The sequence below is a fragment of the Pseudophryne corroboree genome, chromosome 5 (assembly GCF_028390025.1).
Source record: "Pseudophryne corroboree isolate aPseCor3 chromosome 5, aPseCor3.hap2, whole genome shotgun sequence".
In the NCBI taxonomy this organism is placed as follows: domain Eukaryota; kingdom Metazoa; phylum Chordata; class Amphibia; order Anura; family Myobatrachidae; genus Pseudophryne; species Pseudophryne corroboree.
The window spans coordinates 745,693,611-745,765,699 of NC_086448.1; the positions used below are offsets into that span (position 1 = coordinate 745,693,611).

Below are 72,089 nucleotides of genomic sequence, written 5' to 3' on the forward strand. Positions count from 1 at the left end.
GATGCTTGCAGGGACAGGATGCTTGGAAGCACAGGATGCTTGCAGGGACGAGGGAGCTCTGGATCATAGCTTCCACAGGAGAAACGAAGATACTCAGGCATCGGATCTCTGCCTGGTATCTGATTTTAAATTCCCCGCCCTAGCCTGATTGGCGGAGCAGGCAGGTGACGTCAGACCTGCTCCGCCTCCTTGCCCTTGCTTGTGATGGCGGCGCCCTTGCTTCCGGGAAGCCGCCGGAGAGCAGCGCCGACCCGCCGCTGAAGCCGGAGACTGACAGGGGAAGAGAGGCGCCGGGCAGACCAGGCCACCCGCAGGGACAAGCGCGGTCGCCGCTGCCCGAGGTTCGTGACAAATGGCCATCGATGCTAGCAAATATCAATGGTTTGTGTCTGACAGTCGATGACGGACAACCGATGTAGCAATGGCCCTCATTCCGAGTTGTTCGCTCGGAGATTTTCATCGCATCGCAGTGAGAATTCTCTTAGTGCGCATGCGCAATGTTCGCACTGCGACTGCGCCAAGTAACTTTACTATGAAGAAAGTAAGTTTACTCACGGCTTTTTCATCGCTCCGACGTTCGCATTGTGATTGACAGGAAATGGGTGTTACTGGGCGGATGCACGGCGTTTTAGGGGCGTGTGGCTGGAAACGCTACCGTTTCCGGAGAAAACGCAGGAGTGGCCGGGGAAACGGTGGGTGTGCCTGGGCGAACGCTGGGTGTGTTTATGACGTCAGCCAGGACCGAAAAGCACTGAACTGATCGCACAGGCAGAGTAAGTCTGAAGCTACTCAAAAACTGCTAACTCGTTTGTAATCGCAATATTGCGCATACATCGGTCGCACATTTAAGAAGCTAAGATTCACTCCCAGTAGGCGGCGGCTTAGCGTGTGTAACTCTGCTACATTCGCCTTGCGAGCGATCAACTCGGAATGAGGGCCAATGTTTTCTTTTTGAGTCACATGGCCTTTAGAACTGCGCTCTCATCGCACATTCTGAAGCACCAACCTCCTTTTTTATTGGCTTTGCCATTGTCACCTGTTGCCACTGGGTGTATTAGGGTCTGCCTGCGGCCGGGCTCCTGACGACCAGCATACCGGCGCCGGCATACCGACAGCTGGGTGAGCGCAAATGAGCCCCTTGCGGGCACAGTGGCGCGCTACGCTATTTATTCTCCCTCCAGGTGGGTCGTGGACCCCCTAGAGGGAGAAAATCTGTCGGTATGCCGGCGCCTGTATGCTGGTCGTCAGGAGCCCCGGCTGCCGGCAAACAGAAGACCACCCGTTGCCGCTGGTGATGCCCATCACTGGTTTTCTGGAATGGAAAGTATTGAAAGCGCCATCGAGGAAGTCCATCGATAGAAAATAGACAAGCCCAACCCTGTAGTTTTGTTTTAATCCCTTTTATAGGGGTAAATGTATGAAGCAGTGGTAAGAGTTGAGAAGTGAGCCAGTGGAGAAGTTGCCCATGACAACCAATCAGCATTGAAGCAACATTTATAATTTGCATACTATAAAATTATACAGAGCAGCTGATTGGTTGCCAATGCCATGGGCAACTTCTCCACTGGCTCACTTCTCGACGCCTATCACTGCTTCATACATTTACCCCATATTGTTTTGTTTACCCTACGGTAGGTCTCCATGTACTATGTTAGACACTTAGGGGAAAATTCAAATGCCTGCGACTTGTTCGCCCGACTGAATTCTCACAACACCTGTCCCACTTTACAGTGGTGGGACTTTACCGAAAAGTGTTTGTTTCCCCCTAGGGTAGCGAGCACTTTTGATCAAATAGCAGTGCGGATCGGTACGGCGAAGGGTGCGAGTCAGGCTGCCGTTGCCAAAGTTTAAACGTACACTCGCCCCACCCCCCTCTTCCTTGTTAGTGTATAACATAAGAATTTACTTACCGATAATTCTGTTTCTCGTAGTCCGTAGTGGATGCTGGGAACTCCGTAAGGACCATGGGGATTAGCGGCTCCGCAGGAGACTGGGCACAAAAGTAAAGCTTTAGGACTACCTGGTGTGCACTGGCTCCTCCCCCTATGACCCTCCTCCAAGCCTCAGTTAGGATACTGTGCCCGGACGAGCGTACACAATAAGGAAGGATTTTGAATCCCGGGTAAGACTCATACCAGCCACACCAATCACACCGTACAACCTGTGATCTGAACCCAGTTAACAGCATGATAACAGAGGAGCCTCTGAAAAGATGGCTCACAACAATAATAACCCGATTTTTGTAACAATAACTATGTACAAGTATTGCAGACAATCCGCACTTGGGATGGGCGCCCAGCATCCACTACGGACTACGAGAAATAGAATTATCGGTAAGTAAATTCTTATTTTCTCTGACGTCCTAGTGGATGCTGGGAACTCCGTAAGGACCATGGGGATTATACCAAAGCTCCCAAACGGGCGGGAGAGTGCGGATGACTCTGCAGCACCGAATGAGAGAACTCCAGGTCCTCCTCAGCCAGGGTATCAAATTTGTAGAATTTTGCAAACGTGTTTGCCCCTGACCAAGTAGCTGCTCGGCAAAGTTGTAAAGCCGAGACCCCTCGGGCAGCCGCCCAAGATGAGCCCACCTTCCTTGTGGAATGGGCTTTTACAGATTTTGGCTGTGGCAGGCCTGCCACAGAATGTGCAAGCTGAATTGTACTACAAATCCAACGAGCAATAGTCTGCTTAGAAGCAGGAGCACCCAGCTTGTTGGGTGCATACAGGATAAACAGCGAGTCAGATTTTCTGACTCCAGCCGTCCTGGAAACATATATTTTCAGGGCCCTGACTACGTCCAGCAACTTGGAGTCCTCCAAGTCCCTAGTAGCCGCAGGTACCACAATAGGCTGGTTCAAGTGAAACGCTGAAACCACCTTAGGGAGAAATTGAGGACGTGTCCTCAATTCTGCCCTGTCCGTATGAAAAATTAGGTAAGGGCTTTTGTAGGATAAAGCCGCCAATTCTGAGACACGCCTGGCTGAAGCCAGGGCCAACAGCATTACCACTTTCCATGTGAGATATTTTAAGTCCACAGTGGTGAGTGGTTCAACCAATGTGATTTTAGGAACCCCAAAACTACATTGAGATCCCAAGGTGCCACTGGAGGCACAAAAGGAGGCTGTATATGCAGTACCCCCTTGACAAACGTCTGAACTTCAGGAACTGAAGCCAGTTCTTTCTGGAAGAAAATTGACAGGGCCGAAATTTGAACCTTAATGGACCCCAATTTTAGGCCCATAGACACTCCTGTTTACAGGAAATGCAGGAATCGACCTAGTTGAAATTCCTCCATCGGGGCCTTACTGGCCTCGCACCACGCAACATATTTTCGCCAAATGCGGTGATAATGCTTTGCGGTTACATCCTTCCTGGCTTGACCAGGGTAGGGATGACTTCATCCGGAATGCCTTTTTCCTTCAGGATCCCGCGTTCAACCGCCCTGCCGTCAAACGCAGCCGCGGTAAGTCTTGAAATAGACAGGGTCCTTGCTGGAGCAGGTCCCTTCTTAGAGGTAGAGGTCACGGGTCCTCCGTGAGCATCTCTTGAAGTTCCGGGTACCAAGTCCTTCTTGGCCAATCCGGAGCCACGAGTATAGTTCTTACTCCCCTCCGTCTTATAATTCTCAGTACTTTTGGTATGAGAGGAAGAGGACTGAACACATACACTGACTGGTACACCCACGGTGTTACCAGAGCGTCCACAGCTATCGCCTGAGGGTCCCTTGACCTGGCGCAATACCTGTCCAATTTTTTGTTTAGGCGGGACGCCAGCATGTCCACCTTTGGTTTTTCCCAATGGTTTACAATCATGTGGAAGACTTCTGGGTGAAGTCCCCACTCTCCCGGGTGGAGGTCGTGCCTGCTGAGGAAGTCTGCTTCCCAGTTGTCCACTCCCGGAATGAACACTGCTGACAGTGCTATCACATGATTTTCCGCCCAGCGAAAAATCCTTGCAGCTTCTGCCATTGCCCTCCTGCTTCTTGTGCCGCCCTGTCTGTTTACGTGGGCGACTGCCGTGATGTTGTCCGACTGGATCAGCCCCGGCTGACCTTGAAGCAGAGGTCTTGCTTGGCTTAGGGCATTGTAAATGGCCCTTAGCTCCAAATATTTATGTGAAGTGATGTCTCCAGGCTTGACCACAAGCCCTGGAAATTTCTTCCCTGTGTGACTGCTCCCCAGCCTCGCAGGCTGGCATCCGTGGTCACCAGGACCCAGTCCTGAATGCCGAATCTGCGGCCCTCTAGAAGATGAGCACTCTGCAACCACCACAGGAGAGACACCCTTGTCTTTGGTGACAGGGTTATCCGCTGATGCATCTGAAGATGCGATCCGGACCATTTGTCCAGCAGGTCCCACTGGAAAGTTCTTGCGTGGAATCTGCCGAATGGAATTGCTTCGTAGGAAGCCACCATTTTTCCCAAAACCCTTGTGCACTGATGCACTGACACTTGGCCTGGTTTTAGGAGGTTTCTGACTAGTTCGGATAACTCCCTGGCTTTCTCCTCCGGGAGAAAACACCTTTTTCTGGACTGTGTCCAGGATCATCCCTAGGAATAGAAGGCGTGTCGACGGGATCAGCTGCGATTTTGGAATATTGAGAATCCAACCGTGCTGCCGCAGCACTATCTGAGATAGTGCTACCCCGACTTCCAACTGTTCCCTGGATCTTGCCCTTATCAGGAGATCGTCCAAGTAAGGGATAACTAAAACTCCCTTCTTTCGAAGGAGTATCATCATTTCGGCCATTACCTTGGTAAAGACCCGGGGTGCCGTGGACAATCCAAACGGCAGCGTCTGAAACTGATAGTGACAGTTCTGTACCACAAACCTGAGGTACCCTTGGAGAAGGGTAAGCATCTTTGAAGTCCAGAGAGACCATATAGTCCCCTTCTTCCAGGTTTGCAATCACTGCTCTGACTGACTCCATCTTGAATTTGAACCTTTGTATGTAAGTGTTCAAGGATTTTAGATTTAAAATTGGTCTCACCGAGCCGTCCGGCTTCGGTACCACAAATAGTGTGAATGGTACCCCTTTCCCTGTTGCAGGAGGGGTACCTTGATTATCACCTGCTGGGAATACAGCCTGTGAATGGCTTGCAATACTGTCTCCCTGTCTGAGGGAGACGTCGGTAAAGCAGACTTTATGAAACGGCGAGGGGGAGACGTCTCGAATTTCTTGAGACGGGCCCCCACCGTGCCTGAGACCGCTTGTAAAGCCCAGCGTCATGCTGAGGACTTTGCGGAGGCGGGAGAGGGCTTTTGTTCCTGGGAATTGGCTGTTTGCTGCAGCCTTTTTCCTCTCCCTCTGCCACGGGTCAGAAATGAGGCGCCTTTTGCCCGCTTGCCCTTATGGGGCCGAAAGGACTGCGCCTGATAATACGGCGTCTTCTTAGGTTGAGAAGCTACCTGGGGTAAAAATGTGGATTTTCCAGCCGTTGCCGTGGCCACCAGGTCTGTTAGACCTACCCCAAATAACTCCTCCCTTTTATAAGGCGATACTTCCATATGCCTTTAACGGGCGTTTTAGGGCCCCAGATGGCTTTTGAGACACCTGGACAGGCACAGGCTGAGTCGCCGGCTGTCTCATGTCATCAATCTTTTGTAAAGAGCTGACACTGTCACATAATTCCTTCCATAAGCTCATCCACTCAGGTGTCGACTCCCTAGGGGGTGACATCTCTGTTACAGGCAATTGCTCCGCCTCCACCTCATTTTCCTCCTCATACATGTCGACACAACGTACCGAACCACAGCACACACACAGGGAATGCTCTGATAGAGGACAGGACCCCACTAGCCCTTTAGGGAGACAGAGGGAGAGTATGCCAGCACACACCAGAGCGCTATATATATATATACAGGGATAACCTTATATAAGTGTTTTTCCCCTTATAGCTGCTGTATTGTTATACTGCGCCTAATTAGTGCCCCCCTCTCTTTTTTAACCCCTTTCTGTAGTGTAGTAACTGCAGGGGAGAGCCAGGGAGCTTCCCTCCAACGGAGCTGTGAGAGAAAATGGCGCCAGTGTGCTGAGGAGATAGGCTCCGCCCCCTTCTCGGCGGCCTTTTCTCCCGTTTTTCTGTGGAATCTGGCAGGGGTTAAAATTCATCCATATAGCCCTGGGGGCTATATGTGATGTATTTTCGCCAGCCAAGGTGTTTTTATTGCTGCTCAGGGCGCCCCCCCCTAGCGCCCTGCACCCTCAGTGACCGAAGTGTGAAGTGTGCTGAGGAGCAATGGCGCACAGCTGCAGTGCTGTGCGCTACCTTGGTGAAGACAGGATGTCTTCTGCCGCCGATTTTTCCGGACCTCTTCTTGCTTCTGGCTCTGTAAGGGGGCCGGCGGCGCGGCTCTGGGACCGAGCTCCGAGGCTGGGCCTGTGTTCGGTCCCTCTGGAGCTAATGGTGTCCAGTAGCCTAAGTAGCCCAATCCACTCTGCACGCAGGTGAGTTCGCTTCTTCTCCCCTTAGTCCCTCGATGCAGTGAGCCTGTTGCCAGCAGGTCTCACTGAAAATAAAAAACCTAAAACTAAACTTTCACTAAGAAGCTCAGGAGAGCCCCTAGTGTGCACCCTTCTCGGCCGGGCAAAAAAATCTAACTGAGGCTTGGAGGAGGGTCATAGGGGGAGGAGCCAGTGCACACCAGGTAGTCCTAAAGATTTACTTTTGTGCCCAGTCTCCTGCGGAGCCGCTAATCCCCATGGTCCTTACGGAGTTCCCAGCATCCACTAGGACGTCAGAGAAAAGATAATGATGATGATGATAATAATAATAATGTTGTTATGAGCAAACATAATTTTGAGAGTTACAGACTCTCTCACAGGAGCAATATACCTAAAACACAGGTTGGTTTACATAATACAGCTGATAACAACACGCACAAATATCCATGCAGAAGTTTTCAGGATGTTACCAGTATGGAAATGTTTCAGGGAAGGGCTGGGGAGGAGGACACAGCAGGTGGCCACGTACAGCAGAAATTAATGATTACACTGTAATAACACACAGGGAGATACCCTAGAGTCAGGGCGCCTCAGGCTGCACCAATACCAGGTACTACAGCAGCTGTACTGAGCTGTGCCCGGACTTGCCCTCCATCCCCTCACACCGACTGACTGTGAGTGACTGACAGCCCTGCTTGTGTATGAGCCCGGCCGCAGCGGTCACGTGCGCTAACGACAGCCCGCCCCCGGCCTCCGATTGGCCGGTGGGAGGGTGCCGTGACGTCACGCCCCGATCAGCTGTTTCTAAACTCAGTTGTATAACAACAAAAGCTTCAGTTTGGGGACTGAGGCGATAACAGAAGCAGAGACCGTTCCGCGCCGCGGTCACCACAGCAGTACCGTTCCCATTACCGGCGAGTGCCTGCAACTACCTCAGTAACGTCAAGGAGACTACTAGACCCGGCATTCCGTCCAAAGTAACCGGTAACGAGTAAGTAACGGTGCAGGGACCGGTCGCCGCGCTGCGCTGGCGGCTATAGTTTCAGTGTTAGGGAGGGTGCGCTGCATGACATCACCGGCGTGCGGGCAGAATGTGAGGGGGCCAACGGCTGCGCCGAGAGAACTTTCGCTGCGCGCCCCATAGAACGTTTTAGAACGTTAGCGTTCGAAGAGCGTTTGCGCTGCGTTAGCGAGTCTCGGCACGCTTGCGCTGGCACCGGTAAGGGGCGCAGAGTGACGTACTGGCTCCAGGCCCGGGCTGTTGTTTTTGTTCTCTGTAGTAGCTGCTCCCTTCCTTTGTGTGACACTGATGACGTTTTGCGGACTGACTGTGAGCTGCAACAGGTCTCCGCCTCTTATCCCTGCCCATGGTGCATCTTTCCATGGGTGACGCAATGGCCCGTAAACTCTGACGTCAATACCCCCTTCCATCTTCTCCCTAGGTGACCCCTGGTCATTGTTGTGGGTAACAGGAACAATGAACCACCTTCACGCTGACTGTGGTGTAGCAGGAGTGGAAAGGAACGCTACATTGTATCTCTCTACTATCACACTGGACAACTTGTAGCTACTGTCAGCCGAGATTAGTGTGGCACTACGAATCTCTGCAGCTCCTGACATCCAGAGTCAGCCAAGGACTTGCTGGGAGTTGCAGTTCATCAGCAAGTTGCGATCCAAGACTGTCCTAGAATGATCCCATGTCTGTGTCTAGTTATTTGGAATAACAATGCTAGCACTTGTTTTCCTGGAACTGAGGAGGCAAACGGATGATCTGTTCCTCTGGCTGTGTTCCTGGGAAAGTTAATAAAACATGCCAGATTCACTTGGGCAGACCATTTGTTACCTAGGGTAGCTGGTTTTCTATGAAAATTCCAATATCCCCTCCCCCATAATCTCATTTCTGACTAGGAAAAAAAAACAACTGCATTTGTGCATGTTGCCTGTGAAGTGTTTCTTTTGTGGTATGATTATCCCTATAATGCAGTGGTTCCCAAACTTTTTGGAATCATGGCACCATAGAGTATCAGCATTTTATTCATGGCACCCCTAGGCCAAAAATTTCTTAGCGAGACTTTTTGTAATAAATATTAAATCAAAGATTGTGTTTACATGTCATCTTTAGGTTCCATTATGTGGTGAGGGATAAGATTTGCTTCTGTTTGTCCACATATTTTATGATTGACAGCCACCAGCACTGGTTTTGCCTATAACATTGACCAGAAATAATTTTGATTGGTCCTGGACCACCAATCCAAGGCACCCCTGCAAGTATTCTGAGGCACCCCAGGGTGCCACGGCACACAGTTTGGGAACCACTGCTATAATGCATATAAGGTGGGCTAACAGTACTGTTGTTTTAAAATTTTGTATAAAATGTTTTGAGTAAATATAATCCCACATGATTTGGCCCTGATTCTGAGGGGTCAAGCCAATTTACTTTAGAAGGGTGCAGTTTCAACGGCACTTTGCACCCTATCTCGTACCCTTCGCGGCCGCGAATCAGCAGCCAATTCGCACAAAATTGCTCAGACTTCTATGGGGTGGTGAGCAGTCTTGTGCGAATTCGGCCCGCCATAAAGTGCTGATTCGCAGCTGCGATATCTCGGCCAATTGGATTGACCCCTGAGTTGGCTGCAAGTGCATAAGACTGTGGCATCCAATACTACCTTATGTGAGTATCCATGTGGCACCATGTGTATGCATCTTGGCAATATTTTGTGGGTAGGGACTCAAACTGACGCTACCACAGGGTTAGCTCCAGCCAGCTTCTATCTCAGATGGGGATCCCTTAGATGCCCCCTATTAGTTAGACAGTATACAGAGTTTGAGCGTGCTCTTGGCGCTACACCTGAATATAACCACCTCAGACCAATCAATATATCTTCTGCTCATAGATTATGACCGATTGGCACAGTTTGAATAACATGATCGGAACAGATATAAAAAGATATAACATGAATTTATTAAAACATCAAAGCATGTGTTAGCGCTATTCAACATGGCATAACACATCATGTTATTATTGTGCTAATGTATGAGCAGAAGGTATATTGATTGGACTGAGGTGGTTATATTCAGTTGTAGCTCCAAGAGCACGCTCAAACTCTGTATACATCTTGGTGCCCAGTGTTCTACTGCCCACAGCTGCCATCATTCGTATTTGAACTTGCATCCACTCCTCAAGACACTCCCAACAAAACGCGTCTGTTACTGCTTAGAAATGCCCCTTTCACAGAGATCAGAGTAGGGGGGTCATTCCAGTTAGCTGTCAGGTGTTTCAGCGCCAGCAAAGGCACCCGATCTCACACACTTCACGGGCTAAAATCAGCCCCAATTCAGACAAATTTGCTCGGACCTATATGGGGTGCCGAGCACTTTCGTGCGAGTTTTGGCTGCCACAATGAGTCGCTCCCACAAGATCATTGCGGCTATCTGGATTGACCACTGATATGGAACACCTTCCTACTGTGGGTGCTTTGTGTGACGCATGCACAGGCTGCATTAGCAGTCTGCGGATGTGGATTGTGTCCTCTTATGCACTTGCATCCTATGCAGAATAAGGCCCGTGTATGTTTACTGGGGTGACCTAAAAGGGCAAATTGTAGTGTTAATTCTTGCACCCTGCACTTGTCACAACATGTTCCTCTTTCCTGTCTCTGGTTTTGCTTTCTGCTCTGGTGCTTCTAGCACACTCTGGTCTGTGCTGAGATACAGACCAGAGCAATATACTTCTTTCTGTGTGGAGTTATATATTTACAGATGTAGTCATTGGAGTTATAACACTATACACTTTGGTTAACAGATTTCTGTAATAGTTAAGTGTGTTTCTATAGACTTAGGGGTCAATTGAATTCCCAGGTTGTATGACTGCTTCTGTTCACACGTGTATACATACAGTACCAGTGCAATAGCTGTTTATAGCTTTGGTTTCCTTAATTTTTGTCATGGTCTATGTAAAGCTACTTGTGGCACTATGGGGTGAATTGAGTTGCTGGTGTAGGGTGCATAAAATGGCCAAACTAGACCAAAGTTCTGGGCGCAACGCGAAAAAAGTGCCGTTTGGGTGCCTGAATAGGTCACTTTCGCACCCCCGGTGTCAATGATGTGCGTGTCCAAAGTTGTTTAGTTTTGGTTTTCAAGCAGCATTTGGAATTTTTATTTATTTTTAACACTCTATTTATAAATGGGTGTAGCCAGATTCCTAATATAACCCTGTAAAAAGTTGTGATAGTAAAGTTTGCCAAAAATGAACCTTTCACTTCCCTGACAGGGGCCTCTGTGTCCTTGGTTACATCATGGTCTGATTGGCCTTTATTGAGATCACTGGGAGGGGCACATAATGCATTCTATTAATAAGATCGGGAAAATATGTTCGAGTTGTTTACAGATAGAGTATATGTAATGAAATTACCTGAGGATTTTGGAAGAGTACAATTGCTTATGCATGGCACTGCTTTTAATCTTTACCTCTGTCCTGCTTTTGGTTTAAAATGTCGTTTCATAATATTTTAATTATGTGGCAACTAGTGGCACTATGGGGTGAATAGAGATCCTGGTAAAGGGTGTGAATTGCCGCTGCCGTGGTTTGTAAATGTTGTTGAGAGCAGCACCCTTCGCCCTGTCAGCTGAATGCCCAATTTGCACAAGTGCTCGCCACCCTAAGGGGTAGCGAACACTTTTGTACGAGATCCCGTTTCTATAAAGTGAAGGGAGATATGGAGCTGTCAGGTGTGGGTTTTTTTTTTTTTTTTTAAATATCATGCCGTCTGCACCTAGAAGTGCCTGCTTTAGCCACGTAAAACGTGCCGTTGTGCATATTTCTTAATATGGAATAGTCTAAATGTAACATTTGGAAATTGGAGTTCATATTTCCCTTGGTCATTTTTAGCCTATTGCATTGTTTAGAAATAGTATTTGTAGCCAACTTAGGACCCTGTTTATCACCAGGTGTTCAGTGGCTGCCATATATGCTGTAGTGATAAAGACTTTTTGGGGCTTATATTGGAGGGGTGGTATTCATGTGACCGCCGGTCAGCTGACCGACAGTCACATGAACTCCTCCACCAGCCCGACGGGTCACTGTCCCGATGGTCGGCATGCCGACCAACAGGGACTATTTCCACTCGTGGGTGTCCACGACACCCATAGAGTGGGAATAGAACCCGTGGCGACTGCAGGTCGCCACCGAGCCCGCAAGGGGCTTGCTGCACTCGCCCCTCCCCGCCGGGATCCCGGCGTCGGTATGCTGCCGGGATCCCGACGTCGGTAAGCTGACCGGCGGTCAGGAGACCGCCGGTCAGCCGTACTACACCCTATTGGAGCACCTGTGAAACCCAGCATATAAAATGAGGCTTTCTGTAATTTGTGTACAGCAAGGGTATTGCAGCCCTCCAGCTGCCGTGGAACTACACATCCCAGCATGCTTAGTGTTCACTCTAAGCTTCTTTCGCAGGGCGCTGCGCCCTGCCCCTTTTTTGAGTGACAGAATGCCGCCCTGCCCGTTTGTGCCCGCCCTGCTAAGGACTGCTCTTCTCCCCCCCCCCTGCCGCGCTGTCACTCCCCCCCCCCCCCCCCCCCCCCTGCCGTGCTGTCACTTCCCCCCCCCCCCCCCCTGCCGCGCTGTCACTTTCCCCCCCCCCCCCTGCCGCGCTGTCACTTCCCCCCCCCTGCCGCGCTGTCACTTCTCCCCCCCCCCCCCGCCGCGCTGTCACTTCTCCCCCCCCCTGCCGCGCTGTCACTTCCCCCCCCCCCCCCCCTGCCGCGCTGTCACTTCCCCCCCCCCCCCCCGCCGCGCTGTCACTTCTCCCCCCCCCCCCCCCCCCCCGCCGCGCTGTCACTTCTCCCCCCCGCCGCGCTGATAGCTCTCAGCTGAAGGCAGAGACAGGGTCAGCGTGCAGTGGGGAGGAGCAGCCAATTAGAGCCTGCGGTGTCTCCCGCCAGTCCTCCGGCATGGTTTGATTCCCCCTCACCATGGCGCTGCGCGGTGACCTGGGCTCCGCCGTCAGCATCAAGAGACCGGCCCCGCTGATCCGGCACAGCGCTCTCCTCCGCAACGGTGAGTGCCGCTCTGCATCTGCCCTGTGCCCGTCCTCCCCTTCCTCCTAGTGCTCTCTCCCTGTTGCAGTGTGCCTCCGTGGTCTCTCCCTGTTGCAGTGTGCCTCCGTGGTCTCTCCCTGTTGCAGTGTGCCTCCGTGGTCTCTCCCTGTTGCAGTGTGCCTCCGTGGTCTCTCCCTGTTGCAGTGTGCCTCCGTGGTCTCTCCCTGTTGCAGTGTGCCTCCGTGGTCTCTCCCTGTTGCAGTGTGCCTCAGTGTTCTCTCCCTGTTGCAGTGTGCCTCAGTGTTCTCTCCCTGTTGCAGTGTGCCTCAGTGTTCTCTCCCTGTTGCAGTGTGCCTCAGTGTTCTCTCCCTGTTGCAGTGTGCCTCAGTGTTCTCTCCCTGTTGCAGTGTGCCTCAGTGTTCTCTCCCTGGCGCAATATGAATAACGTGCTCTACCTGGCGCAGTGTGTATAACGTGCTCTACCTGGCGCAGTGTGTATAGGAGGTTCTACCTGGTGCAATGTGTATAACGTGCTCTACCTGGCGCAGTGTGTATAGGAGGTTCTACCTGGTGCAATGTGTATAACGTGCTCTACCTGGCGCAGTGTGTATAGGAGGTTCTACCTGGTGCAATGTGTATAACGTGCTATACCTGGCGCAGTGTGTATAACGTGCTATACCTGGCGCAGTGTGTATAGGAGGTTCTACCTGGTGCAAAGTGTAGAATGTGCTCTATCTGGCGCAATATGTATACACCTGGCGCAGTGTGTATAGGAGGTTCTACCTGGTGCAATGTGTATAAGCAGCACTATTGTGTGGTATAATGTGATTTGGTACTATTATGTGGTCACGCCCCTTCCCCACAAAACAACTCCCCTAAATTTTTGCTGCACGCCTCCGGCGCGCACTGTCCATGCTTTCACCTATAGGAATGGGAGCACCAAGCATTATAGTATGTACCTAATGTTGCCCTTCTAACTGAAAAATGTGCCCTCACGAATGAAAAATGTGCCCTCCCTGTGATCAGCACCCTGCCCTAAAAAAATCCTAGAGTGAACACTAATGCTGTCACAGTTTGGTTATTAGGGCATGGTAAAACTTGCACCATTTCAGCTGCATGTGCCTCCTACTGGTTATACTTACTGTGTGGCTCCTTTATGTGGCCTTGCTACCTTGTAGGTGGCACCAGTCATACTGTCCTCAGTACATCCCTAAGTGAAGGAATTGCTTGTGGCCGAGTGAATCCTGAGAAGGAGACCAGTTCTGGGCATTGGTGAGATGACTCTTCACATCTGTATACGTGTGATTATGTCATACTACATGAATCATGTCTGCGTGCCATGTATAGACTTCGTTATGGGAGTATGGAAGCACGGGCCACATGGGGTACAGGAGCAGTTGCTCCTTCAGGCAAATATTCACACTGTCTAATCTATTGTTCTATTTCCCATTGTTGTAACAATAATTCTACAGATAGCCATAAATACAAGTGAGTAGAGACTATGACTTTTATGTAATGGCTGTTAGGAAGGACTGTATTATCCACAAAAGCACACGCAGCAGCGTCTATTGTCAATCGCCCATCTGCAATTTCATACGAATAACACTACAAATTCCTTTATTTGTGTACATCTGTGTGGCTGAAAGCGTGAGGACTGAGGCGCCCACTGTTAGCATTCATGCACTCTGTTTTACTGAATGGTACTATGTTATATGCCACCATCGACTGCAGCAGAGCTATGACAGGTGCAGTGTCTCCATGTGACCATGGCCTCCTGTGCCTGTGCATCGACACCCCCACAACACCACTACTGAGCGGCCCATTTGTGCGTGCAGTACATGCCACCTCCCAGACACTACCCAGGAACGCCCATCACTTCCCCACCACATTTCTGATACCGCCTGAATTGGTCGCAACAGCACCTTTGTGTGTACACTCGGTGTGACGCATGCGCCGTAGGGGGTCTTCAGAAATGTTTGCGCATGCGCAGTTGTTAATTACTCCACCACATGAATATCGCCATTATGTTTTCAGAGTAAAAACTGTGGAATGCAAGCTGCTCATAGTCTTAATATTCTCTTCTTCAGGTTTTATATACAGTTGTGATGCTTCTTGTGTACCTCCTGATCTGAGACATAATTTATGCACTTTATCACTGTCTGTGCCACCGGCTAAGCCTGAGCCATCACTGTGACGTCTGAAGGACTGCATCGCGGCGGAGACACTACCTTCCTTGTAATGTTCCAAAAGCTCAACAGCCTGTTCATGGGGGATGCCCGTAGTAGACTGAGCGAAGAACCAGAGCTCAGTGAAAAAGAAGACGATGAATGGATCCTAGTTGACTTTATAGGTAAGAATTTAGTTCTGTGCTATATAGTACGAGTCTCTTATAGGTCAGGTTTTGTGGCTTGTTCTGTAGATCAGTGCATTAAGTAAGGGCCTATACAATACAGTCATCTGTGTATGTAGGAGCGCTATGTGAAATGGACTGTGGCATGACGGTAAGGCAGAGCCAGGGCTTCAATTTGGATGCATCTGGGATGATTATATCATATGATATAATAGATATCCAGTACTGTGCGAAAGTTTTAGGCAGGTGTGAAAAAAATGCTGCAAAGAAAGAATGCTTTCAAACATAGAAATGTTAATAGTTCTATTTTTGTCAGTTAACAAAATGCAAAGTGAATGAACAGAAGAGAAATCTAATTCAAATCAATATTTGGTGTGACCACCCTTTGCTTTCAAAACGGCATCAATTCTTCTAGGTACACTTGCGCACACAGTTTTTGAAGGATCTCTGCAGGGTGGTTGTTCCAAACATGTTGGAGAACTAACCACAGATCTTCTGTGGATGTAGTCTTGCTCAAATCTTTCGGTCTCTTATTGTAATCCCAGACAGACTCCATGGGATAAATTTACTAAGATGGGAGTTCTATTTAAGATGGGATGTTGCCCATAGCAACCAATCAGATTCTACTTCTCATTTATCTAGCACCTTCTAGAACATAATACCTGGAATCTGATTGGTTGCTATGGGCAACATCCCATCTTAAATAGAACTCCCATCTTAGTAAATTTACCCCCAGGATGTTGAGATCGGGGCTCTGTGGGCCCATACCATCACTTCCAGTACTCCTTGTTCTTCTTTACACTAAAGATAGTTCTTAATGACATTGGCTGTATGTTTGGGGTCATTGTTCTTCTGCATACTAAAGATGCCTCCCTTGTGGTATCGCATGATAGATAAGTACCTGCTTTTATGTAGGCTTGCCGGATGGTTGGTCAAAGCCAGTCATTTTTGTTCCCAATATAGTACTTGCAGTTCTTAGTATTGTCATTCCCTTTGCCTTGGTATTATTCAGAAAATTGGGTATGTGTATACCTTTTCCGATTTCTAGTGTATGGAGACAATGGGACTGAAGGATCTACGTCTTTATGCGCAAAGCATTGATGTTCGGTATCTGCGTCTTGATGTGCAAAGCATTGATGTTCGGTATCTGCGTCTTGATGTGCAAAGCATTGATGTTCGGTATCTGCGTCTTGATGTGCAAAGCATTGATGTTCGGTATCTGCGTCTTTATGCGCAAAGCATTGATGTTCGGTATCTGCGTCTTGATGTGCAAAGCATTGATGTTCGGTATCTGCGTCTTGATGTGCAAAGCATTGATGTTCGGTATCTGCGTCTTGATGTGCAAAGCATTGATGTTCGGTATCTGCGTCTTGATGTGCAAAGCATTGATGTTCGGTATCTGCGTCTTGATGTGCAAAGCATTGATGTTCGGTATCTGCGTCTTGATGTGCAAAGCATTGATGTTCGGTATCTGCGTCTTGATGTGCAAAGCATTGATGTTCGGTATCTGCGTCTTGATGTGCAAAGCATTGATGTTTGGTATTTTGCACATGCGCAAGACCTGTTCTGCTTGTGGACTATTGGGTCTTGCAACACAGTATGCAGCACGGCAGTGATTTATGCTGTTTGGGGGCGGTGACGGCCTCAGTTTGTGACAACTGAGGCCGTCACCGCCATTTAGTGGGATGGAAGAGTTAGGAACTCTGTTGGAGATTTCCTGGCCTCTGACAATGAGCTGCGATGGAAGACTTTGTGTGACCCCCCCCCCCCCCCCCTCCCCCCCTTGGGTACCGCAAGCCACCTGATGGTATTGCAGTGATCCGATGCTGCATCCAAGGTCACGGGTCGGATCATTACTGCAGCAGGAGTCATGGAATGGTCGCCTCCTGCTGCGTTTACATACAGAGCTATCGCTGCTGCTTCCGAGGCTTCCAATATGTTTTTGTGTGAAAGAAGTGCTGTTTGGGGTTACAGGGGAAAATGTAACAGTCATTATGGGAGGGGAGAAGCGGTATCAGAGCACGTTATGTTTGCTTTACCACTCCCACCCCCTCCTATGTTTGATAGCTGCGATCTGTGCCCAGTGACGGGGGCGCTATGCCCCCCTATCCATATTGGCGCTGCGATCTATAACAGTGCCGTTCCGACAACTACAGGTGGCGATTTTGACAGCTGCAGGTGGCGATGCCCATAGATCACAGCAGGGACAGAGCGGTCTCCTGACCGCACTAGGGATCTCGCGTGAGTAGTGAGATCCCGCGCATGCCGAGAAGGAGACACAGCGCGTCAGCTCTGAGCTGGCGCACTGTGAACTCAGTTGGACATCGCCGGAGGCTCCCCCGCTTCAGCAGCCAAGATGTTAATACATCTTGTCGATGTCCCTCCCTGCTTCGCCTCTGTGAAAGCAGGAAGTGTTCTAGCGGCGTGATGCGTGCTGCTATAACACATTTACATACAGGAGGCTCCCCCTGTACATGACCCTGCTCCACGCTAGCAGGAGTTGTCTGGTTTTTAACCTCTGTTCTGGCTGCCTCTCGTGAACAGCGAGGCATCCTGACAACACCAATGATAGTACAGAGGTTTACTTCTAGACTGGATTGGGCACAGGCTCTAGCTGGGTTGAGGCAGGGACTACTTAAATAATGCCTACAAGTCGGGCATCGGGCTCGGAAGACAAAATGTTTCGGAAATCCATTCTCGTGCAGGGGGAATTCCTCCAAGAGTCAGAGGAGGAACCTTCTCAACAAGTCTCTAAAGGCCCCCATCCACTAGTGCCATATGGCCTGTTTTTATGCGATTGAGACAGATTACATGGAAAGTGTCGCATTGCATGTCCTTTTCGTGTGATTGCGATGTGCGCTCCTGTGTCTCCCATCACAATCGCAGATCACACGCGCTGCACATTATAGTTATCTCAATCACCCAGAAATAGGTTTAATAACGTTAGATTGCATGAGATAAATCACATGTAAAAAATACACTCAAGTAGCAAATTGCAATTGCAGGGCTCCCGTGAAGCTCCCAGCCAGATTGCAGGAATAATGGATCCAACTCATTGCTGAGATAAAACTCCCTAGTGGATGGGGGCCTTTATCTGGTTTTCCAGAACTTATTTATTTCCAGTTTTTCTTATATATTGCAACATATTCCGTTGCGCTTTACAATTGCAAACAACAGTATTAAGACAAACTGTGTAATAACAGACAGACCTAGAGTTAGCAAAGCCCTGCTCGCAAGATTACAATCTATAGGACATAGAGACACTGAGTCAGGTGTTAGTGGTATCTGATCAGGGCAGTAGAGCCTTGCTGGGCCCAGGTACTTTTTAAGGAGGTGTGGCCTAATCACAGGAGGCGTGGTCATGCATTCTTAGAAGAAGAAAATGCTGAAATAATTGTACTTTAAGCGCCTCCATGGCCACACTGCAGCCCAGCACGCTACTGCTGCCAGGTAAGGGGGAGGGGGCCTCTCCATCAGACCTGGGCCTGGATAATTTGCCCCCCCCTCTCTCGGGACCACTCTATCTGTTGAGAACTTTGGTCACGTTTCCGGTTTCACAGGCAGTTAACATTGGCTTGAAAACATCCTGGTTAGGGGATTTCAAGTTTTACAGCTTCTGCTTGCCTCTTCTCCCTTTTCCAACAGATAACACAGTAGAGTGGGAGAATCTTCCAACCGTGGAGTTTCCACATTTGTAGAACAAGCCGGTTCTACGGTTTCATGGCGCAACTTCGCTAATGGAATCTGCAGACCGTAAGTTTGAAACAACACTTAAGTCTTTCAATAGCAATGGTGATCTTTGCCCGGCTTCTGGTTTAACAGTCCCATAGCCCTCTGGGTCAAGGGGCTATCTAAAGGGTTGTGAGCTGGTATCCCACCAGCAGAACATATCTGTAAAACTGCTGTCAAATTTGGCGAGGTCTCTAAAGAGGTAGGCATACTTACCTCTCGTATTTCTTCGTCGGCAGTCTCGATCCGCAGAACCCTATGACTTTGCCAGTGGCAGGCAGACGCTGCACTCAAACACGGGGCAGTACAGGCTCTACCTTTTCAGGCCACATTTTATGTGGCCTGGAGCTGCAGGCTATATGGGGTAAATACATGCATCTCCCATCCGCCTCTTCTACTTCACGTGGATCTTAATCAGCAGACTCTCGGACTCAGTGGTATAGTCACTAATGCTCCTTGAAGACAACTGGGGTTTGAGACCAGGTAGGGTAAAACTTTTCCAAGTTCAGTGGCTGTGTCAGAGGTTCCTCTTCCACATCTTGTAATTCCAAAGGTGGAGGTTGAGCTGTAGCCATTTCGGCACACCAGGCTCTCAAGCCTGCCGAAAACCCAGATGCTTGTAGGCTGCCCTTTCAACGGGTGGGGGGCCCGGGGCTGGAGCCCGTCTAATTCACACCCGGGTACAAAATAGACTTTTTCGGGGTTTTTTTTTCAACCATTTATAGCTTCTTTACCTCCGGTTTGCCAGTTTCGGAGACGCTGAGTGGGGTATTGTAAGAGGCGATCTCCACGGCTCTTCCCTTCATCATGGTCCTGAGGCCAGATGGATCCGTCGGATCCATTCTGATATTGAAACCACTACATCCATTCTTGAGTGTTTTCAAATTCAAGATTCAATCCCTCCACTCTGTAATTGTGGGGCTTGAGGCAGAGGAGTTCCTCATATCACCGGATGTCAAGGATGCTTATCCCCTCATTACAATCTGGTAGCCTCACAAACCATGAGCTTTTCTCCAAAGTGAGGATGGTAATGATGACTCCTCTGTGCGCATGGAGTGATTATTATTCCTTTACCAAGATGGTATCCTCATTAGTAGAATTATTGAAGGATATTGCCTTAACTCATCAAGTTCTGGTATGGCATGGATGACTTTTTCAACTTCCCGAAGTCACACCTGAACTCTGCTCAGGGACTCTGGCTCATAGGGATGATACAGGAGTCTGTTCGGTTAGTCCTCCAACCTCAGTTTGTTTTCAGTACACCTTTGTCTCCTGGGCTGCGTGGTGGCTGTTTTCGACACTATCCACGATGGTCTGTTTCATTCACGACCCTTGTAATTGACTCTCCTCTTCCAGTCGTCTGGGTCACATTTACAGCTGCATCATCTGGCTCACTTAACACCCACGCGGGTCTTGCTCCTCTGCAGTTTGCAGACCTCTCACCTCCTAGGGGGCCGTCGATTTGGCATATGGACCTGGGTTCTACTAAAGATGGATGCCGGTCTTCCAATTTGGGGCACCATGAATATGGACCGTCGCTTCCAAGAGTGTCTCTTCAGAAGTCATCCTTACCAATCTTCATTCTGTAACTCTGGCCGGTATTCCGTGCCTTTTGTCTGTTTTTCCTCTACTCGGGGATCAGGCAATTTGAGTCCACTCAGAAAAGGGAACAATGCAGGACATAAGTCGTTTTTCTCCTCTGAGCTAAAAAGTATACCATGGTGATTTCAGCAATTTTCTTCCTCGTGGTAGAATATTGGTGAGCAGTTTACCTAAGTCGTCTGGTTCATCATCTTAGAAAACAAGCGTTGCATCCACGGGTCTTGACAGAGCTAGTCCGTTGTTGGGGCGAGTTTCAAATAGACTTCCTATGTCTGGGCAAGACCATTGGCTCCCTCGGTTCAGCTCCAGAACTCGGGACCCAGAAGTGTAGGCTGTGGATGCCTTAACAACTCCTTGGCCGTTTTCAACTCCTTTTTCCTGTTCCCGCCATTTCCTCTTCTACTGAGGGTCCTTAAGTACAAATACGCCACAGTCCTAATATCTCTCGACTGGCTGACCTGCGACTTCTTCTTATAGCAGACTCTTGGCCACTACCTCCTCTGGGAGGACCTTCTCCAACAGGGTCTTTTTGCCTTGGCTCTTGCTGTTACTTCAGACAGGATTCTCGTCTGGATTACAGCTGCGGTCTTTGAAGGTACAGATACTCTTTCCTTCAGTCATCTTTTGTCGAGCCTATGGAAACGACTGACATGAAGTTTCTATCCTGGATGACGGTTGTCTTCTCGCTTGGCTTCAGCCAGCAGAGTCTTGGAACCGGGAGCCTTGTAGTGTAGCTCCTCGTATCTAGTCTTCCATGAAGATGGTGCGGTACTCCGCACAAAGACGGGTTAAGACTTTCTGTCTTAAGTGGTTTCTTTGTTCCACATCAACCAGCCTATTGTGGTACCTGTGTTTCAGAGGAATCTCTATTCCTCTCCATCTTTCAATGTGGTAAGGGCTCTGGCCATCTCGGTGAGCAGGATGGCTCAGCTGCGGATGTCTGATTCCCTCTTCGTTCTCTATGATCCAGCTAAGCCAGGGTTGCCTGCTTCAATGCAGACGATGGCTCAGTGGTTTTGACTGACTCTTATGCTGGGTACACACTAGCAGATATATTGCCCGATAAATTGATCGGCCAATATATCGATAACAGATCGGCGTGGGTGTACAAGTGATATGTCTGTGAACACCGTTGTTCAGACATATCGCGTCGGCCCTGCAGCACAGATGATGGGCAATATATCTGCACATATATTAGTACATCACTCTGTGTGTATGGTCGGCCGTCTTTAGGTGGGCGGGATTATTAAACTAAAATGTGTGTGGGCACCAGACTACCCTTCCTGCAGCGCTCCTTATCCATCCTCCAGTCCAGTCTATGTCCTCGGATGCTGCCTGTCACCGCCGGGTGGCCGGAGTTGGAAAGAGTTCACAGGAGCCTCCATAAACGAAAGTCACAGAGTCTCCGTGCAGGGAGACGTACAGCTTCCTGCTGCTCGCTGTGAAACGCACACAACCTGTGTAGCACTGATGTGTATCACATGGCTGCAAACGGGGAGGGGGACAGAGAGAGATAGGCACTGGGGAGGAGGGGGAATGGCTGGGTAGGAGTATATGGAGACGAGGGGGCGGTAGATGCAGATAGGTATTGAACCCTCTCTCCCCAGTCCCTATCAGTTTAATGATTACAAAAAAAAAAATCTATATATCTATCTGCACCATTTCTTGTGCAGAATGTCAATAAATGTATCTTTTTAATATTTAAATGGTCAATTCTGCCTGCCGAAATGGGTCTCGGAACAGGTCCAGCCAGAGCTTGTGGGGCCCTTCCAGTGCATCGTGCATGCACATCTCCAGACACTGGCCTTACTTGGGGGGCTCTTACACCCACTGTGTCTGAAGATGCGCATGCACGCTGCAGGCCTGTAGTCACAGGGGAGAGACACTGGCTGTGTGTATCGGTTGCAGCAGTATTGTCTGGCCCGTAATAACTTAGAGGCACACTCGGATGCAACTCTCTGGATGCGCTCCTGTAATCAGGGAGAAAAGAGACGCCAAAGAGTGCAGAGGACAAGGGAAAATGGGCATCATTAGGTGAGCCGTCCCCTTGTGCCCACTGCCTGGTGCAGAGCCTTCTGTGATGTTTCAGCCATCGCTCTAGGCTCCTACCGCCTACTTCTGCACCCTGTCCTGGGCTCCAACAGACAAGGTGGGAGACATCAAGCGGGTAGTAAACCTCTGGGGCTAGTGGTAGGGTAATGGCAGATACACACTAAACAATGCATCCCTGGTGAGCTTGCTAGCAACGGGCCCTGGCGGGGAGCCAGTATCGGCAAGTGCATACACACTTGGCTATGTCAGCAGCGGTGGGGAGAGGAGCATTCAGCAGCATGGCATTGAATGCGGCATCCCCAGATTGAACTGCATGTACAGACGACTGGGGATGTCGCTAGCGGTCCACGGGAGCGCGCATTGCTAGCGATCTAGTTGGTATACACTGGACGATAAAACAAATTTGTCATACTAAATGGTCGTTATTGCCAAATTCGTTTGAAATATCATCTAGTGTGCACCCAGCTTAAGACAGCTGCACTGTGAAACGGAAAGTGCAGAGTTCCTTCTCTACCCATTCTTTAACATCTTCCCCAAAGGAGCTGTAACATTGCCAGAGTGTGTGTGTGTGTGTGTGTGTGTGTGTGTGTGTATAATCTATATCTCTCTATCTCTATCAGCAGTCCCCTGGCGTTATGATCTTTAGTGTGCTGAATTAAGCCGGCACCAGCGGAAGGGACCATAGCTGCATCATGTCTAATTTAGAAGCTTTCAGTGGCCTGTTTTAAATGGAGTCGCTTATGTTCTACTTCTTAATATTGCTTGACTGCGATTTATTACCTCGGATGTCTTGAACTGCCTGTCTTGATACAGGTCCACGAATGGACCGAAACGTCGATTATTAACAGCATCACCCTTGAACCTAATTAAACAGATTGGCACATCTACTTATCTCTAAGACTGATCTTTCCGAGAGTGCACCCTCCACTACGTGGTAGATGCGGTGTATGTATGTTTTATTTTATTTTTTTCCGTATTTTTATTTTATATTTTATTTTTACATTTTTCACCTTGTTGCCTTTATAATATGTTTTCTCTAACGTCCTAGTGGATGCTGGGAACTCCGTAAGGACCATGGGGAATAGCGGGCTCCGAAGGAGGCTGGGCACTCTAGAAAGATTTATGACTACCTGGTGTGCACTGGCTCCTCCCACTATGACCCTCCTCCAAGCCTCAGTTAGATTTCGTGCCCGGCCGAGGTTGGATGCACACTAGGGGCTCTCCTGAGCCCTTAGAAAGAAAGTATAGTTTTAGGTTTTTTATTTTCAGTGAGACCTGCTGGCAACAGGCTCACTGCAGCGAGGGACTAAGGGGAGAAGAAGCGAACTCGCCTGCTTGCAGCCGGATTGGGCTTCTTAGGCTACTGGACACCATTAGCTCCAGAGGGATCGACCGCAGGCCCAGTCCTTGGTGTTCGGTCCCGGAGCCGCGCCGCCGTCCCCCTTACAGAGCCAGAAGCAAGAAGAGGTCCGGAAAAACGGCGGCAGAAGACATCAGTCTTCACCAAGGTAGCGCACAGCACTGCAGCTGTGCGCCATTGCTCCTCATGCACACTTCACACTCCGGTCACTGAGGGTGCAGGGCGCTTGGGGGGGGGGGGGGGGGGCGCCCTGAGCAGCAATAAAAACACCTTGGCTGGCAAAAATACCACAATATATAGCCCCAGAGGCTATATATGTGGAAAATACCCCTGCCAGAATCCAGAAAAAAGCGGGCTGCGGAAAAGGGGCGGAGCTATCTCCCTCAGACACACTGGCGCCATTTCTCCTTCACAGATCCGCTGGAAGGAAGCTCCCTGGCTCTCCCCTGCAGCCTACACTACAGAACAGGGTAAAAACAGAGAGGGGGGGCACTAAATTTGGGCGCAATACATATATAATATAAAAAGCAGCTATAGGGGACATAACTCAGTTAGTCCCTGCATTATATAGCGCTCTGGTGTGTGCTGGCATACTCTCACTCTGTCCCCCCAAAGGGCTTTTGTGGGTCCTGTCCTCATTCGGAGCATTCCTTGTGTGTGGTGTGTCGGTACGGCTGTGTCGACATGTTTGATGAGGATAATGATGTGGAGGCGGAGCAGATGCCTTTAGAAGGGATGTCACCCCCTGCGGGGCACACACCTGAGTGGATGGGCTTATGGAAAGTAATGAGTGCACGTATAGACTCCTTATATAAGAAAATCGACGACATGCAAAATGTGGGACAGCCGACTTCTCAGCTCGTGCCTGCCCAGGCGTCGCATGGGTCGTCAGGGGCTCTAAAACGCCCGCTACCTCAAGCAGACCCAGATGTCGACACTGATACTGACACCAGTGTCGACGACGATGAGTCAAACCTGATGCCCACTAAGGCCATTCACTGTATGATTGAGGCAATGAAAGAGGTGTTAAACATTTCTGATATATAACTACAGGTACCACTAAAAAGGGTATTATGTTTGGAGAGAAAAAACTACCCGTAGTTTTTCCCCCATCAGATGAATTAAATTAAGTGTGTGAAGAAGCGTGGGCTTTCCCTGATAAAAAATTGGTAATTCCTAAGAAGGTACTAATGGCGTTCCCTTTCCCGCCAGAGGATAGGTCACGTTGGGAAACACCCCCTAGAGTGGATAAAGCGCTCACACGTTTGTCTAAAAAGGTGGCACTACCGTCTCCGGATACGGCCGCCCTCAAGGAACCTGCTGATAGAAAGCAGGAGGCGATCCTGAAGTCTGTATATATACACACACACAGGCATTATACTTAGGCCAGCTATTGCGTCAGCTTGGATGTGCAGTGCTGCCGCTGCATGGTCAGATAAACTGTCAGAAAATATTGACACATTAGACAGAGACACGATCCTGTTAACCATAGACCATATAAAAGACTCAGTCTTATATATGAGAGATGCACAGAGGGAAATCTGCCGACTGGCATCTAAAGTAAGTGCATTGTCCATTTCTGCTAGGAGAGGCTTATGGACTCGCCAGTGGACAGGAGATGCAGATTCAAAAAAGCACATGGAAGTGTTACCATATAAGGGTGAGGAATTATTTGGGGATGGTCTCTCGGACCTAGTTTCCACAGCAACGTCTGGGAAGTCAGCATTTTTACCCCATATCCCCTCACAGCCTAAGAAGGTGCCGTTTTATCAGGTTCAGTCCTTTCGGACCCAGAAAAACAGGTGTGGAAAAGGCGGGTCTTTTCTGTCCAGAGGCAGAGGTAGGGGAAAAAGGCTGCAACAAACAGCAGGTTCCCAGGAGCAAAAGTCCTCCCCCGCTTCTTTTTCCAAGTCCGCCGCATGACGGTGGGGCTCCAAGGGCGGAGCCAGGTACGGTGGGGGGTCGCCTCAAAAATTTCAGCGATCAGTGGGTTCGCTCACAGGTGGATCCCTGGATCCTGCAAATAGTATCTCAGGGGTACAAGCTGGAATTCGAGGCGTCCCCACCCCACCGGTTCCTAAAATCTGCCTTGCCGATTGCTCCCTCAGACAGGGAGGCGGTGCTAACGGCAATTCACAAGCTGTATTCCCAGCAGGTGATAATCAAGGTACCCCTACTTCAACAAGGCCGGGGTTATTATTCCACACTATTTGTGGTACCGAAACCGGACGGTTCGGTGAGACCCATTCTAAATTTGAAATCCTTGAACACATACATAAAGAAATTCAAGTTCAAGATGGAATCGCTCAGGGCGGTTATTGCAAGCCTGGACGAGGAGGATTACATGGTATCCCTCGACATCAAGGATGCTTACTTGCATGTCCCCATTTACCATCCTCACCAGGAGTACCTCAGATTTGTGGTACAGGATTGCCATTACCAATTCCAGACGCTGACGTTTGGACTGTCCACGGCACCGAGGGTATTTACCAATGTTATGGCGGAAATGATGATACTCCTTCGAAGAAAGGGAGTTTTAATTATCCCGTACTTGGACGATCTCCTAATAAAAGCGAGGTCCAAGGAACAGTTGTTGGTGGGAGTAGCACTATCTCAGGAAGTGCTGCACCAGCACGGCTGGATTCTGAATATCCCAAAGTCACAGCTGGTTCCGACGACACGGCTACTGTTCCTGGGTATGATTCTGGATACAGTCCAGAGAAAAGTGTTTCTCCCGGAGGAGAAAGCCAGGGAGTTGTCATCTCTAGTCAGAGACCTCCTGAAACCAAAACAGGTATCAGTGCATCGCTGCACGCGGGTCCTGGGAAAGATGGTGGCTTCTTACGAAGCAATTCCCTTCGGCAGGTTCCATGCCAGAATCTTTCAGTGGGACCTGTTGGACCAGTGGTCCGGATCGCATCTTCAGATGCATCGCTTGATAACCCTGTCTCCAAGAACCAGGGTGTCGCTACTGTGGTGGCTGCAGAGTGCCCATCTTCTAGAGGGCCGCAGGTTCGGCATACAGGACTGGGTCCTGGTGACCACGGATGCCAGCCTTCGAGGCTGGGGGGCAGTCACACAGGGAAGAAACTTCCAAGGACTATGGTCGAGTCAGGAGACTTCCCTTCACATAAATATTCGGGAACTAAGGGCCATCTACAATGCCCTAAGTCAAGCAAAATCCCTGCTCCTACACCAGCCGGTGCTGATCCAGTCAGACAACATCACGGTAGTCGCCCATGTAAATCGACAGGGCGGCACAAGAAGCAGGATGGCGATGGCAGAAGCCACAAAAATTCTCCGATGGGCGGAGAATCATGTACTAGCACTGTCAGCAGTGTTCATTCCGGGAGTGGACAACTGGGAAGCAGACTTCCTCAGCAGACACGACCTCCACCTGGGGGAGTGGGGACTTCACCCAGAAGTCTTCCAGATGCTGGTAAACCGTTGGGAAAAACCACAGGTGGACATGATGGCGTCCCGTCTCAACAAAAAGCTAAAAAGATATTGCGCCAGGTCAAGGGACCCTCAGGCGATAGCTGTGGACGCTCTAGTGACACTGTGGGTGTACCAGTCGGTTTATGTGTTCCCTCCTCTGCCTCTCATTCCAAAGGTATTGAGAATAATAAAAATAACGGGTGGAAGGAAGATCAAAGGCGCTGCTGTACAAGTGACGAATATAATAAAGAAAGGTATAATATACTTTCAAAACCTTGTAGTCCTTCGTTAATCTTTTTCTATAAATCCAATGATTACCAGATGTTTACATGCAATAAAAACAAAAATAAACAACAAATGTGTAGTAATGTCTACAATAAGTTCAATTTTTGTGTGTTCTCCGATGAAACAGAGCCCTATGATGTGGAGGTTTTTCTTGATAGGAGATAAGGATAGTTTCTCACCACCACTTCACAAACATAGGTACACGTACCAAAACTCACTTAGAGTTAAATATCACCATACACATAAAGGTTTCTTTTTTACTTCTAATCATAACACATGAAACGAGATCTGTTCAACGAAAACGTACCACACTCACGTTTTCAGCAGATAGTATTCCACACGTAGCAGTTTCTTTAAATAGATGAATAACTCTTCTCTTCCAAAAAGAATTAGTTTATTGGTGCGTGATACAATTTAAAAAACAATTGAATAAAATCTCCTTAATCAGTTACCAAAAAAATCCAGGATAGAACAAAATGTGTGTCCGAATGGAATACGACAATCACAAGTGAATTCCGGACTTACACTTGCGAACACAAATGTTGCATATTACCTTGGATTGGTGTGGATATAGGAGAATTAAAAAGCACTGTCTGATATCACCAACGCCGTTTCGACACAAAGTCTTTTTCAAGGTGGATGCTCAGACAGTGACTGACAACCATATTTATACCAGTGAACAGGAAATGAAAATGCATCATGGGTAACTTGAATAAAAATGTATGGGTGAGATGTTTTATTGTCTTTCCCTGTGCTGGTTATAACTACATTGAATAATGATGCTCACCCAACTATTAAATTTCGTTTTCATATCTATTATATATCTAAATATGGCTAGGAATGCATCGTGGTCGCGGCCAGCCGCACTTCCGCGTTCCACGATGCGTTCCATGGTCCGGAAGTGGGCCGCGATCACGTGACCTCTGCTTCCTTTCTTGCAGGGAGCAGAGCGACTAATCATCGCGATCGCGCCCTGTTGACTTTCTGCGTTTCAGGATGCGTTCCAGCACCCGGAAGTCGGCCGCGGACACGTGACAAACATCCTCCCCTTTCACGGGGAATGATGCTTACCGCGTCCCGGTTACCCGGCAACAGAAGAAACAGAAGGTAGATATAATGACGGATCTCGCAATGCGTTCCAGTAACCGGAAATGAGTGGTGAACACAGCTCCTTCTTCCCCTTTCACAGGGAATGATGATACACATGTGTCTAAATCACTTTCCAACAATATAATATAATTGTGAACCATGTTCAAGAACCACCAATTATAATATTAAAAATAATGCTATTAAAAATAATACTGTTAAAAATACCATGCTAAATGAACACGGCAAAATTACATGCACCTCTCCATTAATTGATGTACATTAAAATTAAAAAGGAGATATATATTCTGTGAATATAAACATCAAGCCTATCAATGAACATACTTTATAAGTTATTTAAGAAGGTAATGGTAAGGGACAGATTTAAACTAATTACATAAACCATTTAAGCTCGAAGTCTGAATTCAAGCCGCAAGGGACAAGTGTATTTAATTTAAAAATCCACTGCATCTCAGCCTTTGCGAGGTTTGTCTCTAAATCCCTGTCCCTCCAGTTGGATTTAATTTGCTGAATTCCCATAAATGAAGATATTTTTGATGTTGCACAGTTATGTTTTTTAGCAAAATGATCAGAGAGGGAGTGGGTTTGCAATCCCTTTTTCACATTACGTATATGTTCTGCGATCCTTGTTTTTAATGCTCTCCCTGTCCTGCCTACATACAGCAAACCACAATCGCATTTTATTAAATAAATGACATTAATTGTGTGGCACGTAATGAAATTGTTTATCTCCTAATTTACGTTATTGACGGAAAAACTAGTTAAGGTTTTGCAAGTATATTATACCTTTCTTTATTATATTCGTCACTTGTACAGCAGCGCCTTTGATCTTCCTTCCACCCGTTATTTTTTCACTTGTATCCCTTTGTGATCTGGATTTGGGCAGATCATTGGAAGGTTAGGATTGGGCAGCTAGCTTTTGCGCCAGAACTCACACACATTTATATTTTTGTGCTTCATATTCCCAGGAGTGTGAGTTTAGGCTGCGAATATGTTTAGACATCTGAAAGAAAGACAAGAATCCTTAAAATAAGTATTTAAATTGGATTGTTTAGAGAATGAGGAATTAACTGATGATGATTTAGAAACGGCCATGAGTAAATTAGGGTCTTTATTATTAAAAGAGAATTCCCTTTGGTGGGAGGTGGCAACCCTTGAGAAATATCAAGCGGATGACATCATACCAAAAGGCTTGAGGATTAAAAAATCCCCAAGCTTCAGATTCCAGTGAACAGTTCAAAAGGGAATGGGAAAACATTTTAGAAATCTGCTTTTTCTCCCTGATAAAATTAATAATAAAAGAAAGGAGAGCTAAATTACTTGATCTTAATGATAAAATAAAAACTTTACAAACAATGGTTCAACCATATCAACAACTACCAGAATTTGTAATTCTAGATAAGGAGATGGCAATTAATATTAGCAAACATACGAAAGAGTTAATTGAGAAGAAACAGAAGAAATTAAAAAGGGATCATAAATTCTATAGGAATGGAGGTAACGACGGTGAGAAGAAGATAAAAACAAAAAACAGAAAAAATAAAAATAGAAATAAAGGGGAACATCAAGTGCAATCACAGTCTATGGATAAAGAAGAATGTGAAGATTGGAAAAAGAAAAAAGTTAGATTCCATCAAGACATAGATGATCATCAACATAAAGATCCATCGATCTATGAAAACTATCCAAGACAAGGAGGAGGAAGATACCCATTAAGGAATAGAGATGAAGATAATTTCCAACAAAATAATTGGTCATACCCAAGGAGATTCGCTAGAAGGAATTTCAGATACAACAGATGGAATAATAGACCCCCAGTGGACACCTACAATAGATTTGAGGCATTTGACAATTTTAGAGAGAATAGAGGGCCTTTTTTAGAACGGCGAGACAATTGGAGAAACATGAGGTAATCAAATCAAAAAGTCGGGGAAAAAGGGGTGGACAAAAAAAGAGAGAGAAAAAAAAGAAAAAAGAAAGAAAAATGAAGAATGTGAAAAAGAGGACACAAAGTACTGATGAAATCAAAATATTTAATTTTAAGTTCTCACGAATTAACCAAAGAGGAACACAGCATTCTAAAGAAGGGATTAAAATTTGCCCCGACCTCTACTACGGATGCCTTTGACGTCCACATTGACGTTCAAAAGTTTTCAAGGAAACTCACTTTAAAAAAAATTTTTGCACTCAATACAGAGAAAAATACTACAAATGTGGATCCAGTAGTGGAAACACCGTTTAGAAAAAAATCCACTTTTTGTCCAACACATGTGAGGGGATGTATGGTAGAAAGCTTTACCAAATCAGTTGCAGAAGACTTCAAGAAAATTAAGACTTCACAAACGAAGAAATCACGAATAAAACAAAATATTACCAAAAAAGAAAGATTAGCAATAAAATCGTTGAAGGATGATAAAAATATAATCCTAAAACCCTGTGATAAGGGTGGGGGTATAACAGTTCAAAATAAATCAGATTACATCGAAGAAATTATGGCCCAACTGAATTCAAATGGGACTTATCAAAAATTAAAGATAGACCCGACTACAAAGATCAAAAGTAATTATTTAAAACTCATCACTAAATATCTGGAAAAGGGCACCTTGACAAAAAAGGAGTTTGAATTTTTGAATGTTGAGCATCCAAAAAACCCCCACCATATATACTCTTCCTAAAATACATAAAGACCCAGCACGACCTCCGGGTCGGCCTATCATTTCTGGGGTAGGTAGTATAACCACAAATCTTTCAGAGATGATCGATTTCTACCTACAACCACTTGTAATAAAAGGTAAATCACACCTTAAAGATACAACTGATACAATCAATAAATTATCAGAGATAGAGTGGCAACATGATTCTTTTTTGGTTACAGCGGATGTTACGTCACTGTACACTATAATTAACCACAGTGACGGTCTGAATGCAGTAAAATGGCACTTGGAAAAATCTGAAATGGAACAAGAAAAAATAGAATTTATTTTAGAAAGTATCCAATTTGTACTTGAAAATAATTGTTTTTTCTTCAATGGGGAATATTTTTTGCAGAAAGTCGGGACCGCCATGGGCACCAAGTTCGCACCGAGCTATGCGAACCTCTTCATGTCTAAGTGGGAGGAAGATTCAGTATACAACCATTCGCTGGCCGGTGCGGACTTGGTGTCATGGTTTAGGTACATCGACGATATCATCTTTGTATGGAAAGGAGATCGATCAAATTTGGAAAAACTATGTTCAGATTTGAACACCAACACTATGAACATAACGTTAACCTTTGATATAAGTCAAGAGAAAATTAATTTCTTAGACTTGACCATTTATATTAAGGATGATGCCATACACACAAGGGGTTATACGAAACCAACGGACTCGAATAGTCTCCTACCATTTTCAAGTCAACATCATCCTCAATGGATTAGAGGAATCCCAAAAGGACAATTCCTGAGGTTAAAAAGGAATTGCAGCGAACCCCAGCACTATAATGATCAGAAGAAAGAAATGAAAAATACATTTTTGAAAAAGGGATATGATCCAAAGCTGCTTTTGAAGGCGGAAGAAGAAGTAGAAAGGCTTGATAGGAAAGAAATCTTGAAAAAAGAAGAAAATAAATCCATCAACAATCACGCGGAATGGGCCTTTATATCCGGTTTTGGGGCGAATTATAAAAAACAGGAACATATAATTCGCCAACACTGGCATCTGCTTTTAAGAGATCCAGTGTTGAGAGACATTATCCCTACCCAACCGAGATTTATTTATAGAAGAGGAAAAAACCTGAAGAGTGCATTAGTAAGAAGTGCATTACCATTCACCTCTTCCAATCCCATACGCACTAAAGGCTTCCACAGGTGCGGCACATGCATAGCATGCAGAACGATATCCTCAGAAAATTCAAAAATAACTAGTTTTTCCGTCAATAACGTAAATTATGAGATAAACAATTTCATTACGTGCCACACAATTAATGTCATTTATTTAATAAAATGCGATTGTGGTTTTGCTGTATGTAGGCAGGACAGGGAGAGCATTAAAAACAAGGATCGCAGAACATATACGTAATGTGAAAAAGGGATTGCAAACCCACTCCCTCTCTGATCATTTTGCTAAAAAACATAACTGTGCAACATCAAAAATATCTTCATTTATGGGAATTCAGCAAATTAAATCCAACTGGAGGGACAGGGATTTAGAGACAAACCTCGCAAAGGCTGAGATGCAGTGGATTTTTAAATTACATACACTTGTCCCTTGCGGCTTGAATTCAGACTTCGAGCTTAAATGGTTTATGTAATTAGTTTAAATCTGTCCCTTACCATTACCTTCTTAAATAACTTATAAAGTATGTTCATTGATAGGCTTGATGTTTATATTCACAGAATATATATCTCCTTTTTAATTTTAATGTACATCAATTAATGGAGAGGTGCATGTAATTTTGCCGTGTTCATTTAGCATGGTATTTTTAACAGTATTATTTTTAATAGCATTATTTTTAATATTATAATTGGTGGTTCTTGAACATGGTTCACAATTATATTATATTGTTGGAAAGTGATTTAGACACGTGTATCATCATTCCCTGTGAAAGGGGAAGAAGGAGCTGTGTTCACCACTCATTTCCGGTTACTGGAACGCATTGCGAGATCCGTCATTATATCTACCTTCTGTTTCTTCTGTTGCCGGGTAACCGGGACGCGGTAAGCATCATTCCCCGTGAAAGGGGAGGATGTTTGTCACGTGTCCGCGGCCGACTTCCGGGTGCTGGAACGCATCCTGAAACGCAGAAAGTCAACAGGGCGCGATCGCGATGATTAGTCACTCTGCTCCCTGCAAGAAAGGAAGCAGAGGTCACGTGATCGCGGCCCACTTCCGGACCATGGAACGCATCGTGGAACGCGGAAGTGCGGCTGGCCGCGACCACGATGCATTCCTAGCCATATTTAGATATATAATAGATATGAAAACGAAATTTAATAGTTGGGTGAGCATCATTATTCAATGTAGTTATAACCAGCACAGGGAAAGACAATAAAACATCTCACCCATACATTTTTATTCAAGTTACCCATGATGCATTTTAATTTCCTGTTCACTGGTATAAATATGGTTGTCAGTCACTGTCTGAGCATCCACCTTGAAAAAGACTTTGTGTCGAAACGGCGTTGGTGATATCAGACAGTGCTTTTTAATTCTCCTATATCCACACCAATCCAAGGTAATATGCAACATTTGTGTTCGCAAGTGTAAGTCCGGAATTCACTTGTGATTGTCGTATTCCATTCTGACACACATTTTGTTCTATCCTGGATTTTTTTTGGTAACTGATTAAGGAGATTTTATTCAATTGTTTTTTAAATTGTATCACGCACCAATAAACTAATTCTTTTTGGAAGAGAAGAGTTATTCATCTATTTAAAGAAACTGCTACGTGTGGAATACTATCTGCTGAAAACGTGAGTGTGGTACGTTTTCGTTGAACAGATCTCGTTTCATGTGTTATGATTAGAAGTAAAAAAGAAACCTTTATGTGTATGGTGATATTTAACTCTAAGTGAGTTTTGGTACGTGTACCTATGTTTGTGAAGTGGTGGTGAGAAACTATCCTTATCTCCTATCAAGAAAAACCTCCACATCATAGGGCTCTGTTTCATCGGAGAACACACAAAAATTGAACTTATTGTAGACATTACTACACATTTGTTGTTTGTTTTTGTTTTTATTGCATGTAAACATCTGGTAATCATTGGATTTATAGAAAAAGATTAACGAAGGACTACAAGGTTTTGCAAGTATATTATACCTTTCTTTATTATATTCGTCACTTGTACAGCAGCGCCTTTGATCTTCCTTCCACCCGTTATTTTTTCACTTGTATCCCTTTGTGATCTGGATTTGGGCAGATCATTGGAAGGTTAGGATTGGGCAGCTAGCTTTTGCGCCAGAACTCACACACATTTATATTTTTATTGAGAATAATAAGAAAGCGAGGAGTAAACACAATTCTCGTGGTTCCGGATTGGCCAAGACGAGCGTGGTACCCGGAACTTCAAGAGATGCTCTCAGAGGACCCGTGGCCTCTACCGCTCAGACAGGACCTGATACAGCAGGGGCCCTGTCTGTTCCAAGACTTACCGCGGCTGCGTTTGACGGCATGGCGGTTGAACACCGGATCCTAAAGGAAAAAGGGTATTCCGGAAGAAGTCATTCCTACGCTTATTAAGGCCAGGAAAGATGTTACGGCAACGCATTATCACCGCATATGGCGAAAATATGTTGCATGGTGCGAGGCCAATAAGGCCCCAACAGAGGAATTTCAACTAGGTCGATTTCTGCATTTCCTGCAAGCAGGAGTGGATATGGGCCTAAAACTAGGCTCCATTTAAAGTACAGATCTCGGCTCTGTCGATTTTTCTTTCAAAAAGAACTAGCTTCAGTACCTGAAGTTCAGACTTTTGTAAAAGGAGTGCTGCATATTCAGCCCCCGTTTGTGCCTCCAGTGGCACCTTGGGATCTCAACATGATGTTGAGTTTCTTAAAATCACATTGGTTTGAGCCACTAAAAACCGTGGATCTGAAATATCTCACGTGGAAAGTGGTCATGTTATTAGCCTTGGCTTCAGCCAGGCGAGTGTCAGAATTGGCGGCTTTATCATGTAAAAGCCCTTATCTGATTTTCCATATGGATAGGGCAGAGTTGAGGACTCGTCCCCAATTTCTCCCTAAGGTGGTGTCAGCGTTTCACCTGAACCAGCCTATTGTGGTGCCGGCGGCTACTAGTGAATTGGAGGACTCCAAGTTGCTAGACGTTGTCAGGGCCCTGAAAATATGTTTCTCTGACGTCCTAAGTGGATGCTGGGGACTCCGTCAGGACCATGGGGATTAGCGGCTCCGCAGGAGACAGGGCACAAAATTAAAAGTTTGACCACTAGGTGGTGTGCACTGGCTCCTCCCCCTATGACCCTCCTCCAAGCCTCTGTTAGGTTTTTGTGCCCGGCCGAGAAGGGTGCAATCTAGGTGGCTCTCCTAAAGAGCTGCTTAGAATAAAAGTTTGTTAGGGTTTTTTATTTTCAGTGAGTCCTGCTGGCAACAGGCTCACTGCAACGCGGGACTAAGGGGAGAAGAAGTGAACTCACCTGCGTGCAGGATGGATTGGCTTCTTAGGCTACTGGACACTAGCTCCAGAGGGACGATCACAGGTACAGCCTGGATGGGTCACCGGAGCCGCGCCGCCGGCCCCCTTACAGATGCTGAAGAGAGAAGAGGTCCAGAAATCGGCGGCTGAAGACGTCCCAGTCTTCTTAAGGTAGCGCACAGCACTGCAGCTGTGCGCCATTGCTCTCAGCACACTTCACACCGCGGTCACTGAGGGTGCAGGGCGCTGGGGGGGGGCGCCCTGGGCAGCAATGTAATTACCTTTACTGGCTAAAAATACATCACATATAGCCCCTGGGCTATATGGATGTATTTAACCCCCGCCAGGATTACAGAAAAAACGGGAGAAGAGCCCGCCGTGAAGGGGGCGGGGCTTATCTCCTCAGCACACAGCGCCATTTTTCCCACACAGATCCGCTGGTGGGAAGGCTCCCAGGCTCTCCCCTGCACTGCACTACAGAAACAGGGTTAAAACAGAGAGGGGGGGCATATTTTGGCGATATTAATATATATTAAGCTGCTATAAGGGAAAACACTTACTATAAGGTTGTCCCTGTATAATTATAGCGCCTTGGTGTGTGCTGGCAAACTCTCCCTCTGTCTCCCCAAAGGGCTAGTGGGGTCCTGTCCTCTATCAGAGCATTCCCTATGTGTGTGCTGTGTGTCGGTACGTGTGTGTCGACAGGTATGAGGACGATGTTAGTGGAGGCGGAGCAATTGCCTGTAATGGGATGTCACCCCCTAGGAGTCGACACCGGAATGGATGGCTTTATTTTTGGAATTACGTGATAGTGTCAACACGCTACAAGGCCGGTTGACGATATGAGACGGCCGGCAAACCAATTAGTACCTGTCCAGGCGTCTCAAACACCGTCAGGGGCTTTAAAACGCCCATTACCTCAGTCGGTCGACATAGACACGGACACTGACTCCAGTGTCGACGGTGAAGAAACAAACGTATTTTCCAGTAGGGCCACACGTTACATAATCAAGGCAATGAAGGAGGCGTAACATATTTCTGATACTACAAGTACCACAAAAATGGGTATTATGTGGGGTGTGAAAAAAACTACCTGTAGTTTTTCCTGAATCAGATAAATTGATTGAAGTGTGTGATGAAGCGTGGGTTACCCCCGATAGGAAGTTGCTAATTTCAAAGAAGTTATTGGCATTATACCCTTTCCCGCCAGAGGTTAGGGCGCGCTGGGAAACACCCCCTAGGGTAGATAAGGCGCTCACACGCTTATCAAAACAAGTGGCGTTACCGTCTCCTGATACGGCCGCCCTCAAAGATCCAGCTGATAGGAGGCTGGAAAATACTCTAAAAAGTATATACACACATACTGATGTTATACTGCGACCAGCAATCGCCCCAGCATGGATGTGCAGTGCTGGGGGGGTTTGGTCGAAATCTCTGACTGGAAATATTGATACCCTGAATAGCGACAATATTTTATTGACTATAGAGCATTTAAAGGATGCATTTTCTTTATATGCGAGATGCACAGAGGGATATTAGCACTCTGGCATCAAGGGTAAGTGCGCTGTCCATTTCTGCCAGAAGAAGTTTATGGACGCGACAGTGGTCAGGTGATGCAGATTCCAAGCGGCATATGGAAGTTTGCCGTATAAAGGGGAGGAATTATTTGGGGTCAGTCTATCGGACTTGGTGGCCACGGCAACAGCCGGAAAAATCCACCTTTTTTACCTCGGGTCACCTCCCAACAGAAAAAGACACCGTCTTTTCAGCCTCAGTCCTTTCGTTCTCATAAGAACAAGTGGGCAAAAGGCCATTCATATCTGCCCGAGGCAAAGGAAAGGGTAAGAGACTGCAGCAAGCAGCTCCTTCCCAGGAGCAGAAGCCTTCCCCCGCTTCTGGAAAGTCCTCAGCATGTCGCTGGGGCCCTACAAGCGGACTCGGGTCCGGTGGGGGGGGTCGTCTCAAGAATTTCAGCGCGCAGTGGGCTCACTCGCAAGTCGACCCCTGGATCCTGCAGGTAGTATCACAGGGGTACAGATTGGAATTCGAGACGTCTCTTCCTCACAGATTCCTGAAGGTGCTTTACCAACATCTCCCTCCGACAGGGAGACGGTGTTGGAAGCTATTCACAAGCTGTATTCCCAGCAAGTAATAGTCAAGGTACCCCTACTACAACAAGGAAAGGGGTATTATTCCACGCTGTTTGTGGTACCGAAGCCGGACGGCTCGGTGAGACCTATTCTAAGTCTGAAATCTTTTGAACACTTACATACAAAGGTTCAAGTTCAAGATGAAATCACTCAGAGCAGTGATAGCGAATCTGGAAGAAGGGGACTTTATGGTGTCCTGGGACATCAAGGATGCTTACCTTCATGTCCCAATTTGCCCTTCACACCAAGGGTACCTCAGGTTCGTGGTACAAAACTGTCACTATCCGTTTCAGACGTTGCCATTTGGATTGTCCACGGCACCCCGGGTCTTTACCAAGGTAAAGGCTGAAATGATGATTCTACTTCAAAGGAAAGGCGTATTAATTATCCCTTACTTGAACGTTCTCCTGATCCAGAGAACAGTTAGAGGTCGCAGTAGCACTATACCAAGTAGTGCTACAACAGCACGGGTGGATTCTAAATATTCCAAAATCCCAGCTGATCCCGACAACACGTCTGCTGTTCCTAGGGATGATTCTGGACACAGTTCAGAAAAAGGTTTTTCTCCCGGAGGAGAAAGCCTGGGAGTTATCCGAGCTAGTCAGGAACCTCCTAAAACCAAGAAAAGTGTCAGTGCATCAATGCACAAGAGTCCTGGGTAAATGATGGCTTCTTACGAAGCGATTCCATTCGGCAGATTCCACGCAAGAACCTTTCAGTGGGATCTGCTGGACAAATCGTCCGGATCGCATCTTCAGATGCATCAGCGGATAGCCCCGTCTCCAAGGACAAGGGGGTCTCTTCTGTGGTGGTTGCAGAGTGCTCACCTTTTTGGAGGGCCGCAGATTCGGCATTCAGGACTGGGTCCTGGTGACCACGAATGCCAGCCTGAGAGGCTGGGGAGCAGTCACACAGGGAAGAAATTTCCAGGGAGTGTGGTCAAGCCTGGAGACTTCACTTCACATAAATATACTGGAGCTAAGGGCAATTTACAATGCTCTAAGCCTGGCAAGACCTCTGCTTCAGGGTCAGCCGGTGTTGATCCAGTAGGACAACACCACGGCAGTCGCCCACGTAAACAGACAGGGCGACACAAGAAGCAGGAGGGCAATGGCAGAAGCTGCAAGGATTTTTCGCTGGGCAGAAAATCATGTGATAGCACTGTCAGCAGTGTTCATTCCGGGAGTGGACAACTGGGAAGCAGACTTTCTCAGCAGACACGATCACCACCCGGGAGAGTGGGGACTTCACCCAGAAGTCTTCCACATGATTGTGAACCGTTGGGAAAAACCAAAGGTGGACATGATGGCGTCCCGCCTCAACAAAAAACTGGACAGGTATTGCGCCGGGTCAAGAGACCCTCAGGCAATAGCTGGGGACGCATTGGTAACACCATGGGTGTACCAGTCAATGTATGTGTTCCCCCCTCTGCCTCTCATACCCAAGGTACTGAGAATTATAAGGCGAAGGGGAGTAAGAACGATACTCGTGGCTCCGGATTGGCCAAGAAGGACTTGGTACCCGGAACTTCAAGAGATGCGCACGGAGGATCCGTGCACTCTACCTCTAGACTTACCGCGGCTGCGTTTGACGGCATGGCGGTTGAACGCCGGATCCTGAAGGAGAGGGCTCCGACGGAGGAATTTCAGCTGGGTCGATTCCTACATTTCCTGCAAACAGGATTGTCTGTGGGCCTCAAATTGGGGTCCATTAAGGTTCAAATTTCGTCCCTGTCGATTTTCTTCCAGAAAGAATTGGCTTCAGTTCCTGAAGTCCAAGCTTTTGTCAAAGGAGTACTACATATACAGCCCGGTTGTGCCTCCAGTGGCACCGTGGGATCTCAATGTAGTTTTGGGATTTCTCAAATCCCATTGGTTTGAGCCACTCAAATCGGTGGATTTGAAATATCTTACATGGAAAGTGACCATGCTACTGGCCCTGGCTTCGGCCAGGAGAGTGTAAGAATTGGCGGCTTTATCGTACAAAAGCCCATATCTGATTTTTCCATTGGGACAGGGCAGAACTGCGGACGCGTCCTCAGTTTCTCCCTAAGGTGGTATCAGCGTTTCACCTGAACCAACCTATTGTGGTGCCTGCGGCTTCTAGCGACTTGGAGGACTCCAAGTTGTTCGACGTTGTCAGAGCCTTAAAAAAAAAAAAAAAAAAAATTATATATATATATATATATATATATATATATATATATATATATATATATATATATATATATATATATATATATACATATATACACAAAGTAGATGTTCCTGGTGACCGGTGCCACAAGACAATGACCCCCTCACCACAGAAACAGGCGGCACTCCACGGATTTGAAAGTGAGAAAAATTCTTTATGCAACAAGCATCATGTAAAATCCAACGTTTCAACACCACGCTGGGTGTTTTTCTCAAGGATACATGGGTGAAAAACAAACATATGTGAGGTGTTCTTACCTTAAGTACTCTTCTAATGTCAGCACGGGCGCAGGTGCGGCGGGCGGGAGAGACGCCGGCGGCTCCGGCCACGGGCGGCTGGAAATGACGTCACCGTTGCTAGGCTACCAGGACGTGTCAGCGCCCGGCGCATCGCGTCATCGTGCTGCAAAGGAACAGAGTGTGAATTGTAACAAATGTAACAAAGTGAAATAATTAATAGGAGGAAACAAAATAACGTTTCCAAATAGTGTAAGTGGGTGAAGATTAAAAAATAACTGGACGATCGTGTGTATGAGATGAAAGTTAACCAATAAAAAGTAATTATGTGGCAATACCCGTCTGTAACATCTTAATTAGTCAATGAAGCATGATGTTTGGAAACATCAGCTGTATAGCTGCAATGCACACCTTAAATTAAGCATACTTAACTGTACTAAAGAGTGTGGTTAACTGCCGCAGAGACAAAGCATGCTTCATTGACTAATTAAGATGTTACGTCATTTCCAGCCGCCCGTGGCCGGAGCCGCCGGCGTCTCTCCCGCCCGCCGCACCTGCGCCCGTGCTGACGTTAGAAGAGTACTTAAGGTAAGAACACCTCACATATGTTTGTTTTTCACCCATGTATCCTTGAGAAAAACACCCAGCGTGGTGTTGAAACGTTGGATTTTACATGATGCTTGTTGCATAAAGAATTTTTTTCACTTTCAAATCCGTGGAGTGCCGCCTGTTTCTGTGGTGAGGGGGTCATTGTCTTGTGGCACCGGTCACCAGGAACATCTACTTTGTACATACCACTGAGGAGGGCACCCCGGTCCATACAATAGCAACTGTTCCTGAGTGCCAACTACGTCCACCACATATATATATATATATATATATCAAGTGGAAGGACTGCGGCACTCAGATTTAAAGATGAAAAAGATGCTAGTTTATTAGGACAAAGCCATCATCAAAAATGCCGTGTAGTGCCGACGTTTCGGTGCCTAGCACCGTTTTCAAGGCAGGCATGTACAGGTAGAACAAACAGTACACATAAATAAAACTCACCTAAATAGGGGAAGACAGTCACCGCCGCGGGAGAGCCGGGTCCGGCGTGCGCTTCCGCCTACCGAAGTCACGGGTGCGTCACATCCGGTGACGTCAGACGGGATCCGCACTGGTTACCTTGGCAACGCGTCCTGGCGACGCGTCTGTTTGCCGGTGCCAGCTGCAGGAGACCGCTGATTCATCTCCCCGGCCCTCACCGCAGGCGCCTGCATGTCAAACACAAAAGGCATAATTTGTTGGTGGGCTGAACATGAATCGACAGATATATAAACATAAACAGTAATGTGCATGAATACTTATTAATGTACAAATTTGCTAATGCCCACTCCTATAGGATATGCCTATACTGGGCAGCAGATGATCACAATAGGCCAAACTTGCAGCATATGAGGCATAACTAGATGGAACAGTTACATGTGCTGGCATGTTTAGGATGCAGGTCACTTAAGGGGACTCTGTGCCAAAGTTATCAACGGAACACATTCCAATTAAGTCTCTCATTCATTCCGTTAGGGGCTACAGTGTTTAGGACGTGAATCCACCTGCTCTCGCATTTGAGCAGTTTACCATCGCGGTCGCCTCCTCTGATGGACACTGGTATGTGATCGATCAGAATGTGTTTTAATTGCGCTAGAGTGTGACCTGCAGTAAGGAAGTGGCGAGCCACAGGTTGTTCGGCCACCCTGGTCTTTAAAGCTTTACTGATGGCTGAACGATGGAGGGCCATACGTTCTCGTACTGTCCGTGTGGTTTTGCCCACATAGTACTTGTTGCATGGGCAGATTATAATGTAGACTACATGGGTGGAAAGGCATGATAATGCAAACTTGATCTGAAAGCTCCGATTAGTGTGTGGATGTTGAAAGCAGCTGCCTGTGAGCATATGATTGCAGGTAGTGCATCGTGGGCATTTATAGCAACCAGGTGGTCTTGTCATAAAATGTGGTTCCGCTGTTGTTTGGTTGAAGCCAGTGATGTCGGTGTGGACCACCATGTCGCGTATATTTCTGCCCCTTGTGAAACATGCCATCGGTCTTTTATTTCGAAAGCAAGGTAAATCCTTGTCTGTGGCCACAATCGGCCAGAGGGCCCTACTCGCCCTTTGCACGACCTGACTCGAGGTGGTGAATGCCATTTTCCATGGTAGGACTTGGTTGGTTGTACGGTCACGAGGGAGTAACAGTTGTTCACGGCCCATGGACAGGACATCTTGTTTTTGTTGTTTTAAAGCAGTGAGGCTGTAGCCCCTGGTGACAAATTTGTCAATAACATTGTCGATCCCTCTGGCAGCTGTTGTAGGGTTGTCAGCAATTCTGGCCACTCGCATCATTTGGGACTTTGGCAAGCCTCGTTTGAGGGGTTTAGGGTGATGGCTGGAAGCCAACAGGAGTGTATTTCTATCCGTGGGCTTGGAGTATACCTCAGTGTGCAACCCGTCCGGTTGAAGTGTGACAAGGACATCTAAGTAGTGGATCGAGGACGTGCTGTGTTGGAAGGTCACCTTGATGGTAGACTCTCTACTGTTAATGCCCTCGACCATCTGGTGAAGCAGTTCTTCGCTACCGGTCCATAAGATGAACAAGTCATCGATGTAGCGCATGTAAATTTTAATGTGTCGTCAGTATATATATTTAAAGGACGGCTGGAGTCAGAAAGGCTGACTCGCTGTTTATACTGTATGCACCCAACAAGCTGGGTGTTCCTGCGTGTAAGCAGACGATTGCTCGTTGGATTTGTAGCACAATTCAACTTGCGCATTCTGTGGCAGGCCTGCCACAGCCAAAATCTGTAAATGCCCACTCCACAAGGAAGGTGGGCTCACCTTGGGCGGCTGCCCGAGGGGTCTCGGCATTACAACGCTGCCGAGCAGCTAAGTGGTCAGGGGAGAACACGTTTGTAAAATTCTACAAATTTGATACCCTTGCTAAGGAGGACCTGGAGTTCTCTCATTCGGTGCTGCAGAGTCATCCGCACTCTCCCGCCCGTTTGGGAGCTTTGGTATAATCCCCATGGTCCTGACGGAGTCCCCAGCATCCACTTATGACGTCAGAGAAAATAAGAATTTACTTACCGATAATTCTATTTCTCGTAGTCCGTAGTGGATGCTGGGCGCCCATCCCAAGTGCGGATTGTATGCAATACTTGTACATAGTTATTGTTACAAAAATCGGGTTATTCTTGTTGGAAGCCATCTTTTCAGAGGCTCCTCTGTTATCATGCTGTTAACTGGGTTCAGATCTCAAGTTGTACAGTGTGATTGGTGTGGCTGGTATGAGTCTTACCCGGGATTCAAAATCCTTCCTTATTGTGTACGCTCGTCCGGGCACAGTATCCTAACTGAGGCTTGGAGGAGGGTCATAGGGGGAGGAGCCAGTGCACACCACCTAGTGGTCAAACTTATAATTTTGTGCCCTGTCTCCTGCGGAGCCGCTAATCCCCATGGTCCTGACGGAGTCCCCAGCATCCACTACGGACTACGAGAAATAGAATTATCGGTAAGTAAATTCTTATTTTCCAGGACGGCTGGAGTCAGAAAATCTGACTCGCTGTTTATCCTGTATGCACCCAACAAGCTGGGTGCTCCTGCTTCTAAGCAGTCTATTGCTCGCTGGATTTGTAGTACAATTCAGCTTGCACATTCTGTGGCAGGCATACCACAGCCAAAATCTGTAAAGGCCCATTCCACAAGGAAGGTGGGCTCATCTTGGGCGGCTGCCCGAGGGGTCTCGGCTTTACAACTTTGCCGAGCAGCTACTTGGTCAGGGGCAAATACGTTTGCAAAATTCTACAAATTTGATACCCTGGCTGAGGAGGACCTGGAGTTCTCTCATTCGGTGCTACAGAGTCATCCGCACTCTCCCGCCCGTTTGGGAGCTTTGGTATAATCCCCATGGTCCTTACGGAGTTCCCAGCATCCACTAGGACGTCAGAGAAAATAAGAATTTACTCACCGGTAATTCTATTTCTCGTAGTCCATAGTGGATGCTGGGTGCCCATCCCAAGTGTGGATTGTCTGCAATACTTGTAAATAGTTATTGTTAACTAAAGGGTTATTGTTGAGCCATCTGTTGAGAGGCTCAGTTGTTTTCATACTGTCAAACTGGATATAGTATCACCAGCCACACCAATCACACCGTACAACTCGTGATACTATATCCAGTTTGACAGTATGAAAACAACTGAGCCTCTCAACAGATAGCTCAACAATAACCCTTTAGTTAACAATAACTATTTACAAGTATTGCAGACAATCCACACTTGGGATGGGCACCCAGCATCCACTATGGACTACGAGAAATAGAATTACCGGTGAGTAAATTCTTATTTTCTCTGACGTCCTAGTGGATGCTGGGAACTCCGTAAGGACCATGGGGATTATACCAAAGCTCCCAAACGGGCGGGAGAGTGCGGATGACTCTGTAGCACCGAATGAGAGAACTCCAGGTCCTCCTCAGCCAGGGTATCAAATTTGTAGAATTTTGCAAACGTATTTGCCCCTGACCAAGTAGCTGCTCGGCAAAGTTGTAAAGCCGAGACCCCTCGGGCAGCCGCCCAAGATGAGCCCACCTTCCTTGTGGAATGGGCCTTTACAGATTTTGGCTGTGGTATGCCTGCCACAGAATGTGCAAGCTGAATTGTACTACAAATCCAGCGAGCAATAGACTGCTTAGAAGCAGGAGCACCCAGCTTGTTGGGTGCATACAGGATAAACAGCGAGTCAGATTTTCTGACTCCAGCCGTCCTGGAAAATAAGAATTTACTTACCGATAATTCTATTTCTCGTAGTCCGTAGTGGATGCTGGGGACTCCGTCAGGACCATGGGGATTAGCGGCTCCGCAGGAGACAGGGCACAAAATTATAAGTTTGACCACTAGGTGGTGTGCACTGGCTCCTCCCCCTATGACCCTCCTCCAAGCCTCAGTTAGGATACTGTGCCCGGACGAGCGTACACAATAAGGAAGGATTTTGAATCCCGGGTAAGACTCATACCAGCCACACCAATCACACCGTACAACTCGTAAGAGTCTTACCCGGGATTCTAAATCCTTCCTTATTATGTATGCTCGTCCGGGCACGGTGTCCTAACTGAGGCTTGGAGGAGGGTCATAGTGGGAGGAGCCAGTGCACACCAGGTAGTCATAAATCTTTCTAGAGTGCCCAGCCTCCTTCGGAGCCCGCTATTCCCCATGGTCCTTACGGAGTTCCCAGCATCCACTACGGACTACGAGAAATAGAATTACCGGTGAGTAAATTCTTATTTATACGGCCCAGCCTGTAACTCAGGCGCATATACTACTGCTCTCTCCCAGTGTGACCTAGATGCATATACAGTACTGATTATACTATACAATAAGTGGGCAGCAGGGAAGGAACTTTTTCTTGGCATCCCAAAGCCATATTCCTGACCCATACAGTATAAACATCTTTCAATATACAGCTAAACGTGGCTAGTATTTATTTTTATTTGGCCAAATGACATGAGGTACTGTGACACAATTGCTGTTATATCTGCAGAGCATCACAGGAGAATAGAGGGCATATTTCCTTTTCCTGTGTGCTCTGTAGAAAACCAGCCCATTATGTAAATTGCAGGAAGATTTGGCACATTTTATGACGACGATCTGCCAGTGTGTACAGAGGAAAGATTCATTGGCCAATGTCCTCAACCGTAGCTATATCTTCAGGTGGCAGTGGTGGTTGGTCAGTGTGTGCCATCTACAGATATATCTTGCAGATATATGTGCCAGTGTGTACCCAGCATAAAGCAAGTATCTGGCTTCCTCTTGAACCACCAGCATCCATTTCTACATCTACGGGTTCCGTGGCACCCTCATGGACTGCTGCCTGAGGGGTTTTTAGCCACGCAGCTGGGTCGTGCAGCTCCCTGGTCTGGTGAAAATACTTGTGTCAGATTTTATAGGTTTGATGCTTTGCGACCTCTGAATCGCACTTTGGCCACTCTGTGTTGCAGGTGTCTCGGCGCTCTCCCGTCCGTGAACGGTGCTCTGGGACGTCCCCACTGTCATAAGCTTCCAGTGTTCCCTAGTGGATGAAAGAACAGGATTTTTATACTTACCGGTAAATCCATTTCTCTGATTCCACAGGGGACACTAAACACCCACTCTGCAATATTTTTCCACCCATTGTATGTTTGGTGTTCTGTTGTGAATTCTTCTGTTTTGTGCAGATTGTTATACACATTTCTCTATATTCTGGTTTTATTGTGGTGTTTTTTTTTGTTCCCCCCCCCCCCCCCCCCCCCCCCCCGGTTAACCTCCTACTCTAAAGTTCTGTTCTTTCCATATCTCCTCTGACTCATTTTTCTAACTGATCTGGAGGGGAGGGGAGGGGAGGGGAGGGGAGGGGAGGGAGGGGAGGGGGGGGGGGGGGGGGGCAAAGAGGGTGAGGAGCCATTCACACTTATAAATTTAAAATGCTGACTCCCTTCTACCACCATCTATACCCCCACACTGTCATAAGCCTCCAGTGTCCCCTGTGGAATCGGATAAATTGATTTATCGGTAATTACCAAAATCCTGTTACTCATCCTGGATTTGTGGATATTTGTACAAAGCCCTATGGGGCTGTAAACAAAAATCTGCATGTACACTGGTCCCATAAGTGCAGCATACGTCCGCACTTACTCAGAAGAGTATAAACTGCCATTTAACAGTAGAGGGTCTTGATTGGGTAGGTAATACCATGATCATTCCAAACAGCCGGTTTATTCTATGCCATTAGTCTTCCATTTTTATACTAGGAAATAGATTCTTGGCATGAAACAAAATAAATATGTGGAATACAAATTATTATTTGAATTTCTCTATCGTCCTTGTGGATGCTGGGGTTCCTGAAAGGACCATGGGGGATAGCGGCTCCGCAGGAGACAGGGCACAAAAAGTAAAGCTTTACGATCAGGTGGTGTGCACTGGCTCCTCCCCCTATGACCCTCCTCCAAGCCTCAGTTAGATTTTTGTGCCCGGCCGAGAAGGGTGCAATCTAGGTGGCTCTCCTAAAGAGCTGCTTAGAAAAGTTTAGCTTAGGTTTTTTATTTTACAGTGAGTCCTGCTGGCAACAGGATCACTGCAACGAGGGAGAAGAGGTCCAGAATCGGCGGCAGAAGACTCCTCAGTCTTCTTAAGGTAGCGCACAGCACTGCAGCTGTGCGCCATTTTCCTCTCAGCACACTTCACACGGCAGTCACTGAGGGTGCAGGGCGCTGGGAGGGGGGGCGCCCTGGGAGGCAAATGAAAACCTTTTTTGGCTAAAAATACCTCACATATAGCCTCCGGGGGCTATATGGAGATATTTAACCCCTGCCAGAATCCACTAAAGAGCGGGAGACGAGCCCGCCGAAAAAAGGACGGGGCCTATCTCCTCAGCACACAGCGCCATTTTCCTCACACAGCTCCGCTGGTCAGGAAGGCTCCCAGGCTCTCCCCTGCACTGCACTACAGAAACAGGGTAAAACAAGAGAGGGGGGGCAAAATTGTGGCAAAACTATATTATTAAAGCAGCTATACAGGGAGCACTTATTATAAGGCTATCCCTGTCATATATAGCGCTTTTGGTGTGTGCTGGCAAACTCTCCCTCTGTCTCCCCAAAGGGCTAGTGGGGTCCTGTCTTCGTTAAGAGCATTCCCTGTGTGTCTGCTGTGTGTCGGTACGTGTGTGTCGACATGTATGAGGACTATATTGGTGTGGAGGCGGAGCAATTGCCAAATATGGGGATGTCACCTCCTAGGGGGTCGACACCAGAATGGATGCCTTTATTTATGGAATTACGGGATAGTGTCAACACGCTAAAGCAGTCGTTTGACGACATGAGACGGCCGGACAATCAATTAGTGCCTGTCCAGGCGCCTCAAACACCGTCAGGGGCTGTAAAACGCCCTTTGCCTCAGTCGGTCGACACAGACCCAGACACAGGCACTGATTCCAGTGGCGACGGTGACGAATCAACCGTATTTTCTAGTAGGGCCACACGTTATATGATTTTGGCAATGAAGGAGGCGTTGCATATTGCTGATACTACAGGTACCACAAAACAGGGTATCATGTGGGGTGTGAAAAAACTACCTATAGTTTTTCCTGAATCAGATGAATTAAATGAGGTGTGTGATGAAGCGTGGGTTGCCCCCGATAAAAAAATGCTAATTTCAAAGAAGTTATTGGCTTTATACCCTTTCCCGCCAGAGGTTAGGGCGCGCTGGGAAACGCCTCCTAGGGTGGACAAGGCGCTCACACGCTTATCAAAACAAGTGGCGTTACCCTCTCCTGAGACGGCCGCACTTAAAGATCCAGCAGATAGGAGGATGGAAAATATCCAAAAAAGTATATACACACATACAGGTGTTATACTACGACCAGCTATAGCGACAGCCTGGATGTGCAGTGCTGGGGTAGCTTGGTCAGAGTCCCTGATTGAAAATATTGATACCCTGGATAGGGACAATGTTTTACTGTCTTTAGAGCAAATAAAGGATGCATTTCTTTATATGCGTGATGCACAGAGGGATATCTGCACACTGGCATCACGGGTAAGTGCTATGTCCATTTCGGCCAGACAGCGCGCAGTGGGCTCACTCGCAGGTAGATCCCTGGATCCTGCAGATAATATCTCAGGGGTACAGGCTGGAACTAGAGACGGATCCACCTCGCCGTTTCCTGAAGTCTGCTTTACCAACGTCCCCCTCCGACAGGGTGACGGTCTTGGAAGCCATTCACAAGCTGTACTCTCAGCAGGTTATAGTCAAGGTACCCCTTTTACAACAAGGAAAGGGGTATTATTCCACTCTATTTGTGGTACCGAAGCCGGATGGCTCGGTAAGACCTATTCTAAATCTGAAATCCTTGAACCTGTACATAAAGAAGTTCAAGTTCAAGATGGAGTCTCTCAGAGCAGTGATAGCGAACCTGGAAGAAGGGGATTTTATGGTATCCTTGGACATCAAGGATGCGTATCTCCACGTTCCAATTTACCCCTCACACCAGGGGTACCTCAGGTTCGTCGTACAGAACTGTCACTATCAGTTTCAGACGCTGCCGTTCGGATTGTCCACGGCACCTCGGGTCTTTACCAAGGTAATGGCCGAGATGATGATTCTTCTTCGAAGAAAAGGCGTATTAATTATCCCATACTTGGACGATCTCCTAATAAGGGCAAGGTCCAGAGAACAGAAGAAGTGCTAAAACAGCACGGGTGGATTCTGAATATTCCAAAATCCCAGTTAATTCCGACAACACGTCTGCTGTTCCTAGGGATGATTCTGGACACGGTTCAGAAAGGTTTTTCTCCCGGAGGAAAAAGCCAAGGAGTTATCCGAGCTTGTCAGGAACCTCCTAAAACCAGGAAAGGTGTCTGTACATCAATGCACAAGAGTCCTGGGAAAAATGGTGGCTTCTTACGAAGCAATTCCATTCGGCAGATTCCACGCAAGAATTTTCCAGAGGGATCTGTTGGACAAATGGTCAGGGTCGCATCTTCAGATGCACCAGCGGATAACCCTGTCTCCAAGGACAAGGGTATCTCTTCTGTGGTGGTTGCAGAGTGCTCATCTATTGGAGGGCCGCAGATTCGGCATACAGGATTGGATCCTGGTGACCACGGACGCCAGCCTGAGAGGCTGGGGAGCAGTCACACAAGGAAGAAACTTCCAGGGCGTGTGGTCGAGCCTGGAAACGTCTCTTCACATAAACATTCTGGAACTAAGAGCAATCTACAATGCTCTAAGCCAGGCAGAACCTCTGCTTCAAGGAAAACCGGTGTTGATCCAGTCGGACAACATCACGGCAGTCGCCCATGTGAACAGACAGGGCGGCACAAGAAGCAGGAGTGCAATGGCAGAAGCTGCAAGGATTCTTCGCTGGGCAGAGAATCATGTGATAGCACTGTCAGCAGTGTTCATCCCGGGAGTGGACAACTGGGAAGCAGACTTCCTCAGCAGACACGACCTTCACCCGGGAGAGTGGGGACTTCATCCAGAAGTTTTCCACATGCTGGTAACCCGTTGGGAAAGACCAATGGTGGACATGATGGCGTCTCGCCTCAACAAAAAACTGGACAGGTATTGCGCCAGGTCAAGAGATCCGCAGGCAATAGCTGTGGACGCGCTGGTAACGCCTTGGGTGTACCAGACGGTGTATGTGTTTCCTCCTCTGCCTCTCATACCAAAAGTATTGAGAATTATACGGCAAAGAGGCGTAAGAACGATACTAGTGGTTCCGGATTGGCCAAGAAGGACTTGGTACCCGGAACTTCAAGAGATGATCACGGAAGATCCGTGGCCTCTACCTCTGAGAAGGGACTTGCTTCAGCAGGGTCCCTGTCTGTTTCAAGACTTACCGCGGCTGCGTTTGACGGCATGGCGGTTGAACGCCGGATCCTAAAGGAAAAAGGCATGCCGGAAGAAGTCATTCCTACTTTGATTAAAGCAAGGAAGGAAGTAACCGCGGAACATTATCACCGCATTTGGCGAAAATATGTTGCGTGGTGCGAGGATCGGAGTGCTCCGACGGAGGAATTTCAACTGGGTCGATTCCTACATTTCCTGCAATCAGGATTGTCTATGGGTCTCAAATTGGGATCTATTAAGGTTCAAATTTCGGCCCTGTCGATTTTCTTCCAAAAAGAATTGGCTTCAGTTCCTGAAGTCCAGACTTTTGTTAAGGGAGTGCTGCATATACAGCCCCCTGTGGTGCCTCCAGTGGCACCGTGGGATCTCAATGTTGTTTTGGACTTTCTCAAATCTCATTGGTTTGAACCACTAAAAACTGTGGATTTGAAATATCTCACATGGAAAGTGACCATGCTACTAGCCCTGGCTTCGGCCAGGAGAGTGTCAGAACTGGCAGCTTTATCTTACAAAAGCCCATATCTGATTTTCCATTCGGACAGGGCAGAACTGCGGACTCGTCCGCATTTTCTCCCTAAGGTGGTGTCAGCATTTCATCTGAACCAACCTATTGTAGTGCCTGCGGCTACAAGCGACTTGGAGGACTCCAAGTTGTTGGACGTTGTCAGAGCTTTAAAAATATACATTTCAAGGACAGCTGGAGTCAGGAAATCTGACTCGCTGTTTATACTATATGCTCCCAACAAGTTGGGCGCTCCTGCGTCTAAGCAGACTATTGCTCGCTGGATTTGTAGTACGATTCAGCTTGCACATTCTGTGGCAGGCCTGCCACAGCCAAAATCGGTAAAAGCCCACTCCACAAGGAAGGTGGGTTCTTCTTGGGCGGCTGCCCGAGGGGTCTCTGCATTACAACTCTGCCGAGCGGCTACGTGGTCGGGGGAGAACACGTTTGTAAAATTCTACAAATTTGATACCCTGGCTAAGGAGGACCTGGAGTTCTCTCATTCGGTGCTGCAGAGTCATCCGCACTCTCCCGCCCGTTTGGGAGCTTTGGTATAATCCCCATGGTCCTTTCAGGAACCCCAGCATCCACTAAGACGATAGAGAAAATAAGAATTTACTTACCGATAATTCTATTTCTCGGAGTCCGTAGTGGATGCTGGGCGCCCATCCCAAGTGCGGATTATCTGCATTACTTGTACATAGTTACAAAAATCGGGTTATTATTGTTGTGAGCCATCTTTTCAGAGGCTCCGCTGTTATCATACTGTTAACTGGGTTTAGATCACAGGTTGTACGGTGTGATTGGTGTGGCTGGTATGAGTCTTACCCGGGATTCATAAATCCTTCCTTATTGTGTACGCTCGTCCGGGCACAGTACCTAACTGAGGCTTGGAGGAGGGTCATAGGGGGAGGAGCCAGTGCACACCACCTGATCGTAAAGCTTTACTTTTTGTGCCCTGTCTCCTGCGGAGCCGCTATCCCCCATGGTCCTTTCAGGAACCCCAGCATCCACTACGGACTCCGAGAAATAGAATTATCGGTAAGTAAATTCTTATTTTAAGTTACTATAATTAGCTTCATTTCTAATAGGCTAACATTATTAGGAGAACTCCATTTCAGGATCTGGCTTACATACATACATACATACATACATACATACATACATACATACATACCAGAATTCGGTAGACCTATCTATAACACACAATCTTTAGAACATGCTTTGTCATAATGTATTGAAAACTGCATTACAGTAACCCCATTCTGGGGCATATTAAGTGTATTCTACCCTTAACAAATGCGGAAATGGCTGCTTCCGCATGCTTAGGGCAGAATTAAGAATAACCAGTATGTATTGTGATAGAAAAGAGGTATCTACTACTGGCCAGAATTCGCATGGATCTGTCATACAATGGGGACAGTATGTAACAAGTGCTGATAAGTGCAGCTTATGGATTTTGCTTGTAGCCAGTGACGCCATCTTGGCCTGCTATTCTCTATCGTGCGATCCCTCTCCTGTGAGTTAGACTGAGTAACCGCAATGTAGATCGCAGCTTTATTGCACTGCACGTGGGTGTCTGGATGATAATGCAGGTGTGCGGCCAGGGCTAAAACCCGAAGTAAAGTGATTGTGTAAATTATCACTTTACTACTTTCTCATTCCTGGGATAGGCTCTTATCGGAACCCTTTGTCCCACTGATTGCAGGTTGATAAATGACCCTTAAAAATATTGCTGATTGCTGTGGTATGTGGCAATAATGAACGTCCATTTTCAGGGGTAGATGGCCTTTTTTGAATACATATGCCCCCCAGTCCTGTTCAGCTGACCTAAAACTGTTTTGCACTAGCACTGCATCTCATGTTTACTATTTATTATTGGTGGTAATAGGGTCTTCAAAAGAATAATTCCGTATCATGGCAAACTTAATTTATTCCTGCTAGGACAGCTGTTTCACTAAGCAACTGTCCCAACAAATATTAAAACCTGTATGGTGAAAGTTTTACACTGCCTGGTTGTGTTCCTACATGCAAATGCGCACACAAGGAGTCAGGTATCGGACAATATACCTCATTGCTCTCCAATAACGCAATCTGCACTACATCTCTCCTCTCCTCCATGGATTGAAGCCAAAACTTCAGTATTTGCCCCCTTTTACACCTAGATGATGGACCCGGGTTATTCCCAGGTCGTTCATCTAACAGTAGATGCTTGGAGAGGTCATCACCAAGCGCTACTGTGCCCTCCATCAACTCCTTTTAGGCATGACCTTGATCATCATGACCCGGGTCTTGCCTTTCAGACCACAGGTGACCCGGGTCAATCCCGGGAATGGCCCTTGTCCCAAGCAGGGTCGCAGACCTAGGACATCTGAGCTGGTTTGGGTCTGTTCAAACATAGCTGTGACCTGGGTCGAGCTGTCAGCCCTGGCAATATCCTGAGTCAAAAGCCTATGTCTAAAGGGGTATAAATCTACTCCTCTGAGTCAACCAGATGTCAACATATTGGTATCCTGGATGAACCTCAGAGTGAGCCATTACTGCTTAAGGACAAGGGCTCTGAGTTTCTAGTACAGGTTGAGTATCCCATATCCAAATATTCCGAAATACGGAATATTCCGAAATACGGACTTTTTTGAGTGAGATAGTGAAACCTTTGTTTTTTGATGACTCAGTGTACACAAACTTTGTTTAATACACAAAGTTATTAAAAATATTGTATTAAATGACCTTCAGGCTGTGTGTATAAGGTGTATATGAAACATAAATGCATTCTGTGCTTAGATTTAGGTCCCATCACCATGATATCTCATTATGGTATGCAATTATTCCAAAATACGGAAAAATCCGATATCCAAAATACCTCTGGTCCCAAGCATTTTGGATAAGGAATACTCAACTTGTAAATGTCATATGTTCCTTGCAATTCCTGGTAATTGTGATACACAGATGTTCTTAATATGGAAGCAGGCCTGCCATAGTGTCTACATTTTAATAATGGACCTGTTAATAAAACTACTGTTCCAGGTTACTCCTATTTTTTAGAGGAATGGTTGTGGCTTAGATCACTTAAAGTTAATATTTCCGCTATATCCTCTTCCTATAGAGCAGGGGTGGGGAACCTCCGGGCCGCGGGCTGTATAAGGCCCGCAAAGCTGTTTGCTCCGGCCCACCCGCTTCCCTCAGTGAGACATGCCGCCGCTCAGTCCGGCGGCAGCGTGTCTCAGCTGTCAGGACAGGGAGGAGAGCGCGGCAATGTCGGGCGGCGGCGTGTAGGACTTGAAACCAGCCGCTGGTTCGTGAGCCAATCAGGAGCCGCGGCTGCCGGTCCGCGAGCTCTGATTGGCTCTCGAACCGGCGGCTGGTTTCAAGTCCTACACGCCGCCGCCCAACATAGCCGCACTCTCTTCAGTGTCCCGCCGAAAGGAGCGGTAAGCAGCACGGGGGGCATTTGTATGCCTGGCACGGTGAGGGGCATTTGTATGCCTGGCACGGTGAGGGGCATTTGTATGCCTGGCACGGTGAGGGGCATTTGTATGCCTGGCACGGTGAGGGGCATTTGTATGCCTGGCACGGTGAGGGGCAATTGTGGATCTGGCACTGCACTATTGGGGGCATATGTGTATCACGTCCCATTTTAACTGGCCACACCCATTTTTTGGCGCGTGCGCCCCTCCGGCGCGCTCACACAGTACCTCTAAGGGGCAGACCTACTGGGGGGCAGGGTAATTTTTTAAGTTGAGAATTTTTGTATTTTATAAATATCCAAATGGCCCTCAGTAGAAAAAAGGTCCCCCACCCCTGCTATAGAGGGTAGCACAGGCAGCAGATGTGAAGGCATGCACATTAAAGCCTCCTCCATTTATTCCATCTACACTTGCTTGGGACCTAATCTTGGTCTTGACAGCTTTACAACATTCTCCATTTCAATCTGTGGAGTTCATTATGTCAATAAGAGTTTCAGGATGATCGGCTGTGTCATGCAGATCCCCATATATCATGTTTCCTAAAATAAGGGTATGGAAGCCTGTTCTGCGATACTGTACAGATGAGGAGTAGCTCCTGGGCGGTGCATCATGGGTCCTCATTTGAGCAGCGTTGCTGAGGCCACCAGGTCATTGGTACATTTTACAAAGTGTTGCCATTTTTATGTACACATTTTAGTTTTTGATAGAAGGTATAACGCTGAGCAACTTCTGAACATGCCCTCCCATAGGGCCAGGATTCCCCAGTTGGGTGTGTCAGAAAATGAAGGTGTTTTTATATTTACTTTAAAACCTTTCCTTGTGACACACTGGGTGCCCTCTTGTTTTAAGTCTTCCCCGTTGTCTGTTGTAGGAGAACATTTTGTTAAAGTGTCCAAACTCCTGCCTGAATTTCTCTACCCATTGTTTCAGTGGCCTACTTTTTTTTTTATTATTTTTATTTTTTCCCCCTCCCATTTCCAAGATTAACTTTTTTCTTTTCCCTTATTGACATTTTATTCATATAGTGCCCGTAACTGTTGTACTTCACAATATGACTGTAAAATCCATTTAGTATAACCCATAAGTTCTCAAACTCTGTCCTCAAGGCCCCCAGACAGTCGACGTTTTCCAGGTAACCGAGCAGGTGCACAGGTGTATGTATTATTCACTGACACACTTTAAAAGGTCCACAGGTGGAGCTAATTATTTCACTTGTGATTCTGTGAGGAGACCTAGAAAACATGCACTGTGTGGGGTCCTGAGGACAGATGTATTAACCTGGAGAAGGCATAAGGAAGTGATAAACCAGTGATAAGTGCAAGGTGATAAACGCACCAGCCAATCGGCACCAATATGTAAATTGACCGTTATAAGCTGACTGGCTGCTGTGTTATCACCTTGCACTTATCACTGGTTTATCACTTCCTTATGCCTTCTCCAGGTTAATACATCTGCCCCCGAGTTTGAGAACCTGTCGTCGTATAACCTTAAACCAGAGGTTCCCAAATGCGGTCCTCAAGGCACCCTAATGGTCCTAGTTTTCATTATGTCCATGCTTGCCCATAAGTTACTTAATTAGTACCTCATTCAGTTTGATTTAACCATGTGTTGTGGGCCATGTATATACTTAAAACCTGGACTGTTAGGGTTCCTTAAGAATTGCGTTTGGGAACTTCTGCCTTAAACTAAATTAATGGTTCTTATATTCAATCCTCAGGACTCCCCAAGTTCACGTTCTCCAGGTCACCTAGCAGGTGCACAGGTGTATTCATTGCTCACTGACACTTTTTAAGAGATCCACAGGTGGAGCTAATGATTTCACTTGTGATTCTGTGGCGATCTGGAAAATATAAATTGTTCAAGCTGCTGAGGATAGGTTTTGAGATCAAGTGAACTAGATCATTTATTGACTATCTTGGTAAACTTGTGTGTTTGTTTACTATTTTTATGTTCCCCGCTTCTAATTTTGTTTTTATTCTTATTTGTTGTCTTGCCCATCAAAGTGGATACCTGCCCTAGAACACCAGAAGAAGCCTCAGCATTTGAAGAAATCAATTATGTTGATGAAAACCCTGACTTGTCTTACACACCAGGTGCCTTTGAACAGTTTGGAAATACTATTGACTCTTTCTTTGTCCATTTCGATCCATGTCCTTTGGAGGAAAGCTGGTTTGTTACTCCACCTCCTTGTTTTACTGCTGGAGAGTTGACCACTATTGAGGTGCAGACCAACCCTTTGGAAAACCTTCTCATAGAACACCCAAGCATGTCGGTTTATGCTGTTCGCAATGTTGCCAATAAGCAGATAGCTACATGTGATTCAGACTTTCGCAGCTCCAGTAGTTTAGGGTAAGTTGTTTTTTTTTTTTTTTTATATCCAGTATGTGCATGTTACACAATATGCCCTATGGGACTTGACACTGATCCGTGTTGCTTTTGTATGTTTATTGCTATTTGAATAGATGTGTTTTGTTTGTTTATGGGTGGTTTTTTTTATTTTTTTTTATTTCAACCTCTGTATTTGTTTTCCAGGTTGGATACAGAACGTAAAAAAGTGGGTCAACGTGTTCATTGTTATGTTGCATCTCTCGCCGCTCGCACAAACTGTCTGGACCAAACCAAGACTTTTCGCTGCACTAAGTTGTCAAAGCGGCTATTGGAAAAACCTCTTCTGAACCGAAAGAGCCTTAGACGCCAAAATCTCATTCGAGGTTGCCATTCACGTCCGATCAAGCACAATGGGCTCCTCGTCCACCAACCTTGCCAGCGTCGGTACAATTATTGAGTGAATGTCTGACCATAGTTTTGTCTCTCCTCCCCTCCCCCCCCGTCCCCAAAGTATTCTGCTCTCAGGATTTGCATTCTATACACACCTATATTCAGTGAATGCAGATCTCCATCTCTTTCTGTCCTAGATGAGTTTCTCCTTTCAAAACACAAGGCTGTAGTTATGATGTGTAGCTTCATATTAAGCATGCATGTAATGGATACAGTTATGAACGGTTAAAGCTTTTCAGCAGATGGAGAGTGGCTTTAAAAATGTGATTACTATTTTAGGCAACTGGGCATGGGAAAAGCTCTAAAGAACCTTTTTACAGAGCACATCTATTATTTTGTATATTAATAGCTCTTTAATGCAGTTTTCAAGCGCAGTTTCTTGAGCTAACCAGGGGCGGTGCATCATTCAGAACATCGACCCAAACTGCCACAGTTCAGAAACAAGTGCGACAATAAATCAAACAAAAATTGGTTTAGCAAGTCCATGCTAGGCCTCTAGAACAGGGGTGGGAAACCTTTGGCCCTCCAGCAGTTGCTGAACTACACATACCAGCATGCCCTGCTACCGTTTTGCTATTTTGCCATGCTAAAACTGTTGCAGGGCATGCTGGGATGTGTAGTTCAACAAAATCTGGAGGGCCGAAGGTTCCTCACCCCTGCTCTAGAATAACAAAAGAATACACCTTCTAATCCGTGATGAGAGAGGTTTTATTCAAATAGGTTTGGTCATCAAGGATCCAAAAAACTAGGTGTATGCATTTTTTTTTAAATGTGTATTATAACGCAACAAAAGAATACGGTTCATACAATTGATGCTTGAGAAAAAAAATTTAAAAAAAAATAAAGGGCTGAGTTTAACCTCTTCTAGCTGAGATGTAAAGGAGGCCGGTAGCAGTTGTGGATGAGCAGCACTTCATAGTCTAAGCTTTCACTGATGACCACTGTTGGGTACCGTCTTCTGACCAGCTGGGCTTGTTCCAGTCTTCACTTTTGTTTAGATTTAATATGTAGTAATTTTACTTGATGGGCATTGTATATAAATTCATAAATAGCCAATGTGTATACAGTATTCTAAGATAGCATGTCAGCCAGGAAGGAAAATGTTTCCACAGTCATTTTATGACTTCACTGTCCAGTCTGGTTAAACTCTTACTCTTTGTTAACCCTAGAGAGGCATTCCTGCCTGCCACCTATTAAACCATCAGGGTTTAAGTAAAGACGAATGTAAACTCTTTTGATTGGTACTGTAACCTCTAAAAATGACTCTTGGTAATGGTGCCTAGCACACAGGAATATATGTACTGCATTAAAGATTTGTTAGTGCTTTATGCAGGCAAACCTAAGGCAGAGTGTCTCCCTTTCTGCCTGTCCTGTCTTACTCTTGGTCCAGTTATCCACCTGATCAAATGTCAATGATTTCATGCAAATACCTTTACTCTAGACCTGGCCTGGCCAACCTGTGGCTCTCCAGCTATTGTAAAACTACAAGTCCCAGTATGCCATGCCACAGTTTTGCTATTAGGCAATGCTAAAACTCTGGCAGTGCATGCTGGGATGTGTTGCTTCACAACAACGTGAGAGCCACAGGTTGGACATGCACGTGATCTAGGCCATACTCCTAAGGTTGTTAGGAAAGCTCTGGGAGAGGATACACAATGGTAACTGTACTGAATAATTGACTCGTAAAGCAAACTTACCAGCATCATTGTAAAAACTAGGTAAACTACTGTAACCAGAATATTTTACACATTCATCCCTTATGTTGGACAACTACAGAAGGACATTTAAAAAAAATAAATAAATATTGTGATGGTTCCTTTTTAATACATTATGAATTATTTAAGCCGAGCATGTATATTTGTTTTTCATGAAAACTTGACTTTATTTTCTATAAACTTTTACAGAATATTTGTTTTGCAACGCATTTACTGTTCAGTGTTGATGAGCAAGGCATTTTTAACATTTAACTTAAAAGCTTTTTAATTAAAATCCATTTATTTATATACTGTACATTTTGAATAATGCCGCGGTTATGTTCTTCTTACAGAAACCTGCCAATATTGTGATAAGTTTAGGTCCGTTAAGGCAACATAGCTTCCATTCAAGGAGAACACGAGGGAAACTCTCTTAAATATTCACGTTGTAAACCTTGAAATGTTTATATCATTCTAGAAGACTTTTTTTGTATAGAAACCTACTGTACCTTAAAGTAGATATTTAATAATACCAAAATATGTTTCTCATATTCATTAGTAAATGACAAATATAATACTATATGTACTTCTCTGCAGCCTCACTGCTTGGCCTCTGGCGGCATATGCAAGTGAGAATGGAAATGACTGAAAATGTTTTCCGCAAGTGTTTCTAGTGGATATACTGTAAACACTATAATCTGGGCGGTAATTTAGGTTTTGGACCTAATTGGCCATAAAATTTATAGCGCATATGAGCCCAGATAAACCAGCGAGCGGTATGAACTACCTGGTTGTGTGCGTGGTCGTTGTCTGACTGCATTAATAGGATCCGGCTGTCTGGTCAGAGCACTATTTCTTCAAACTATACCGTGGCCTGGCCACTGTACATTCCGGACGAGCACCTGAAAATGCCAGAGCGTGGCTACTCTTCAGGTAAAGATGCCCCCTGTCACTAGTAAATATAAAGACATACCTTCTGGCTTAACTCGTCCTCTGTTTGCTCGTGTTTTACCATTGGGGCAACTTCTGTTCTGGAAGATGCCCTATTATTCAAGTCAAATGTAAAGATGCTGTGTAATGCTCAGATGCCGTGTATAATTTTCTAAAAGGCAATAGAGACATGATAAACTGAATCTGGTTGCTAAAGGCAACATCACCAATTTTCAGTTTTAGAAGCTTTAGTAAATTTACCCCAACAATAATTTTTATATAATGTATGCGGTAAATGATGGCTGGAATATCATGTGATTTGTATGGGCACCAACTCTTTAGAAGGCTTAATAAATCTCCCCCATACAGCATAATGAGCTTGGCTGGCTTTCTCCATAAAACACTGTTCGAAAGAGACGGTGTGGTGTGTTTGTGGGTTGTATTCCTCTCTTTTTTTTTTTTTTTTTTAATATATCCATCTAGATTAACTTTTATTTTTTTTATTATTTTTCCTATATAGAAGAGTACAACATATTCATTACCGTAATATTTCTGTTTATAAATTGTGAATGGTGTCACTGGCTGAGAACTGTAAACATCTGACAGGTGTGTGTGTGTGTGTTTATATACGTATACCCGAGATGCTTATTCCTCTTTTGCTACGTATCCTCACATAGATGCATTTTTACGGATGATGTGTCTCTGATTACACAAATATGGACACGCTCCTGTCTAGTGGAGAAGTGGGATTTCAGTGCCTTTTTAAAAGTAATTACTATCCACTGGCAATTAGCATTCATTATAATCCCACAATTCTATATAGGGGGGACGAATGTATAATGTCATTCTCAATTGGTCAAATATTAACCTTCTTGTCAAATATGTGGATTATATTGCAATCATTTGTGCAAAATACCTCTTTATGGCGCTGAACGAGTGACTCGGAGCATGTTCAATACAAAGTGAGCAATATATGCTACCTTCATGTCTGGGAGTGAGTGCGGAGAACTCCAGATTGTGCATCAAACAATACAGGATTAGATTTTTACATAGTTACTATATTCGTAAACCCTACTATCTGTAGAAACAAAATATTAAAGTAGAGATGTGTCGGAAGAACTGTATTGCTATCTGGCTTACTGCGCTGGAGTACAATAGGAAAGATGATGCTCTCGGGTGGAGTCAAAATTGTGTAAAAAGACCCTCATTACTGGCAGATGTTCCCATTCTGCCATTATACAGTCCACTCATTTTCTCTGTTACAGCCAACCTTCTCAGTGCAAAGATATGGAATACGCTTGATTCCTGGTTTATTTTTAGGAAGTGATAGAAGTGTAGAGACAGGGTTGCTGTGATATATCGTGGAAGTCAGAGGCGTAATAGTCGGGTTCACATCCATATTATAACTGATGTGCACATAATTGGATCCCCTGCCTCTGCACACCCTACATCCTGCACCAATGGCTTCTTTCTCTGCACCCCTCTGGCTTTGTGGCTATGGTAGTTTAGAATCGGGGTAATTGTCGAAAACCTTACTTTCCTGCACATGTCTGTGTGCCATGTTGGCCGTAAGCTGCCAGGGTCCCAACCACTTCTCCAGCACTTTGTGGACAGCGCCAGTGACTGGATTGCCCCATGGTTATATTTCCCTCCCCCCAGAAAACGCTATAGTACATTCATCTTAAGCAGCACTAAGATGCTCACTACATAATTAGATGGGCAGAATTATTACATGATCTGAGTATGAAATCCTCATACTGCATTACCAGAGCAAGGTTATTATGGCATGATGTACTTAACTGGGAATGCCCGATTCAGTAGCTTCTATCTGCTAGATTTCAGTTTGTTGCTGTGAATACACAATATAAAGCTAGGTCTGTGAATTGTATGCAACATCTATTTACACACTGTATCTAAGCGCAATTAACATAGGTCGGTATGTCAGGAAGACCATGCTAGCTGGATATAGAATTCCCCTTTTGAGAAACACTCTGCAATAACTTGATTAACCATGCTGTATGTATATTTGTGACACGCCTAGACATTCAGGCTCGATTTTCACTTTTAATAGGATAACTGCCTGTGGCATACTGCATGAGGAGTATGGCTTCCTGTATGGAGCATTGGAGGAGTTAATCCTTTTGTGGTTTTTGGATTGAGCAGGAGTAGACTTGCTCACGGTGTATGCTCCAGCCCAGGCTACATATAAGGGCGCAAAGGCACTTTCTTCTGATATTCTGCATTGCGGTCTACCAACCAGGCAGTGGCCGAGCCCAGGAATCTCCCTGCCATCTAGTTGGATGTATGTTACAACTATCTGTGCTTTCCAGGGACCCAAATCCCTAGACGGCACCACAAAAAAACTATCCCCTGTGTAAATGCATTTTAAAGGGGATCTTCACCCGCACCTCCCCAGTAGAGCAATGTTCAGGTTTCAGAAGAGGGCCAATAATTGGGTCATTCTTATCACTGAAAAATATGTCCGGGCTGTTCCCACCCTGCCTTTCCTGGAGCCTACCACTGTTTATTGACTAATGCGGGCCATACATCAGCCCTCAATTCTCTGTCGCCGATCGATAATCAAAAACACCAACTGGCAGACATTGATAGTCGGAATCTGCAAAATCCTGTATGGTTTATAAATCCCTGAGTTGTCAATCTTGGTCATTTTGGGATTTCCGCAATCCTCTGACCCAAGCATTAGCAGAACATGGAATTGCCCCAATACGCTGCTGATGTATGGGCCCCTTAAGTCTTAGAGTGTAATGTTGGGTGGAAAATCTAGAGGCTCATTTTCTTGCTCACCTCAATAGTGTGAGACTGAAAAACTGGCACTGTTACTGGCTGCCAAGTACAGTTGGCCTGACGACTTCGAATTGAAACGCCCCCTTTGGATAAAAGGTATGTATTAGGGCAGCCTATGCTTGGAAAGGGGCTAAGAGGGGTATCCTATTGCCGGCTGTAGTTTACCGCTATTGGCCAGTAACTCATGGAATCTGGGATAAATTCCAGGACCCATGTGTTTATTGCCACAAGAAAGTGGTCTCCACACGCTGCATGAGACGTGAAGCATAATCCCCGATAAATGCCGCGAACCTATTAGCAGTGGTAAAGTACAATGTATAATGTTTTAATGCAGAATAGTCCTCATGCTTCACTGTCGCAGGAAGCCTTACTAACCTGGACACACTCAATAACTGATGAGGCGTGGCACACATGACACGGGGCACATTAATGTTTAGGATTACGTGGAAAGCTGGAACCTTTTTTGGCTGGGATGCATTTACTGGTAGTCCTGATGGCAGCTCTGTGTACTGCTATCTACCAGGAGACAGCAGTTCATGTAGCAAGAGCTCACTTTTGCCAGTAGTACACCATAACCGTGTGATTGTACAAATGCGCACGTACTTATTATTGTGTGTATGTCGAGGGCTTTGTGGTGGTTTTTAATTTCAGTGTATGTATGTGTGTGTATATGTATGTGTGTAATATATCTCTCTCTCTCTCTCTCTCTCTCTCTCTCTCTCTCTCTCTCTCTCTCTTATATATATATATATATATATCTCTATATATATAATTTTGTGTGTATAATATATATATTCTCAGATAAAGGGTAATGTGATATTGTTTGTATGCTTTCACTTTTAATATACGATAGCTAGAGCGCAGATTAAGGACTAGTTAAGTGTAACACGTTGACACCACATTTCCAAATGTACTCTTGTTTTGCAAGCAGAAATCTTTTGTCAGGGATGAGCTGGTTATCTCTAGAAACTGTGTCCTTGGCTTTCAGTAACAGTGGTAGGTTAGATGTTCCTAATTCCAGATCAGTGCCTCCATTTGTGTGTGTGTGTGTGTGTGTGTGTGTGTGTGTGTGTGTGTGTGTGTGTGTGTGTGTTCTCTTTTTTTTTTTTTTTTAATTTTTGTTTTTTTCTTCTCTGGGTCTCTACAATTCAGCTGAACATTTGAATAAAATAGTACTTAAGGTGGTAACTTTTTCAAATACCTTTGGGTCATGTATGTGTGTGTTAATGTTTCGTATGTGGATTGCTTTTTGTTTTTAATTCAGGCGACTATTCTATATAATTGGTTTTTTTTTTTTTTTGGTTTTTTTTTTGGGGGGGGGGGGGGGGGGGGGGAACGACTTTCTGCCACCTAATAATACTGTGTAAATAAATGGAAAGACATTTTGGGAATCTCTTTCATGCATCAAAACTACTTTTGAATAGGTTCCAAAACCCAAACAGCTGCTGTTTTTTGTATGCAGCTTTATAGGGTTTTATTTTGTTTTAATGGCTTTAGATAGACTGTTATTGCTTACTGATGATATGGGGGGGGGGGGGGGCGGGCTCTTTGTTTTTGTTTTTTTAGCGTGATATGCCAAATGTACCTCCTGGCAAAGATCTCTATAGAAACCATATACTTGAATAGACTAATTATTGTCGTTGTTTCAGATGCATCTTGTAGCACCATATACTAAATGTTTCCAATCCCGAATATACCTGCCTTTACACATTTCACCAGTATACTTACTGTGTGTAATATTCATAACGTTTCTTATCGCTTATAGAAGAGTCTCCTAGTAAAAATTAGCATCTGAGTTCATATAGAATAATGGCTGTTGTACTGTGTGTGGTGTGTGTTTTTTTTGTTTTTGTTTTTTTGTTATCAATCATATATTTAAGCTTTATGTGCTAAACGTTTGTTTAAACCACTGTTTGATACCACTTGAGGGTGAGAAGTTTCCTAAATGAAGCTTGGAAGCTGGTTTTATTGTCTATATTAGTAAATGAATGGTATGCAGCAGAAGCATTGGGCGACCCTATATAACCTTTCTGTCAATGGATATTGAGATATATAATTTTTATGTATGGCTGCATATGATCATTTGGCGCATATGGAAAAGATCACACTGTTACATTACATTTTTGCATCCTTTAGGCTAATACAAAGTATAAATGTGAGGAAGACTGACCTATGTCTACTCTATTGGGTACATGTTCTTTGTAATGAACTATATCATTAATACAGCGTAACTGCACTGTGCATGGAGTTGATTTGCACTTATGTTGGGTAATAGCTGCTCTTTAAACCGATACAGCTAAGTACACACTGTCAGATATTTTTGGTTGGGCCAATTATTTGCATAATGGGGGAATCCCGTTATCTGTGCTACACACTTTTTTTTTTTTTTTTTTTTTTTTTTAATCTTCTGAAAAATGGCCTGATTTCTCCTAAAATCTTGAGAAATCAGGCAATGGAAAAAAATCTGGCTCAACTGCACACTTACGGATTTCCCCACCTGGACATATGGTCAGATTACTGAAAATGCGCGCGCGCACACACTGGCTGGTATGGGGAGCTTGTGGCCAAGAATTTTGCTGTGGAACAGATCGGAAAAATCAGTTGTTCTTGTTTGTGGGCAAGATTTCCCTATTTATTGGCAAAATGCTGAAACGATCCTTCATACACACTCTACAATAAATGTGTTTGATCTCCCGATTATTGGCAAATTGACCCAATAATTGTATAGTGTGTACCTAGCTTTTAGATCTGGGCACAGTCCCCATGGTTAGAATTCTACCAAAGGCCCATTGTTTTCCAATGTGCTCTGATATACAGGCAATTCTTAGTAATTGTGACTTTCTCACTCAACCCATGATGTTTCAAGGTGTGAACCTCATTTAAACTGCCTTTCTATATTATATAGGTAAAGGTGTTGCAGCCGGTCCTATAAATAAATAGGTGTGCTTAGCAATATCCAACACTATGGAGTGAGCCATAAATGTGTCATTGTGCAAGGTATAGCCTTATTCTGCACAGGATAAGTAGCATGTGGCTTGACACGGTTTTATTTCTCCCTATATAATGTTTATTCTCTATCTTAAGAAAAATGGTATACTGTCTGCACCACCCACAATCTACAGATTATACTGCAGATGTAAGACTTTGCTATTGGCAATATGTTTGTAGTGCTAAACAAACAAACAAACAAACTGATATGTAGTCAAATTGTGCAACTATTCTATTTCACCTACAGAAAAAAATGCGTGTGAATATAATTCTTATTGAGGACAGCACTAGCCAGCCTTTGTAAGGAAAAAAATCAGTTTTTTTTATGAAACGCATAGAATACAGGTGGTAATAATTATGGCCTTTGGGCCCGATTCAGACCCGATTGCTGCTGTGCATTTTCGCCTAGCGGGCGATTATCGAACTAAAGCACATGCACTGCAATGCGCACACAAGTCGCCAAACAGCGTCCGGATGGTGCGAAAAATTTCGTTTGCACGGCTGTTTGCAAGCTGATTGTGGATGGTAACTACCCGTTTTCTGGGGGTGTCAGGAAAAATGCAGGCGTGCCCAGTCATTTTCAGGGCGGGTGTGTGACGTCTTCTCCAGACCCGATCAGCCTGTTTGGATGGCACTGTAGGAGTAAGTCCTGGGCTGCGCCACACTGCACAGTATGGAAAAATAATTCGATGGTGAGTGTGATGTGAACGGATTTGCAGCTGTCCGCTGACTGAGGGGAATTTTATGCACAGTGTACACATGCAATTGCACACTTGCATGGGGCGAATTTTCACTCCCCCTGGGTGGTGACCCTAATCGCAGGACAGTGTAATTTGCAGCACAGCAATCAGGTCTGAATTAGGCCCTTTGTCAAGACCACAAGCAGCAGCAGCATCTCAATGGAAGCTCCATGAGAAGTATATACACTGTCAGTCGCAGCATTTTATTGCCTGGAACAGTAAATGCTCCAGTGTAGGGAGAAGGCTTGTTATATCCAAACTGATAATGTCATCAAATGATCTGTCCATACATACAGCGAAAGATTTTATGCACCTTGTTAATAGAAATATAGAGCAGCCAGCAATCTTTTAGTGTTGTCCCAGTGTATATGCAAAATTGTTAGAGACCATTTATTTATAGTTCCATTAACATGAGATAAAAATGTCATAGATTTAATCAGAACATAAATGAAACCGTGACCAGAGGGAAATGTGTACTAAACCGCCCTTGTTGTTCTCTAGGAGCATAATGCTTTTATTAATGATATATCTAAAAATGCGTAGAGTCCCAGTGGGGTGTTCTATGAATGGAGAGTAATTCTATAGAGCAGCCTGTTCAGTGTAGATCCCCAAGCAGATGGCAGGGGCAGGATAAACCTCTGTACTGACACTCGGACGTCTGACACCGCTATCTGTCCTGTGCACTGTTTCGGTGCTAGATGAGGAACGGTGCTAGGCTACTACCTTGACCGTGTGATCGGGACTTGCTTATCATCCAAAATATCCCCTCCCCCCCCCCCCCCCCCCCCCTTCCCCTCCCTCCCCCTTCCTCCCTCCCTTTTCTTAAGCCCAGTCATAGGGTTAAATGTAATAGCTGCAAAGTGCATGTACCCCATATTGCGGATTGTGCAGTGGATTAGAGTTTGCATTTTGTTTTACAGTTTATTTCTAGTAACGACATTCATGGCCAATACTTTTAGAGCTTTTAGTTCTTGCTAAACCATATATTAATATCGGCAGCATATTACTATGGTAGTGTACTGGAAAAGTGTGTGGGGGGGAGGTGAATGTTATAAATTTGAGGGCACAGGCAGTAGGGCATCTAGTCACGGCTATGAAAAGTTGTAAAGGACCTGCCCTGTTTGGAGGGAGGGACGATGCTTGGATTGCAAAGAATTGCATGTCTGCTATATGTCTGCTGTGACGTTACTGACTAGGACCTGCGTGAGGCTGCATTCATTGTACAGGTCTGATTGTTCAAAGTGCGTTTTCTTATGATCCCCATAATGTTGTTAAGTATGTTAATAACTTAGATGCTTTACTGCATTGTTTGCTATAATGTAAAAAAAAAAAAAAAATATTTAGAAGTTTGGGTTTACTTGTCCTTTTAGACATGTTACTATTTTTCATTTTGTTTTATTAATTTTAAGCTTCCCAACTCTATTTATTGCATTTTAGGTAGTATTGTATTCCTTTGGTGCTTGGGTATACCTTACAGCGGGTGGTCTTCTGTGTGCCGAATGTCGGGATCCCGGCGCACAGTATACCGGCGCCGGAATCCCGACACCTGGCATACCGACAACTATTCTCCCTCGTGGGGGTCCACGACCCCTCTGGAGGGAGAATAAAATAGTGTGGCGCGCCACCGTGCCCGCAAGGGGCTCCTTTGCGCTCGCCACGCTGTCGGTATGCCGGCGGTCGGGCTCCCGGCGCCGGTATGCTGGGAGCCCGAGCGCCGGCATACCGTACGACACCCCTTACAGCACTATGCAGATTTCAGTGTCTCCTCTGTGTCCTGCTTGGCAATAATGCTGGACTTTTATGCCACCAACTTAGAACCCAGGCTCTAACAGCTGTGACAGTTTGTTGGCGTTACATATAAGATTACCTACAACTGAAGGACTACGTTTTGGCTTTGCACAATAGTAAAATAAAATAAAATATTCCGTTGTAAGTGAGGGGGGAGGGGGGGCGGCAGTACCATAGTAGTATTAAAGACTTTCTGTACAGGGCATGTTGCCAACTGCCTGCAAATGAAAGTAATATTGTTGGACCCATGCCACCCACTGCTTTCCATAGGGAAAGTACTAGTTTGACCAGTGCGAGTGCCATAGCACAGAAGCACTTCTGGACACTGCAGGTTTTCAAATATTAGGTGTTCCAGTAATCACACAGTGCCAGGGGATGGGGCTCCCATTTCTGAGCCGGCGCTGGGTTGCCTTGTGCCCGGCTGCCCAGTTCATGCGTTTGTGGCATGAAGCCCCTTGTTATCTCGCAGTGCAAGTTCAAAATAGATGCCACCGTGGAGATGGAGCCCCAGAAACACACTGCCCTTTTGCCATGTGTACTGTGTTTTCACCAGCCCTGACCCCCATTGAAAGTACACAAACGCTTCACTTATGTCATGTGAATATGCCCAGATGCCATGGACCGAAGTGGGTTTCCCACTTATTCATTCTTTACCAAACTGTTTTATCTTTCTAATATCCTTCTGTGATTTTTCTGCCTGGTACGATTTTATCAACAGGTATTTTTATTTTATTTTATTCCGTCTCTGGGACCCTGAGAAGCGCTTTTAGCATTGGGTAAAATTTTATTCAGAAAGCAGGTTTGTGTCATATCCAAGGGCTAATCATATAATCTGTCTGCTAATACAATTTTTTTTTTTTTTTTGCTGAAAAGCAAGGAGGTCAGGCACTACAGAATTATATAGGAGGGCGTGTAGAAGACAAGACATGTATTGAGAAGATGAGGAAACCCTCAGTATTTTTTTTCTGTGGTGACCCATCTCTGATAAGGGGAATACAGAAGTCTCTGTGCCTGCACTACTTTGTGAGCTGGGATTAAGAGTGTACTCTGTTTGTTTCTTGCTTTTTAATAGCCTAATTATGCATACTTGCCTACTTTGCTGCCCCCTCCTCCGCTAGGGTACTGCCTGGTCGTCATAGGGGGCATGACCGGTGGTAAGGGGGGGGGCTGTTTGGGAGGTGTGGAGGCGCGAACACGTCGTCATGGCTCCGCCCCGCTATACAGTGCAGACAAAACAGGCACTGTGTAGTGGGGAGGCGTGGCTTCGATGACTATTCAGCAGAAATCGCATCATCTGGTCCCCCTAAGGCCGCCCACATGTGCTTTGTTGTGGGGTGCAGGGGCTGGCAGCAGATGCGGGAGACTTGCCCTACTTCCCGGGAGGGTGGGAGTGCAATCCAATTTTCAGGAGCCTCCCAGCCGTTTCGGGATGGTAGGCAAGTATGTTATGTGTAGTTAATGGTTACAACCGAGCTCTTCAAAGTGATGATTTAGACAGCATACTAAAATCAAAATATTTCAATAGTCTCAGGTTCAATATGCAAATCATAAGGTGCATACACATGTAGCATATGTTGTCAGACAGAATCCTATTGTACATACACATTACAGAATATAGCATTGTAAGAGTTGGTTCCTAATATTTATACTTAAACTTATTTCAACATTTTTAGGTTTTGTAGCATGGACGGTAGGAAGTTGTTTGAAAAGTTCAGTGTTTTTTTTTTTTTTTTTTTTGCTTGTGTGGGTTTTAAACATATTTTGTTTTCTGTGTTCTTCCCTTTTTTTTTCAAAGAGGTTTTTCTACTGAATCCTGTAGTACTTTGTAATTTTGAGTTTGTTATTTCAGATTTTGTTTTCTTTTAAATTACTTTAATACAACAGCCGCAATCACTCACTGTGTCAGCGGTGTCATTGTAGGGGCGGTGTTTACTTCAGATATGTTACACTTTTTACAGGGAAACCTCAGCCTTACTCCGTATTATACAGCAATACTCCTATGTGGGATCAGTAGGATTTATGGACTATCGGGATGCCTGCCGTCAGTATACCGACAACAGCATCCCGATCGTCAGTGTGCCGACAGTGGGGCGAGTGCCAAGAGTTCCCTTGCGGGCTCACTGCGCTCGCCACAGGTTCTAGTCCCACTCTGTGGGTGTTGTGGGCACCCATGAGTGGGGATAGCTATTGTTAGCCGGGATTCCGGCTGTCGGCGTTGTCAGTCTGTTCCCGGCGTCTGTATCCTGACCGCCGGGATCCAGACTGCCGGCAACTTGACTGCATACCCCCTATGTTACTTTGTGAATTCCTGGCCTAAAGTAGCATGCTTGTGACTGCAGCCACTCAAAGTCGGCGTCCAGCCTTTGTTTACCTTGATGTATGCTCGTTCACCAGGGGAAGAGATTTTACTAGCATTCGTGGCAAAAGGCTAAGGCAATTGCAGCAGCGTGCGGCTCTGAGTCAGCCACAATGATTTTGGTTTTTCATATGGTCTAAAAGAAGAGCTTTTTTTAGGATTAATAAGTAAATAATATATTGGTGTTGTGTAACTGTAAAGTAAAGGCTACTTCTAGTGTCTCTCTCTTACAGTGGCCTGTGTTCTTGTTGCTATTCAGGGTGGAAGGTATTTGTCACCGGTTTGGTCTCCCAAAATAACTATTCACTAGGGCAGGTTTGCTCTGTTCTCCCTGAATGAACAATTTTGTCTTTCAAAAAAGATAGCCAAGTTTGGTGCAGGTTGCTAGGATCACCAAGTGGGGCTAGCTTTCACTAACCGGTTAGAACTGGATCCTCATATTTGCAGGTGACCAATATTGAGGTTAGTTTGATTGCCCCCATGTAAGAGTTTGTTACCTATTGGGGGCAAGACAAATAACTGTGGCACTCTTCACCATGAAATGGAAGCTTGCATTTTAGTAAACGATAAATTGCATCATTACGTATGCTGGCCACTTGCATTACAATAGCGACCATAATGATTAATCATATCCTAGAAGCCTGATCATTTATCAGGCACACTGGTAAATGTGGGTCTGAAAGTGATGGCTATTTGCCTGCATGGGCAGTTCTCTTCCAAGACTGGTCACACAGGAATGATCAACCGCCAATCTCAGGTGTGCATTGCCTGGATCCCGGCCACATGTGGCCACGTTGTACAATGATCCTGTCTCTTGGCTCACGGGCTGGGCTGCAGCCTTGCAGTGTGTGTGTTTGGCCTGCTTTGCATTTCAGAGAGTAGTTGGTACAAGTGCTTATAAAAGATGGGAATACTGTTGCCTGATCAGGTGTGTTTTTTGTTATTTTTCAATTTGATAGTTGACTGATTGTTTTTATCAGAAGTGGGTATGAATGTAGATGTGTTTTTTTTATATTCGCATTGTCTATGCCTGTAAAGAACTTGAAGATTTAAAAGGGACATGTCCAGTACCATGTAAAAGATTACATATGCACAGACGGCAGCTTATTTTTGGAACCACATCCTCTTATAAAATGGTTAATAGGTTGTGTTTTCCACAGGATGAGTGAATTTCTGATTGTGTAGATTGGTTGTGTACGGTTCAAGAAGTATAAAATGTCTACAAAAAAAACTATTTAAAAAAGTGTAATACATACATACAGCACTTTGCCAAAAAAAAAAGTGTAACATGATTTAAACTAACACAAATAATGTATTGTGACTTTGTGTATGTTAAACTTGCGGAGTGTAATTTTATTTTTTGTTCTTTTCTCTCATGTAACATTATTTTCAAAATAAAGTATTGTATGTTTTCATTTGGTCTGGCCTTATTTTAACACCTTTCCTTTATTAGTCTTACTTTTTAAGACTGTATGTGTCCATTTAAATATTTTTTTTTTTTCTTTTATTTTTCT

The 72,089-nt window shown here is 45.9% G+C and overlaps 1 protein-coding gene across 2 annotated transcripts; it reads left to right on the plus strand.

Moving 5' to 3' along the window:
- Positions 1 to 7,236: 7,236 nt before the first annotated feature.
- Positions 7,237 to 59,284, plus strand: TP53INP1 (tumor protein p53 inducible nuclear protein 1). 2 transcript variants are annotated; one of them, XM_063924130.1, is made up of 5 exons: positions 7,237 to 7,438; positions 8,570 to 8,781; positions 14,571 to 14,833; positions 56,500 to 56,845; positions 57,029 to 59,284. In XM_063924130.1, the coding sequence occupies exons 3-5, from the start codon at positions 14,722 to 14,724 to the stop codon at positions 57,279 to 57,281; spliced, it is 711 nt and encodes a 236-aa protein (XP_063780200.1). In that variant the 5' UTR covers positions 7,237 to 7,438; positions 8,570 to 8,781; positions 14,571 to 14,721; the 3' UTR covers positions 57,282 to 59,284. The 2 variants fall into 2 exon arrangements, with proteins under 2 accessions (XP_063780200.1, XP_063780199.1); XM_063924129.1 differs by lacking the exon at positions 8,570 to 8,781.
- The last annotated feature ends 12,805 nt before the right edge of the window (positions 59,285 to 72,089 follow it).

Coding starts and splice junctions, on each gene's coding strand:
- TP53INP1 (XM_063924130.1), top strand. CDS start 14,722: ATGTTCCAAAAGCTCAACAGCCTGTTCATGGGGGATGCCCGTAGTAGA. Junction 14,834..56,499: donor GATCCTAGTTGACTTTATAG/GTAAGAATTTAG, acceptor TGCCCATCAAAG/TGGATACCTGCCCTAGAACA. Junction 56,846..57,028: donor CGCAGCTCCAGTAGTTTAGG/GTAAGTTGTTTT, acceptor TTTGTTTTCCAG/GTTGGATACAGAACGTAAAA.